This window comes from Lucilia sericata, unplaced genomic scaffold, assembly GCF_015586225.1.
Source record: "Lucilia sericata isolate MDLA Ls3-8-SP2 unplaced genomic scaffold, ASM1558622v1 Contig000808F_arrow, whole genome shotgun sequence".
NCBI lineage: Eukaryota > Metazoa > Arthropoda > Insecta > Diptera > Calliphoridae > Lucilia > Lucilia sericata.
The window spans coordinates 89,990-162,078 of NW_023994800.1; the positions used below are offsets into that span (position 1 = coordinate 89,990).

The window sequence follows — 72,089 nt, forward strand, 5'->3', positions numbered from 1 at the left end:
ACGAATCCAGCAGAAATATTCATTCAAAAATTGAGAAATTTAGCACACCAAAGCCAAATATTGATGGCGCAAAGGAATTCGGTGGGACCAAAAGTTTCTTACCTAAGTATTAAGAGTTGCTTTAGCCTAGTCAGACTATCACAGAGAACCTGTCCATTGAGCAGTTGCATTAGCGTGCAAGATCGAGATAAGGCAGACATGACAAAATACAAAACATGATCCATAAATTCTATTATATTTAGATGAGTAAATGACTCAGAATACTCCTTCTATCATAACTCAGTAGATACATCTTTGACAAATGGTCTATCAGATAATGGAGAAGGGTGAGAGAACGTTACCATGGCTAATAATACATTTGATAACAGATGGTCATCTGCGATGACAAAAGTCTTTCCTGCTTCTTCATGTGCAAGTCCGCGTACCAAAACAGTCATCTTCCTGTTTTCCACGTATCAAACTATACCTAGTTTATCCTTCCTTCAGGTGATTGCTGATCTGAACGCAGCTAGGAAATCTTGCCCGTTGTTGCAAGCTCCTCATCAGCTGCAAAAGCCTTAGCTGGTACTCTAGAAATTACCCTTGCTTCGGGCACTACGTACCAAGCAGTGAACCTCGGGTCCAACTAATGCTCTCTCATTCGCAGTCACAGCATAAGAAAACCCGGAAAGACTGTGTGCCCTACTGATTAAGTCGGAGTACTCTGACCCTTTTACAATCTCAAATTCAGCTCACCAAGCTACATCTGCAGGGCTTAAACGGCAAAAAGCAAGCTCTTCAGGCAGTCCCATAGCTGAGGACTAGACGTCAAAAGCAATTTCAGACAAGAGTAGTCAATAGACCCTATAGAGAAGTTGCTAAAAACTCACTAATTAGGGCCATTCTTGACGAAGCTCAAATGCTGGATGTATACCTCAAATGCCGGATGTATACTGGAAAATTCTAAAAGATAATCCCGGTCCGATGCTGGCTGGTAACAAGGCCCCAACATCATACATTTATCACTATATGAGGTTTTTACCAATAACATTTTCCATGAAAAGGAGCGCACAACATGCAGATCCTATTAAGATAATCTAAATATTATTTAATAGTCAAAAACGTCAAATATTTAAAATAAACCAAATCAAAACAAGTAAGGAATTATAGTCGGGCGAGGTCGACCATATAATACCCTACACCTTTTACAAAATGTAAAATGTGATTTAATTTTCATAATAAAGCATTTAAGTTGAATTGTATCTTGTCTCAGATATACTTAAGCCATTTATTGTTGAATAAAATTGTGGACATTTAAGTCAAATTTTGAAGGGGGCTTTGTATAGGGGCTATGGTCAAATGAGACCCTATAATTATAAAATTCATAAGAGTCATCAAGGCTAGTATGGAACTTGGTTTTACAGCTTTTTGTCGAGATACGATTATATTAAACATAATTATGAACTTAAAAGTCCTATTCGTCGGGTTCAGTTGTATGGGGGCTAAGTGAAACCATCGACCAATGTTAATCATTATCAACAGGCTTCGTCTGTGGTACCATAGAATATCATGTGCCAAATTTCATTGAATTATCTTCAAAATTGCGACCTGTAGTTTGATTACAAGGTTTACATGGACTGACGGACGGGCATAGCTAAATCGACTCAGAAAATGATTCTAAGCCGATTAGTATATTTTAAGGTAGGTATATGACCAATATTATTGTGCGTGACAAATATCAGCACAAACACAATATACATACCCTCCCCGCTAAACTGGTGTAGGGTATAAAAATTGTTAATCCATCATGGATGGAGGACGTCCAAATTCTGATTCAAAACTGAACTTTACATACAAACATAATAAGCATCAACCAACTATAACCCAATTTTGTAGTAGGGTTAGCCTAAAAATAGAATGTTTTTATATTGTTTAATAAAACTTATTAATGTTAATAAAAAGATATTTACTTAACATTTTTGGTAAATTTTATAAACTTTTTTTAATAAAAAAAAGGTCATTAACAACACCGTATAACAATTTTCTCTTTCAGAGATCTTTTTGGTTGTATTATTTTGAGGTCTCATTTAAATAACAATTTCATGCTGCCCAGTGTTATAATTTTCTATTACTGATCTATGACCAATTAAATTTCAATTAAACAAATTCTATAAATTAAAAGCAAACATAACAAACACAAGATAACAAAAGTTGATGATAAAAGTGAAAGTCAAAGCTTAAAAACAAAACAAAACAAACCAAAATGAAAAACATACGTAAAACATTATTTTATATATTTGTGATATATTTAGTGCTGACAACTGAGGTAATTTATTTTTGCACCTCAACAACTAACAACATTTTATTCATTCCTAATTTCTTCCAGTCTTTTCGTTTCAATTTCAAAAAAATCACCTGTAATGCTACAGATCCTTCGTTTGTGATTTTCGAGAAATGTATTCTAAAGGCAGTATCGCGTAATAATCAATATATAACAATTTATGCAAAACTTTTGCAAATACCCGTCACTGATATTAAGGTGAGTGATGTTTATTTCTCCTTAATTTAACCTCTAAGATACCTTTCGTTTTTATTATAAAAGGCACGCTTTCAATTTGTAAAGAGAGCTAATGGTTGGAAACCATTTATGTACGATATTACAGTACGTTGTGATTTTTTAAAGAAACTAAATCCAATAACGAAACTCATTTGGTCTTGGGTGAAAGATCTTACTAATATAAATGGTTCTTGTCCTTTTAATGTAAGTATGATAACATTATCTACAACACTTTTTTAGAGCAAAAACAATGGTTTCGTAGCCGTCCTTAAGTATAACTATCGATCAAAATCATTTTAAGTCGTTTGAAAGATGCACAGTGGTATAGAAAAAAAAAGAGGGAAATAATTCGGTAACTTCTAAACGGTTAATCCATTGATATATAACATGCCTACCTAATGTTTTTTAAGTTACAAATTAATTAGGGAAAACTCAACATCTTTTAAAGAATTTACTTAGTGCTCGATGAGGAGATTCTATATACGAAATTTTTTTTTTAAATCGGAACTCAAATGAAGAAATAGGGTCGTTTTAAAAATTTAACATAGCCGAGGTGTCCTAATTTGAGGACCCCCCGCCGGGCCCCTGGTTGGCCTATAAGGTCCAAAACCTAAACTCGACAACACCTCCTCTTTGTGCATACCAAATTTCATTAAAATCGGATTAACCGTTTATAAGTTACCGAATTATTTCCCTCTTTTTTTTCTATACCACTGTGCGTCTAACTGCCCTCAGTCCTTCATATTAAATCTCTTTAAAAAGTAATTTTATCGATTTTAAGTTTTAAAATAAATGAGTGTAACTTTTCACCTATTGGACTTAGCAAAAATTGTCCAAAGGAGTACAGATAGCTATTTCTTCGTTGTTTCCAAAATTTTTTTATACCCTACACCACTTTAGTGGGGAGGGTATATTAGGTTTGTGCTGATATTTGTAACGCTCAATAATATTGGTCCTATACCCACCTTAGAGTAACCAATCGGCTAAGAATCATTTTCTGAGTCGATTTTGCTATGTCCGTCGGTCTGTCTGTCCGTTCGTCCGTCCGTCCGTCCATGTAAACCTTGTAATCAATTTTATTTAATTTTTGTAACAGATGTAGGGTATTATATGGTCGGCCTCGCCCGACTATAATTTCTTACTTGTTTTAAATTTTTTTATATTTTATTAAAATAAAATTATTTTTATACCCTACACCACTTTAGTGGTATATTGGGTTTGTGGTGATGCTTGTAACGCACTCACCTTAAAGTATTCCAGTCGGCTTAGAATCATTTTCTGAGTCGATTTCGCTATATCCGTCCGTCCGTCCGTCTGTCTGTCTGTCTGTCTGTCTGTCTGTCTGTCCGTCCATGTAGACCTTGTAACCAAACTACAGGTCGCAATTTTGAAGATAATTCAATTGGTACATGATCTTCTATTGTCCCAGGGACGAATCTTATTGAAAATGGTTAAGATCGGTTTATTATTTCACCTAGCCCCCACACAACTGAACCCCCGAATACGGCTTGTAAAGCTTGTAATCAAACTACAGGTCGCAATTTTGAAGATAATTCAATCAAATTTGACAAATGATCTTCTATGGTACCAGAGACGAAGCCTATTGAAAATGGTTAACATCGGTCCATTATTTCACATAGCCCCCATACAACAGAACTCACCGAATAGGGCTTTAAGTTCATAATTATTATGTTTAATATACTCGTATATCGACAAAAAGCTGCAAAACCAAGTTCTATACTAGCCGTGATGACCCTCATGAATTTTATGATTATAGGGTCTCATTTGACCCTAGCCCCTATACAAATCACATTTTATTTTTGTAACAGGTGTAGTGTATTATATGGTCGGCCTCGCCCGACTATAATTTCTTACTTGTTTTATATATGGGGAATTTCGTGTCAAGTTACACAACTTTTAAAATCGATGTCTTCCGATTTTGATGAAATTTGCAGCAAGGTTAGTACTATCGGAAGACATCGATTTTATAAGTTGGGTCACTTGATACGAAATTCCCCATATAAAAAAAAACATTTTTTGAGGATAACTCCTGATTTTCAGGGTACATTAAGAATTCTAAATATGATGTTTCTCTTCTAGACCTACAAGCCGCAATAAGTCACGTGAAGAGTGATTCACTCTTTGTGATTTTGTCACCCAGTGTATACAATTTAGTTAATTTCTAAAAAATCAAACTATAAATAATGTTATATTTTTTCTTTTAGTATGACATTGAAATATATAAACTGGAAAATACATATGTTAATTCAGTAGCTTTGGTGGATTTACCAGTACCTAATGGAGAGTACGGACTGTTAATACATTTTGAGGTACATAATATATCACGAGCTATGGTAAATTTTTATGGTACCATTTATTGAGGTGAATAAAAATAAAAAAGTATTTATAAATGGCTCTATATTCTGTTATTTTATTTTAGTAAGATATTTAATTGATTTGTTGTTTAATTAAAACTATATATTTTGTTTCTAATAAAGAATTCATCGGTTAGGGAATATTAACCAACGGAAAATTTTTTTTCCAAAATTTAAATTAAAATGCCAATAATTTTTATATTCATAGAAAAATTATTGTAGACTCCAGTAGCTTAGAGGTCAGTGTTCTAGTCTGATAGACCGGAGGTCGTGAGTTCGATTCCCACCTGCGGCACTGGTAAAGTAGCGCAATTGTAACCATATTAGATGTTAGTTACTTTTAACTTTCCATTATCGATATTAGTAATTTCATTAGCTTAAGGTAAATTTTTACTTAAATCGAATACTTCGTTTTATATTAAAACTAAAGTACGTTAAACGTTAATATTTGTGTGCGGTGACAGTGAAGTGAGTGTCATAATTTTTCTTTTCTCTTTCGAAAGTTGTTGCATTTCTAATCGTTAAGCTTTACAATAATTTTTCATCACCATCATCATTAACATTATCAACATCAGATTCAGTAAAAGTAATTGTGTAGTTCTTTATCCCGAAACTTTTACGCTGCATTATAAAGAAAGCGAAAAATATATGAACAAAATGGCATTAACTACCCTCCAATATAAATTTTCCATGGCCATTGGATGTTCCAGCATAACTTAACAATATTTGTTATTGTTCTTGTTATTAGTGTTGCCTTTTCTGGTTTTCTTAAGATACAATAACAATATCAACAAAAAAAGAAAATCTAGTAAGGCATAACCGAATAAATAATACCCTATACAAAAATTGCACAAATTTGATTTAGTGTGATTATGGATATTATTGAAAAAAAAGCAGTTAATTTTTATTCAAACTTAATTATTTAATGGATCTATGGTTGAAAAAAGTTATATTTTTCTTTATATAAAATTTAATAACGGCCAATATTTCGACAAGTTTATACGAAACCTCATCACAAACTTTATCCTAGATAACATTAAGTAATTTCTATAGGTGAGCACCAACTCATACCACCTCTCCCAATGTAGCGCTGTGTAGGGTATACAAAAATTGTAAAAGACATAAGAAATAACTTAAATGTCTTTTTAAAAAGACATTAGTAGAGAATTTTCGTTATGGCATTTAAAGGATTACTTAAAATGTGATAAAATGTCAACGTGACCTGAATACATAAATAAGTGAGAGTTTTGTAACCAAAAAAAAAAAAAAATATATAAAAAATGTATATGAAACTGAACTGAAAATGCAAACATACACACACACAAACCCCCGACAGCTAAATTTTGAATTCCAAATAAAAGACAAAAAGTGGGAAAAATGTTTATAATTTGTAACGAGAGCGAAAGAAAAATTCTTGTTTGCATTTTATAGAGTAGAATATTTAGTGTAAAATGTTTTTAACCTTTAGCTATTTTATGTAACAGTTGCGGTTGGGGAAAGAGCACTTGTTAACGAAGGACTTTAAACAAATTAAACTGCATATTAAAAATTAAAGATAATACAGACTATAGTCCTGCCTAGTCTATAGACTTTTGTCAAGACTATATACCAGATTATAGTCAATGCTATAGACTAGACTATAGTGCAGACTATTGGCTAATCTATAGTCTAGACTATAGACTAAACTATAGTCTAGACTATAGACTAAACTATAGTCTAGAGTTTAGACTAAACTATAGTCCAGACTACAGACTAAACTATAGTCCAGACTACAGACTAAACTATAGTCCAGACTATAAACTAAACTATAGTCCAGACTATAAACTATACTATAGTCCAGACTATGGACTATCCTATAGTAAAGATTATAGTCAAGACTATAGACTAGACTATAGTGCAGACTATTGGCTAAACTATAGTCAAGAGTCTAGACAATAGACTAAACTATAGTCCAGATTATAGGATATACTATAGTCCAGACTATGGACTATACCATAGTAAATACTATAGACTGAAATATAACTAAAGTCCAGACTGTAGTCCCGACTATAGACTAGTCCAGACTATAGACCAGACTATAGACCAGACTATGGTCAAGACTATAGACTAGAAAATATTCCAGACTATAGACTACACTATAGTCTATAGTCTAATCTATAGTCTTTCCAGACTATATATTAGACTATAGTCCAGACTATATATTAGACTATAGTCCAGACTATATATTAGACTATAGTCCAGACTATATATTAGACTATAGTCCAGATTATATATTAGACTAGACCATAGTACAGAATAAAGACTAGACTATGGTCCAGACTAGACTATATTCCACACTATAGACTAGACTATAGTCCAGACTATAGACTAGACTATAGTCCAGACTATAGACTAGACTATAGTCCAGACTATAGACTAGACTATAGTCCAGACTATAGACTAGACTATAGTCCAGACTATAGACTAGACTATAGTCCAGACTATAAACTAGACTATAGTCCAGAATATAAACTAGACTATAGCCCAGGCTATAGACTAGACTATAGTCCAGACTATAAACTAGACTATAGTTTAGACTATAAACTAGACTATAGTTCAGACTATAAACTAGACTATAGTCCAGACTATAAACTAGACTATAGTCCAGACTATAAACTAGACTATAGTCCAGACTATAGACTAGACTATAGTCCAGACTATGGACTAGACTATAGTCCAGACTATAAACTAGACTATAGTCCAGACTATAGACTAGACTATAGTCCAGACTATGGACTAGACTATAGTCCAGACTGTAGACTAGACTATAGTCCAGACTATGGACTAGACTATAGTCCAGACTATAAACTAGACTATAGTCCAGACTATAAACTAGACTATAGTCCAGACTATAAACTAGACTATAGTCCAGACTATAAACTAGACTATAGTCCAGACTATAGACTAGACTATAGTCCAGACTATGGACTAGACTATAGTCCAGACTGTAGACTAGACTATAGTCCAGACTATGGACTAGACTATAGTCCAGACTATAAACTAGACTATCAGGCCTGTCACAGAATTCCATTCCGATCGAAATTGTAATTATAACTTGTAAATAAATCGATAAAAACTGAAAAAAATAATAACTTAAAACTATTGTCAAGTCCACGTTGAAAATGTGAAGTGGTTTCATTCTGAAAAAGTTGTTATTTTCCTTTTTTGAAGAAGAAAATTATAGAAGACAATTCCACTTTCGATCGGAATGAAATTCTGTGACAGGCCTGTATAGTCCAGACTATAAACTAGACTATAGCCCATACTATAAACTAGACCATAGTCCAGTCTATAAACCAGACTATAGTCCAGACTATAAACTAGACTATAGTCCAGACTATAAACTAGACTATAGTCTAGACTATGGACTAGACTATAGTCCAGACTATAGACTAGACTATAGTCCAGGCTATAGTTTAGACTATAGTCCAGATTATAGCCTAGACTATTCTATTAATTAATCTATGTACTAGTCTAATAACTAGTCTATGGACTAGCGTATGGACTAGACTATTGACTAGTATATTGACTAGCCAATGGACTATTCTATTGAATAGCCTATGGAGAAGTCTATGTCTATGGACTGATCTATTGATTAGTCTATGAACTGCAATAGTGTATGGACTATTCGTATAAGATATAAGACAATTAACTAGCCTACGGACTAGTCTATTAATTAGCTTATAGACTAGTCTATTGACTAGCCTTAGGACTTGTCTATTGACTGACCTATTGAGTAGGCCATTCAGTAATATACTTAGCGACTACTCTATGAGTTAGTCCATTGACTTGATTGATTATTTAGTAGTATATTCAATAGCCTGTGGACTAGTCTATTGACTAGGTTATGGATTAGTCTTTAGACTAGTCCATTGCTTAGTCTATAGAGTAGTATATTAACTTGTCAATGACATGTCTACTAATTTGTCTATGAACTAGTATATGGTCAATTAACTATACTAACTACTCTGTGAAATTGTCTAGTCTACTCTCATTTAAAACCTTTGCTATTTTTCTAACCTGAACTTTATTATTCAAATTCCAATTTTCTACACTTCTATTGCAAAGGAATATTAAACTTAAGTATTTATAAATTTGTTTGACAAAATACTATGCATAATATTTTGTCTGGCAAAAAGAGTAAAGAAAAAACTAACTCAAATATAAAATTATAAACAAACAAAATTTTCGAAAACAAAAGATACTTATAAAAGCTTCAAAATAAACACACTTACTATAGAGATACTAGTATCTAGATATCTTGTATAGTATTTGTATCTATATGAACTTAACGCATAGACAAGTGTTATTTTAACATATAGAACGACAGACAGACATATATTTAAAAAGACTTTCATTGGTATCCTCTTAAGTCCTCTTTATGTTGATGGGTTTATTGGTAATCTCTGCCAATACTCTTTAAAGTTATGAATATAAAAATTTGTTTCTTTTCTTAATATTCATTCGGTGTACATGTCTTCTCTACAACAATATTGTTGGCTGGCATTTTTTTTTTTTTGTGTAGAACTTTTAACTCATGTCTGAAATGCAAGTTTTATATGTGAGTAATCTTTTTTAATGTTAGTTAAAGTGAAGTTTTTTGTCTTGCTTTTTCAAAATTTGTTAGTGGTTTTATATTGATTTATGATAATTTGTTTATTAAGACAATTATGACAAGTTAAAGTTAAAATTTTAACACCATGATGCTATAGTTGTTAAGTAAATTAAGCAATATCTTATTTAAGACTACTATGTACATAGATACCATCCATAGTAAATCTTTGCTGCAGAATTTGTACAACATTTTTATTACAAAATGTTTCTTATATTTCTAATTAATATCCGAAAGTATCATATTATATTTGTCACTCTGTATTTATGGGAATTTTCTCTAAATATTGCAATATAAAACCCTCACAGCTTCCCATTTTCTTTTTTGTTTACACGAATTTATAGATTCAGTGCAATGTAATGTAATAAAATACTTTTTGTTTTAGTGCATAAGTTTTCAAAGTTAATTAAATTAAATTCTTTCAACCAAATGCATAAAATCCCCAACCGAACACTAATTAAAAATCCCTGCTTTCGCATACACCTCCACCCCCAAACATTTTTCTATTTTACACATTTACTCATAGGAATTACATCGAAATGTTTCGCACTCGGTTTACTAAACCGATGTCTATTCAAATGTAAGCGTTCTACATCATCCATATGGGAAGGGTATTATGCATTAGTGTAGGTGTTTGTAACGAATAAAAACTTTGGTGGTTCAACACCCTCTTTAAAAGCGGAAAATCATTTTCAGAAACTTAGACTCACTTCCAGAAACAATTCTAAAATATTGAGCTGTATATAGTGCATAAAAATGTCCTGATATTAAACTTCCAAAAGTCATATGTGTTTCACCTAGTCGACTAATATTGATATTTTCTTCTTTTGCACAAATATGCGTACACTAACATTAACGTAGAACCATTAAATATTGTTGCAATTTTAGCAACTAATTATTTTGAAAAATCATACACATATAGACAGACATTTTCTGTATTGGAAAATCTGTTGAAAGCGCTCGAATAACACACGGTTAACGTAAGTTAATATCTTTTGATGTTTTTGTTTTTGGTAATAATTCACTTTGCTTACCATTATGTCTGCCAACTGAAAAGAAAGAAAAAAGAATAACAAAAATTAATAAAGTTAAAAAAACTGGGCTAATTGCTCACAAGAGCCTTTTATAAGTTTCAGAACAGGAATTGGTAACAAAAAATCATTTAAAATACTAAATACTTTCAAAACATATTTGACTCATTCGTATGTGTTTATATGTATGTGCGAAAACCGAATCTGATATCGATTATTCTATATCATCCACAAGTATGGTATTAAAAATTTAGTTCATATATTACGAAAATTTTATATAATTATAAAAATATATTCACGTTTACGGGTTAATTTAGATTTTCTCGAAATAATTATCACTATATATTTTTCTCAAATTTCATTTAATTAGGATGTAAACTTACTAATACATATATGACTACGGATTCATGAACATATCTCAATATTGCATATTTTGACATTGATTTAACTGAAATTTCAGATATATGATTCCCATTATCTGAAATTTTATTTTCTCTAAAATTTTATATAAAATGCACAATAATAAGGAATTATGCCTGTTTTAAAGAAATGGTCTTTACAAAATCCATATAATTCGCAAATTGCCGGCATGCTAACCTCTGTGAGATATTGACCTAAAATTTTAAATTTTTATTCCCTTATTTATTGTCTACAAACTATATGGAGATTTTCTAAAAAAGAAATAAAATGGGCCTAACAAAATATTCAAACTGTACTACAAAATATAAACATTTTAAAGCAGAGGTTTTTAAAACTGTCGTTTGAAGGGTTCTCCAATTTATAGCTACATACATATATCCAAAATACGGTTTACACTATCTAATGAAGATAAAAACATTTAAGTTTATACGAATATGGACGATTCCATTCAACCTATTGGATCCTAGCAGTTCAGATAGCTACTTCTTTGTTTTTTCGCATTTCCATAATGAGTTAGTTAGTTAGTAGTAGTTAGTAGTTAGTTAGTTAGTTAGTTAGTTAGTAGTTAGTTAGTAGTTAGTTAGTTAGTTAGTTAGTAGTTAGTTAGTTAGTTAGTTAGTTAGTTAGTTAGTTAGTTAGTTAGTTAGTTAGTTAGTTAGTTAGTTAGTTAGTTAGTTAGTTAGTTAGTAGTAGTTAGTTAGTTAGTTAGTTAGTTAGTTAGTTAGTTAGTTAGTTAGTTAGTTAGTTAGTTAGTAGTTAGTTAGTAGTTAGTTAGTTAGTTAGTTAGTTAGTTAGTAGTTAGTTAGTTAGTTAGTTAGTTAGTTAGTTAGTAGTTAGTTAGTTAGTAGTTAGTAGTTAGTTAGTTAGTTAGTTAGTTAGTTAGTTTTAGTTAGTTAGTTAGTTAGTTAGTTAGTTAGTTAGTAGTTAGTTAGTTAGTTAGTTATTTAGTTAGTTAGTTAGTTAGTTAGGTAGCTAGTTAGTTAGTTAGTTAGTTAGTTAGTTAGTTAGTTATTTAGTTAGTTAGTTAGTTAGTAGTTAGTTAGTTAGTTAGTTAGTTAGTAGTTAGTTAGTTAGTAGTTAGTTAGTTAGTAGTAGTTAGTTAGTTAGTTAGTTAGTTAGTTAGTTAGTTAGTAGATAGTTAGTTAGTTAGTTAGTAGTTAGTTAGTTAGTTAGTTAGTAGTTAGTTAGTTAGTTAGTTAGTTAGTTAGTAGTTAGTAGTTAGTTAGTTAGTTAGTTAGTTAGTTAGTTAGTTAGTAGTTAGTTAGTTAGTTAGTTAGTAGTTAGTTAGTTAGTTAGTTAGTAGTTAGTTAGTTAGTTAGTTAGTTAGTTAGTTAGTTAGTTAGTTAGTTAGTTAGTTAGTTAGTTAGTTAGTTAGTTAGTTAGTAGTAGTTAGTTAGTTAGTTAGTTAGTAGTTAGTTAGTTAGTTAGGTAGTTAGTTAGTTAGTTAGTAGTTAGTTAGTTAGTTAGTTAGTAGTTAGTTAGTAGTTAGTTAGTTAGTTAGTTAGTTAGTTAGTTAGTTAGTTAGTTAGTTAGTTAGTTAGTAGTTAGTAGTTAGTTAGTTAGTTAGTTAGTTAGTAGTTAGTTAGTTAGTTAGAGTTAGTTAGTTAGTTAGTTAGTTAGTAGTTAGTTAGTTAGTTAGTTAGTTAGTTAGTTAGTTAGTGTTAGTTAGTTAGTTAGTTAGTTAGTAGTTAGTTAGTTAGTAGTTAGTAGTTAGTTAGTTAGTAGTTAGTTAGTTAGTTAGTAGTAGTTAGTTAGTAGTTTAGTTAGTAGTTAGTTAGTTAGTAGTAGTTAGTTAGTTAGTTAGTTAGTTAGTTAGTTAGTTAGTTAGTTAGTAGTTAGTTAGTTAGTTAGTTAGCAAATTCGCCTTAGAAATATTTCCTTAAACACGACTCTGCGCGAATTTTAGATTTGCGTTGGCTTCATTAGTGTTGCAAATTCAAATAATAAATGATGAAGAGACTACACATTTCCCTACTCTGATTACACACCACCAACTAGTTGCAGGATTGTTGGTTTGCAGCAGTGAGATAAAATTACTGCTTGCAACTGCTAGTGAGAAACAAAGTTCTATAAGCGTTTTATTTTATTTGGTTGTTATAGTATGCAACCATGGTAAATGGTTACAATGTCATCGGTTGTACCCGAGTATTTATAATGGGAAGATCTTATAATTTTTTTTGAACAGACAGTGCCTGCTTTACAACTTTGAGATTTTTTAAGTATAATTTGTAGGAATCTCAGTAATATGTATAATTAAAACGCTAAAAAGGAGCCAATTTTAAATTAATTATAAACGTTAAAAAAAAAATTTAGTTCACTTAAGAGCAACTTCCTGAATCTTTAACAGACACCAGCGTTAAACGAGGTATAGTAGTATTCCATGATTTCCTCTATATATCTGCATATGTATATCTGCATTTGTTGCTCTTATTTTCCTACAATTTCACATCTTTTACCATGAAATTAGCTTCACTGATGCTGAAACAAATTGCGATAAATTTTTGTAGTTAAAAAGCCTTCAAATTTTTTTCTAGCATTTGCGTTTCCCCTAAGAAAATAAAACATTTATTTTGTTTTTTTTTTATTTATTTTCACAACTTCGACTTTTAAAATTGAAAAACCGACATCAACCATTTGTTTCTTTCACAATTGTAGAATTGTTTCATTATGCCTTAATTTTTTTTCTTACAGTTTTTACCCCCTGTGTGCTCGGAAAGACATCATCATAAGTTTAGTAGTGATTTTTCTCACTTGCTACTGTTTGTACTAATAAAAGTACTTTGAAAGAAATTGTAAAATAAACGGAAACCTTCAACCCTAATAAACAATAAAAGAAAATAATATTCACTCGCATATACTGTAAAATTGATGATAGAGTCTATGTAGAAAAAAGGGCTCGAGAAAATTTTCCACTAAAGTTATTTTCAAAGTGATTTTTCATCATTCAAATCAAAGTACAAACAAAGAACAATTTCTGTCACAACTTTGGAGGATTTCAATTTAGTAGAAAATTACCTTTTGTTTATGGTCGCAAAAAAAAAAAATAAGAAAACAAGGGAAGTATTCATAGTGAAATTTTACTAAATAAAGTGAAATAGCTTGCAACATATCAACTGATTTTTATTAAGCAGGTTTCCCTTAACATTTTAATATTCTTCAGTTTCTCTAGAAAACTAAATCAAAGAAAAAATTCTCCATTGTTATTTTTCTTTGTGCATTAGATCCAAACATATTACAAAATCTAAACGACGTTTATTTTTTAGATTGCTAATATCAAATCGTTTATTTCAATTTTATTAAGTTTTAAAGAATTATATTTTTGTTTCGTTCAATAAATATAGTTTAAAATAATTTAATTAGTTTTTAATACAGATTTTAAAAATAGATTTATAAAATATACAGTAGTTATTCAGCATTCAAGTGGTTGTCTCTAGTTGAAGATTCCAGTTTTATTCGTCCTTAAGCAAGCATTGTGCTTCGCTCTTTTTTACACACTTATTATCCTCAAAGTCGAAACGTTTGTCATCATCGCAATGCAAGTGCACGAATTTTGTCTCGTCAGATTTTTCAATGCAACGATAGTATTTTCTGCAGTCTCTCACATCAGGATAAATGTCATCTTCATTACACTTTCCATTCTTGATTTTCTTTGTGATCTTCTTGATTAGCTCCTTTTTGGCTTCCTCTTTTTGCTTTTTCTTTTCATCACTGTTTTCACTTGAGTTCTTCTCTTCCTCTTCCTTCTTTTTCTTTTCTTCCTCCTTCTTTTTCTTCTCTTCCTCCTTCTTTTTCTTCTCTTCTTCCCTCTTTCTCTTTTCCTCCTCCTTCTTCTCTTCTTCCTCCTTCTTTCTCTTTTCTTGCTCCTTCTTTCTCTTTTCTTCCTCCTTCTTCTTTTTTTCTTCTTCCCTCTTATCCTTATTTTCTTTCGATTTGTCTTCTACTGAAACGTCTTCTTTCGAAATAGGTTTATGTTTCACAGGTTCCTTAGATTCGGTAGACTCAGTTTCCGCAGTTTCAGTTTTCTCAGCTTTTTCAGGTTTGCTTAATGACCAATCTGGGTGTGGACGACTAGGATATCCAGGTCTTCCAGGACGACCAGGTTTGATTGGACGAAGAGGAACATTAGGGTCAACTGGTGAGTTAGGTTTGACTGGTGCATTGGGATCAACAGGGGCATTCGTGTCGACTGGAGAATTGGGAGTAACTGGCACATTTGGATTTATTGGAGTACTAGAATCGATTGGTGTATTGGGATTAGCTGGTGCATTAGGGTCGACTGGTGCATTGGGATCAACTGGGGCATTGGGATCAACGGGTGCATTGGGTTCAACTGGTGCATTGGGATCAACTGGAGCACTGGGATCAACTGGAGCATTAGGGTCGACTGGTGCATTGGGATCAACTGGAGCATTTGGATCAACTGGAGTATTAGGATCGACTGGTGCATTGGGATCAACTGGGGCATTAGGGTCGACTGGAGCATTGGGATCAACTGGTGTATTAGGGTCGACTGGAGCACTGGGATCAACTGGTGCATTGGGATCAACTGGAGCATTTGGATCAACTGGAGCATTAGGGTCGACTGGCGCATTAGGGTCGACTGGTACATTGGGATCAACTGGCGCATTAGGACCAACTGGTGCATTAGGATCAACCGGAGTATTAGGATCGACTGGTGCATTGGGATCACCTGGTGCATTAGGATTAACTGGTGCATTGGGATCAATTGGAGCATTAGGGTCGACTGGAGCATTGGGATTAACTGGAGCATTAGGGTCGACTGGAGCACTGGGATCAACTGGAGCATTAGGATCAACTGGGGAATTAGGATCAACTGGTGAATTGGGATCAACTGGGGCATTAGGATCAACAGGAGTATTGGGATCAATTGGAGCATTAGGGTCCACTGGAGCATTGGGATCAACTGGAGCATTAGGGTTGACTGGAGCACTGGGATCAACTGGAGCATTGGGATCAGCTGGGGAATTAGGGTCGACTGGTGCATTGGGATCAACTGGAGCATTTGGATCAACTGGAGTATTAGGATCGACTGGCGCATTAGGGTCGACTGGAGCATTGGGATCAACTGGTGTATTAGGGTCGACTGGAGCACTGGGATCAACTGGAACATTAGGGTCGACTGGTGCATTGGGATCAACTGGGGCATTGGGATCAACGGGTGCATTGGGTTCAACTGGTGCATTGGGATCAACTGGAGCACTGGGATCAACTGGAGCATTAGGGTCGACTGGTGCATTGGGATCAACTGGAGCATTTGGATCAACTGGAGCATTTGGATCAACTGGAGTATTAGGATCGACTGGTGCATTGGGATCAACTGGGGCATTAGGGTCGACTGGAGCATTGGGATCAACTGGTGTATTAGGGTCGACTGGAGCACTGGGATCAACTGGTGCATTGGGATCAACTGGAGCATTTGGATCAACTGGAGCATTAGGGTCGACTGGCGCATTAGGGTCGACTGGTGCATTGGGATCAACTGGCGCATTAGGATCGACTGGTGCATTGGGATCAACTGGTGCATTAGGGTCTACTGTTGCATTGGGATCCACTGGTGCAGTAGGGTCGAGTGGTGCATTAGGATCAACTGGAGCAGTAGGGTCGACTGGTGCATTGGGATCGACTGGTGCATTGGGATCAACTGGGGCATTAGGGTCAACTGGAGCATTAGGGTTGACTGGTGCACTGGGATCAACTGGCGCATTAGGGTCGACTGGTGCATTGGGATCAACTGGTGGATTGGGATCAACTGGAGCGTTGGGATCGACAGGGGCATTGGGATCAACAGGGGCGTTGGGATCAACTGGTGCAGTAGGGTCGACTGGTGTATTTGGATCAACTGGAACATTAGGGTCAACTGGTGCATTGGGATCAACTGGTGCATTAGGATCAGCTGGTGCAGTAGGGTCGAGTGGTGCATTGGGATCGACAGGTGCATTAGGATCAACTGGAGCATTAGGGTCGACTGGGGCATTGGGATCAACTGGTGCAGTAGGGTCGACTGGTGTATTTGGATCAACTGGAACATTAGGGTCAACTGGTGCATTGGGATCAACTGGTGCATTAGGGTCGACTGGGGCGTTGGGGTCAACTGGTGCAGTAGGGTCGACTGGTGTATTTGGATCGACAGGAGCATTAGGATCAACCGGAGCATTAGGATCGACTGGAACATTAGGATCAACTGGTGCATTGGGATCGACTGGTGCATTGGGATCGACTGGTGCATTGGGATCGACTGGTGCATTAGGATCAACTGGAGCATTAGGGTCGACTGGGGCGCTGGGATCAACTGGTGCAGTAGGGTCGACTGGTGTATTTGGATCGACAGGTGCATTAGGATCAACCGGAGCATTAGGGTCGACTGGTGCATTAGGATCAACTGGTGTTGTAGGGTCGACTGGTGCATTGGGATCAACTGGTGCATTAGGGTCTACTGTTGCATTGGGATCAACTGGTGCATTAGGATCAACTGGTGCAGTAGGGTCGACTGGTGCATTAGGATCAAGAGGGGCATTAGGATCAACTGGAGCATTAGGGTCGACTGGTGTATTAGGATCAACTGGCGCAGTAGGGTCGACTGGAGCATTAGGATCAACCGGAGCATTAGGGTCGACTGGTGCATTAGGGTCTACTGTTGCATAGGGATCAACTGGTGCATTAGGATCAACTGGAACATTGGGGTCTACTGGGGCGCTGGGATCAACTGGTGCAGTAGGGTCGACTGGTGCATTAGGATCAACTGGTGTAGTAGGGTCGACTGGTGCATTGGGATCAACTGGTGCATTAGGGTCTACTGTTGCATTGGGATCAACTGGTGCATTAGGATCAACTGGTGCAGTCGGGTCGACTGGTGCATTGGGATCAAGAGGGGCATTAGGATCAACTGGAGCATTAGGTTCGACTGGTGTATTAGGATCAACTGGCGCAGTAGGGTCGACTGGAGCATTAGGATCTACCGGAGCATTAGGGTCGACTGGTGCATTAGGGTCAACTGGTGCATTAGGATTAACTGGACCTAGAGTAGGATCAACTGGTGCATTGGGATCAACTGGTCCATTAGGATCAACTGGTGCATTAGGGTCGACTGGTGTATTGGGATCAACTGGAGTATTAGGGTCAACTGGTGCATTGGGATCAATTGGTGCAGTAGGGTCGACTGTTGCGTTGGGATCAACTGGAGCATTGGGATCAACTGGTGCATTGGGATCAACTGGAGCATTAGGGTCAACTGGTGCATTAGGGTCGACTGTTGCGTTGGGATCAACTGGAGCATTGGGATCAACTGGTGCATTAGGGTCAACTGGACCTAAAGTAGGTTCAATAGGTAGTGATGTTGGATCTACTGGATCGATCGGTGCATTGGGATCAACTGGAGCAGTAGGATCTACTGGAGCATTGGGGTCGACTGGTGCATTGGGATCAACAGGAGCATTAGGATCGACTGGGGCATTGGGGTCGACTGGTGCATTGGGATCAGCTGGCACAACTGTAGAGTCAAAAACTGTGGTTGTGTCAATAGGTAAGGATGTAGGATCTACCGGAGCTGTTGGGTTCACAGGTGCACTAGGATCGAACGGTCCAATAGTAGTGTCAATCGGTAATGTGGTTGTTTCAAGGGGTAATGATGTTGGTCCAACTGGGGTATTGGGATCAACCGGAGCATTGGGATCAACAGGAGCGTTTGGATCTGCAGGTTCAGTGGGATTTACAGGAATATTTGTGGGATTAACTGGACTATTGGGATCTGCGGTGGGATTTTCTGGGGCGATTGGTGAAATTGTTGATACAATTGGAGAATTTGGTTCCACAGATCCCGAAGTAGGATCGACAGGTATCGCTGTTGGATCAACGGGACTATTAGGTTCGACAGGTGCTAATGTTGTATCTACTGGTACACTAGGATCAATTGGAGCAACAGTTGTTTCTTCTGGAATTATTGTTGTCTCTATTGGTAATTCTGGCACTAATGTAGGCAATAACGTAGTGTCCTGAGGTACGTCAGGAATTACTGTTGTTTCCAAAGGAATATTAGTGGTTTCAATTGGAACGGCAGTAGTTTCAACAGGAGCTGCAGAAGGTTCCGCTGGGGCTGCGGTCGTTTCAACTGGAGCAGCAGAAGGTTCCACAGGGGCTGCAGAAGTTTCCACAGGGACAACAGGCGATTCAGAGGGGACAGCAGAAGGTTCCTCAGGGGCAGCAGAAGGCTCAACAGGATCTAGGGGACCCTCGGTTGAGGGACTAGGTACAGCAGCACTTGAAGTGCTATTGACAATGCCTTCTGTTACTGGAGCATCAGTGGATGTCTTCAAAGGCACACAAATTTCAACTCCATCATTTACACAGCGAGAATTCGTTGGACACTGCTTTGCATTACCACTGGCAAACATTTCACCTCTAGCATTGCTTATACAGTCCTTATACATGAGAGGACCTACACAAACCGCAATTTTTCCATTACAATTTATATTGGTTAGTCCACCGGGTGAAGATTGTTCCACAAGTTCTTGGCTACTTGCAAGTGCTGAAAGCTAAAATAATATAATGAAGAGTTGTACATGTTAAACCACATAGTTGTTATGGATTTTGGAATTTTTCAAACACAGTTTATCCATTTTTAGTATCCATTATTATATATTAAAGAGGTTATTTAAGCATAGATTAATTTTGTTAGTTTATATGTATTTATATTCAAAAATGTATAACTTGCATATGATATAGCATTAGTGTTGAATGATTTAAAAGATATCCAAGTCAATAATATTCCCGCTAACTTTTCATTGATTTGATATTTTATATGTATATTCAAGTCATGTTTTTTTTTTTAATTTTATCCACCATTTGTAAACGTTTTATAAAAAAATAGTTTTTCAATTAGAAACCAATATAATAGTTTTTTCTTAAATAATTATTATTATTTTTAGTCACAATTTAGTTAAGATATTGTATAGAATTTTGTTATCTTATTTGTACACACAATATAAATCCAATGATAGTGAAGCATTTAATTTTGAATTTTGTTTCCGTGGAGAGTAATTTTTTTTTCGCGATATTATTAGCACTTTTGTAATATGAAATTAGTTAATTTTAAAAACTTTTAATTTACCACAAGTAATAGGAATACACTGGATATTTTATTCGTTGTCATCGTTTAGGTTCGAAAAATAATTCGTTACTATAAAAGTTTTTGCAGCGTTTGTGCCTTTTTATGCAAAATTTCTTATCAGCATCTTTTGCACAATATGTAGAAGAAGAAGAACTAACATCTGTCTGGTTGATTTTTCAAAATTTGTTTATTCGATAATAATTATCTCTGGTTATCTAGTTTTCTTTTTTTGCTTTACTGATAAAGTTTATATATTTTAGCGAAATTATAAATAATTCCAAAAAAGTTCAATGTGAAATAGAGTTGTCAAAAGATTTTGTGGAGATTTAGTAAGATTCTTACTATCTGGGGTTTCAAACATTTAGTTTTTCTAAATATTCGTCAAAATTATAAACATTTTTCCTTCAATAGTAAATTTATTACATTTTTTTTTCTTTAAATATCAGATTTTGGAGAATTTTGTATATATGTATAACAAAACTTCCAAAATTTTTCTTAAAATTAACAGTTGTTTCTTCTGGAATTATTGTTGTCTCTGTTGGTAAATCTGGAACTAATGTAGGCAATAACGTAGTGTCCTGTGGTACGTCAGGAATTACTGTTGTTTCCTAAGGAATATTAGTGGTTTTAATTGGAACGGCAGTAGTTTCAACAGGAACAGCAGAAGGTTCTGCTGGGGCCGCGGTGGTTTCAACTGGAGCAGCAGAAGGTTCCACAGGGGCTGCAGAAGTTTCCACAGGGACAACAGGCGATTCAGAGGGGACAGCAGAAGGTTCCACAGGGGCAGCAGAAGCAAATAGCAAATTTTGGGAAAACTTCCTATAAATAGCAAATTTTGAGAAAACTTCCTATAAATAGCAAATTTTGGGAAAACTTTCTATAAGTAACAAATTTTGGGAAAACCTCCTATAAATAGCAAATTTTGGGAAAACTTCCTAAAAATAGCAAATTTTTCGAAAATTTGGGAAAACTTTCTATAAATAACAAATTTTGGGAAAACTTCTTATAAATAGCAAATTTTAGGAAAACATCCTATAAATAGCAAATTTTAGGAAAACTTCCTTTAAATAGCAAATTTTAGGAAAATTTCCTATAAATAGGTAATTTTAGAAAAACTTTCTATAAATAGCAAATTTTGGAAAAACTTCCTATAAATAGCAAATTTTAGAAAAACTTCCTATAAATAGCAAATTTTGGGAAAACTTCCTATAAATAGCAAATTTTGGAAAAACTTCCCATAAATAGGAAATTTTGGGAAAACTTCCTATAAATAGCAAATTTTAGCAAAATTTCCTATAAATAGCAAATTTTGGAAAAACTTCCTAGAAATAGCAAATTTTTGGGAAATGTCCTATAAACAGCAAATTTTCGGAAAATTTCCTATAAGTAGCAAATTTTCGGAAAATTTCCCATATATATAAAATTTTTGGAAAATTTCCTATATATAGTAATTTTCTGAAAAATTTTCTATAATTAGTTTGCTTTAGGAAAATTTCCAATAAATAACAAATTTTAGAAAAATTTCCTATAAACAGCAAATTTTGGAAAAACTTCTTATAAGTAGCAAATTTTAGAAAAACTTCCTATAAATAGCTAATTTTGGGAAAACTTCCTATGAATAGCAAATTTTTGAAAAACTTACCATAAATAGGAAATTTTGGGAAAACTTCCTATAAATAGCAAATTTTGGGAAAACTTTCTATAAATAACAAATTTTGGAAAAACTTCCTATAAATAGCAAATTTTAGAAAAACTTCATATAAATAGCAAATTTTGGGAAAATTTCCTATAAATAGCAAATTTTAGAAAAACTTCCTAATTTAATTAGTTTGCTTTAGGAAAATTTCCAATAAATAACAAATTTTAGGAAAATTTCCTATAAATAGGAAATTTTGGGAAAACTTCCTATAAATAGCAAATTTTGGAAAAACTTCCTATAAATAGCAAATTTTGGGAAAATTTTCCATAAATAGCTAATTTTAGGAAAATTTCTAATAAATAACAAATGTTATGAAAATTTCCTATAAAAAGCAAATTTTTGAAAAATTTTCAATAAACAGGAAATTTTTGAAATATTTCCAAAACAAAAAATCTGATATAATGATTTTTTGTTACCCTGTTCCAAATTCTTTACTTGGCAACCCTATTATTGCATCTTAATGTAAAATCATTAGATAAACTTTTAACTTGTTCACATATAAATTCATACGTTTGTGCATGTTTCAAAATTTATGACATTGCGGATAGCAAATGAAGTTGATAACAAATGTTGTTTTGTATTTTTATTTAAATTCTTCTAATTTTCTATTTACTATTTAGTTTTCTTTTCCCCCCCATTATCAGTTAAAGTTAGTATTATTTACAATTTGGTTTTGTCGCACGCATAAACTTTAAAAAGCAGCATCTCCGAAAAAAGAGAATCACCTTAAAATGTGATAAGATAAAGTACGTGAAGTGTATTATTTTGTGTATTTATTACAGATAAAAGTTGTACACAATATTTCATTAAATTAGTGGTTTGTCTAAATTCGTTATTTTAATGTTTATGCAGTAAAAAATAAAAAAAAAAATAAAAATTTTATGAATATTTTATAATATTACTTTAACTTTTTTATTCTATTTAAAAAAGGTAATAAAGTGATTCATTCATTTGTTTTGTTTATTTTAATGTTTTTGCAGTAGATGACGTTAAATATTGGACTTTATAATTTTAAGAATTTTTAATCAATCTTAAGTAGGCGCATTTCCTGCGGAAATTGTTTTGTTGTCAGTGACTAATACACATATGTATGCAGTTGTGAGGAAAATATTTTGAGTTACTCTGGAGCAGATATCGGTGAAGTGTGGCAAATGTCGATATGTTTGTTGTTTAATCATTTGTGAGTTTTTGTATGGATGAAATCAAAAGAGCTCATAAGATAACTCTTAGTCGATAACAGCTCTAGGAGGCAGGGAATTGCCACAAAATTTCAGTGACTGGAATCGGTACTTGTTTTAACTACTTAATAATAGACATTCGGAAACTTCTTCGATTGTCCATAATCTTCAACCCAGATATAATTCTTAAAAACCTTGTGTTTTCAGTAAATTTTTGAAAATATTAATCATTCAATTTTTATTTACTGTAAGGGTTTCATGAACAACGTATCAAAATCTAATGACGTCAATTATGTATGATATTAAAAATTTAAAGTGTTGACATTTAATGTCAAAATTATATTTATCTAAATATTAAGATGGATTTAAAAGTAGCAGAAAAAATATACCTATTTGATATTGTATTTTTTTTTATATGTAACTCTAGTTCAAGTACATTTATAATAAACAATTTGGAAGTAAATAATAAAAAAAAAAAAAAAATTATACACTTTTTTGGCATCTTATTTTTCTACATGACAAATATTTACTTTTTACAATTTTTCAAATAATTTCTAAAGTTGTTTATTAGATTAATTTATAATGAGACAACATGTGTAGGAGTAAAATAAATAAATTAAAAAAGAAATATAAATAAATAAAAATTATTACATAAAAATGCTTGTTGACAAAATATTGTTATCAGACGTCTGGTATTTAAAGAAAAACGTAGTTAAATAATGTTTGCATTTAAAAATTTATTCATATGTATGTAAAATAATAAATGTTTAAAGTTGTAGTATAGGCACATACATATGAACGGAAATAGTTTAGTCAACTCAATTTTTTTTTTTTTTTGTAAATTATAGTTAGATTTCTGTTCCTATAAAACTAGTTTTTGGGGGGATTATGGATTGATCCTCACAAAATTTGGTAAAGAGATTTTCGTTCCTATGGAACTCGTTTGTTTAGAATTGAAGTAATTTTTTGAAGGGGACCTTATATGGGGAATGAGGGCAATTATGATACGATATGCAACATACATAAAAATATAACATTTTTGTTGCATAAAACTAATGTATGCAACATTTTAACACGGTTGCTGTTTAATGAACTAATTTAAGTTTATTTTTAACTTTAATTCCGGGAGGAACTTGTATGGGAGCTAGCTGAAATTATGAGCCGATATTGCTCTTTTTTAACATCAAATAAACCTTATCATTCATAGAGAATTATTGTGGCTTTAATGAACTAATTTAAGTTTATTTTTAACTTTAATTCCGGGAGGAACTTGTATGGGAGCTAGCTGAAATTATGAGCCGATATTGCTCTTTTTTAATATCAAATAAACCTTATCATTCATAGAGAATTATTGTGGCTTGTGATCCCTATAATGATTTCAACAGACAGACAGACGGACAGACAGATAGACAGACAGACAGACAGACAGACAGACAGACAGACATGACTAGAATATCTTAGATTAGATTCCGATCAGTTCTTTACGGAGTACTCTTTACACACGTGCGAAGTGATCTCAATTTTAGTAGGATATCCAAAAAATAGCACATTTATTATAGAGAAAAAATTAACTAAAATTAGTAAGTTTATAAAAAAGCAATTTTTTAAACAAATTTTCAAAAATAAGAATTTTTTTTTTAAATTTTGCAAAATGTAGGAAATTTCTTGAAAACATTTGCAAAAACCAAGTGAGTAAGAGTTCTCTATATAATGTTATATACCCTTCACCATGATGTGTTAAAAAAAACAGTTAGTACAAAAAATTACTATAAAAAAACAAGTAAGAAAGTATAGTCGGGCGTGGCCGACCATATGATACCCTACACCAGTTATGAATATTAAATGTGATTTATTTTTCATAATAAAGCATTTATCTTCAATATTCCCTTGTTCCGATACATTTAAGCAATTTATGGATGAAAAACTAATTTTCTGAAAGAGGCTTTATATGGGGGCTAGGGGCAAAAATGGACTAAGCCTGATAAAATTTTGTAAATATATTTATATTTACATAATATTTTATTGTGCTGAATTTCATCGCGATATTTGTGTTTATATGTTAATTTGGGACATTCAAGTAATTTTCTGAAGGGGACTTTGTATGGGAGCTAGGGTCAAATGGGGTCCGATCTTTATGAAATTTGGCAGGGTCATCAAGACGTCTATAAAACTTAGTTGTGCCGTATTTTATCGATATATCTGTATATTTAACATAATTACGAGCTCAGAAGCCCTTTTCGGGGGGTTCTGTTCTATGGCGGCTAGGTGAAATAATGGACCGATTTTAACCATTTTCAATAGGCTTCGTCCTTGGATCAAATAAAACGTGCGTGCCAAATTTCATCCAATTATCTTGAAAATTGCGACCTGTAGCTTGCGCACAAGGTTTACATGGACAGCCAGCCAGCCAGCCAGACGGACGGACATAGCTTAATCGACTCAGAAAACGATTCTAAGCCGATTGGTATATTTTAAGGTGGGTCTAGGACGAATATTTTTGTATGTTACAAACATCAGCACAAATCCAATATACCCTCCCCACTAAAGTGGTGTAGGGTATAATCACAAAATTCCAAAACGTACTCTTTGAAGAAGGGAAAAGTACCGAAAAGTCCCCTTAATTAATTTCATGTTTCTAGGTTCAATATTAGAGAAAATTCAAAAAGTACCTTTTGAAGAACAAAAAAGTACCAAAAAGTCCCATTTTATAAAATCTCATTTACTCTGGGTTCATCATGTTTCTAGGTTCAATATTATAGAAAATTCAAAAAGGTACCTTTTAAAGAACGAAAAAGTAGCAAAAAGTCCGCTTTTATGGATTCTCACCTAATGCGTGCTCTACAACCTCAATTTCATATTTCTAAGTTCATTAATATAGAAATTGTAAAAAGTACCTTTTGAAGAACGAACAAGTGCCAAAAAGTCCCATTTTATGGGTTCTAACCTAATTTAATTTTAACTTAATTTTATATTTCTAGGTTCATTAATATAGAAATTGTAAAAAGTACCTTTTGTTATGTGTTTATAATTTCTTAGTAAGCATGTACGGTATTTGTGGACCGATTTATCTGCTTTTAAATAGCGATCTTCTCGAAAGCATTTCTAACAGAATTATCGAAGATTCGGATCTTGCAGATTACTGGGGTCTTCTAAAAACTAATTTCAATAAGCATACAGACAGACGGACAGACGTACAGACAGGCGGACAGAGAGACAGACAGACATGGCTTAATCAACTCCGCTAACTATAGGTATCCGGAATATATATGTGCGGAATTATTGAAGATTCCGATCTCGCAGATATCTGGGGTTTTCTAAAAACTAATTTCAATAAACATACAGATAGACAGACAGGCGGATAGACAGACGGACAGAGAGACAGACAGGCAGACAGACAGACAGACAGACAGACAGACAGACAGACAGACAGACAGACAGACAGACAGACAGACAGACAGACATGGCTTAATCGACTAAGAAAGGACGACTTTAAAAAAAATTAAAAAAACTTAAAACAGTGCAAATTTTTGGACAATTTCCTATTAATCTAAGGAAAGCAAGTTTTCGGAATATTCCCAAAAAACAGCAAATTTTCCAAAAATTTTCTAAAAATAGCATTTTATCGGAAAATTTCTTAAAAGTTTAAATTATCTTTCTCTTAGCAATCATGTTCTTAAATGTATATATTAAAATTTAATAAATAAAACATAAATATTTATTTGAACTTTATGCATTTAATATAAAAATATTCCCAAAATATTCTATAACAATAACTGTGAATGAACTCTCTGTATCATATGATAAACAAAAAATATCATACAATTTAAATTGAAATTTTCAACAACCTAAAATTTAAACAAAACAATAAATAAGATAAAACTCAGATAAAAATAACTTGCCTGCAAATAAATGACAGACAAACTGACACTAGTAGCTGATATTCATTTGTTTGTTAGTTTTTCAATCAACTTCCAAATCTTTTCGTATAGATAACACAAGAGAAAAGTTGTTGCTCTGACGTAGATAATTAAGTAAATTTACTTAAATATTAATCATTTGGTTTTATTTAAATTATAACACAAGCAAAACAATACTACTAAAACATTATTATATTTTATGTTATTTAGTTTAGTTAAAACCAAAAATCTTGACTCATAAAATTTCTCATAAAAATCTCAATTTTAGCTACATGAAGATACACTTTCACTAACATCTACATATGTATGTATCTACTTAAGCCGAAAAATAACAAAAATTTGATTACATGTAATAAAATTTTATTTTTATTAGATTCAATATTATACTGTTTGGCCTGATTTTAACAAAACAATTTTACAACAATTTCTGTATATAATTTTCCATATCTAAAACTGAGCATATTATAATCCCAGTAGAAGTTCATGCAACAACATTTCATCGTAGTTGTAAGACACATGTAATCATACCCTTTAGACCTTTTCAAATCCACTTTTTACAATTTAGTAACACACTTTATTCGCATTGGATTTATTGTTATTGTATCTTCCACACGTGGCTTTAATATTATGTAAACATTCAACAATCTATAGTAGTGGTAAGCTGACTTAAATTAAAGGGACAATATTTGATTTTTCTTCTGTTATTGGTTTGCTTTAAGGGTTGATTTATGTTGTAGTTCTGTATAATAAATTCTAACTGCAGTTTTATAGCCTTTGTAGTATTTTAAATTGTGTATTAAGATTGTTGACTAGAAGAAGTTAAAAAAAGAAGAAATTCTTATCAACATATATGCTTGATATCGTAATCTTGTTTTCTGACTGATTTTAGGAATTTAGATAGAGTATCAAGCTGGAAATTACTAGGTTTTAGGAAATTATTTGATTATCTAATATACAAGAATGGGCAATACTTCTCTGTATTCAAGTGGGCGATATGCCACACCTACATTCAAGAAAGTATTACAAGTCGTAGATGAAAGAAAAAGCTAAGATAATAAACCCATTGTAAATCATCTGCCTTTAAAAAAAACTCATTATAAAACTTCCTACTTGTAATACTTAAACTTTAAACAACTACTTTGCAACTATTTCTTTAAATTTTTCTCTAAATTTTTCCTAAAAAGTCAATACCTTTTATAATTTCAAAATACCAAAAAAAATAACATTTCATTCAAACCTTTATTCAACAAAAAAAAACGCCCCACTTTAAAACCATTAAAACTCACCCCGACTTCATGCATGTCAGCGAAAAAAAAAATAATAAAAAAATTATCCCGTCAACGACTTCGTCAACCAGATTTTCAATTGCTGTTGTTACTGCTGTATTTGCTGTGCTGCTTGTTGCTTGCTGTTTGGTGGCTATTTACTTATGGTTTTTCATATTTTATAGGGTGCTTAATTTCAAGTACCCTTTATGTTGTGTCGTAATAAAAAAGTGTGCGCTTAAACAGACATACAAACCAACAGATACATACTGGTTCAAGTTAAGATTAAGGCAAATGGACTGCAATTGTATAAGACGAATTTTGAAGGCCCTATAGACTGGTCAAGAAGTACGACCTAGTCTAAAGTAAAAATTATACACTGGTTGTATATGGCCAAGACTATAGATTATTCTGTTGTTAAGATTATGAATTTGTCTATAGTTAAGATACTAGACTATAGTCAAGACTATAAACTGTTCTACAGTCAAATCTATAAACTGTTCTGGAGTCAAGACTATACACTGTTTCTATAGTCAAGACCATATACTGTTCTATAGTCAAGACTATAGACTGTTCTATAGTCAAGACTATAGACTGTTCTATAGTCAAGACAATAGACTGTTTTATAGTCAAGACTATAGACAGTTCTATAGTCAAGACTATAGACTGTGCTATAGTCAAGACTATAGACTGTGCTATAGTCAAGACTATAGACTGTTCTATAGTTAAGACTATAGACTGTTTTATAGTCAAGACTATAGACTGTTTTATAGTCAAGACTATAGACTGTTTTATAGTCAAGACTATAGACTATTTGATAGTCAAGTCTGTAGACTGTTCTACAATCAAGACTATATACTGTTCTATAGTCAAGACTATTGACTGTTCTATAGTCAAGACTATAGACTGTTTTATAGTCAAGACTATAGACTATTCTATAGTCAAGACTATATACTATTCTATAGTCAAGACTATAGACTGTTCTATAGTCAAGACTATAGACTATTCTATAGTCAAGACCATAGACTGTTCTATAGTCAAGACCATAGACTGTTCTATAGTCAAGACTATAGACTGTTCTATAGTCAAGACTACAGTTCTATAGTCAAGACTACAGTTCTATAGTCAAGATTATAGACTGTTCTATAGTCAAGACTATAGACTGTTCTATAGTCAAGACTATAGACTGTTCTATAGTCAAGACTATAGACTGTTCTATAGTCAAGACTATAGACTGTTCTATAGTCAAGACTATAGACTGTTCTATAGTCAAGACTATAGACTGTTCTATAGTCAAGACTATAGACTGTTCTATAGTCAAGACTATAGACTGTTCTATAGTCAAGACTATAGACTGTTCTATAGTCAAGACTATAGACTGTTCTATAGTCAAGACTATAGACTGTTCTATAGTCAAGACTATAGACTGTTCTATAGTCAAGACTATAGACTGTTCTATAGTCAAGACTATAGACTGTTCTATAGTCAAGACTATAGACTGTTCTATAGTCAGGACTATAGACTGTTCTATAGTCAAGACTATAGACTGTTCTATAGTCAAGACTATAGACTGTTCTATAGTCAAGACTATAGACTGTTCTATAGTCAAGACTATAGACTGTTCTATAGTCAAGACTATAGTATAGACTGTTCTATAGTCAAGACTATAGACTGTTCTATAGTCAAGACTATAGACTGTTCTATAGTCAAGACTATAGACTGTTCTATAGTCAAGACTATAGACTGTTCTATAGTCAAGACTATAGACTGTTCTATAGTCAAGACTATAGACTGTTCTATAGTCAAGACTATAGACTGTTCTATAGTCAAGACTATAGACTGTTCTATAGTCAAGACTATAGACTGTTCTATAGTCAAGACTATAGACTGTTCTATAGTCAAGACTATAGACTGTTCTATAGTCAAGACTATAGACTAATCTTTAGTCAAGACTATAGAACGGTTTATAGTCAATACTATAGACTTGTATATAGTCAAGACTATAAACTGGTCTATTAAATACTATTAACTGGTCTATAGACAAATCTATTAACTGTCATAACTATAGAATGGTCTATAGTCCAAACTTTACAATGGTCCATAATCTTGAAGATTATAGTCAAGACAATAGACTGGTCTATAGTAAAGATAATGGACTGGTCAATGATCGAGACCATTGAGTGATCTATAATGAAGACTAAAACTGGTCTATAGTCAATGATATAGACTGGACTATAGGAAATGCTATAGACTGAACTATAGTTAATGTTATAGACTGGGCTATAGTCAACGCTATAGACTGGACTATAACCAAGACTATCAATCGATAATCTTGACTTGTAGTATAGTTTGATGTAAGTTACAGACTCAGAATCAGATTTTGAAGTTGCTTTGATTGAATTAGCAAAATAACGAGGCATCCACATAGACATCTATTGATTTATATGTATGTTCCTCATGTAGGGTATCGTTCAAAAGCAAAACAAGTAGAGAAACTGCATAAAACTCACGTAAAAACTAAAGGCAGTAGAAAAAAGGCATAAAATTCCGTAAACAGGCGTAAGTGGAAAAAATACTTCTTTACGATAACGTTTCAGTTTTCTTCCTCTTTTTTTCCTTTTCACAACCAGCCTTGCAACATTGCACACTCTCACACCCCCTGGTTTTTAATAGAAGGGTAACAATAATATTTTTTGTGACACTTATTGTTTCATTTCATTACTATGCATTCCTGACTAAGGAGACTCATAACAGTCAATGTCGATGGTCTATGGATTTTTTTATATGTTCGTCGAGCTTAAAGATAATAAAAACCCCTCATAGACAATAAACACAATAAAAACAACACCAGGAAAAAAAGCAGTCCACATAAAGATAATATTTAGATGAAATGTTACAACGAATGTGGAAAAAGGGGTTGTTGGGGAAAACGTATGAAATTCCTTGGAAAATGTTTACAAAATTTTTTTATTCTAAAAACGGTGTTCTTATTTGGTCATCAAGTTAAATCGCTAAGGAAAAATGTTAACATTTATGGATAATGTTTTTTTTTTTTTTAAATTTATTGCAATTGATAAATTTTTATGGTTTTGAATTTTTTGTTGTAAAATATTATGAAAGTTTTATTTTTTAAGGAGATGGAGAGGGTTTGTAAATTATTAAGTTTAAATGGGTGTGAGCTTTTGTAATAACAGAGTTTAGCAAACTTTTGTTAAAATCGTATAAAATACTTATCTTCAAAAGAAAACTATAATAAGAACAAAGTAAGAAAGTATAACAGGATCTGACCGATTATAGGATTCCCCATACAAGAGTTTTTTGGAAAAGCGATCGACTCGATAAATGCAAAAAACGGTTTTTCTATGATTCTGGCGTATTTTATAAAAATTTGTAGAGTTTAAATCATTTTACTTATTCAGTTTCAAAAAATCACTTTAATTTTAAAACCTCCAAATATTCCCATTAAACCATACTTCACCCCCTTCACTCCTGCTAATTGAATATTTCAACACACGAATATTTATTTATTTATTATTAACGCACTCTTAACACATTTTAAAAACACAATAGTTTCCTGTAAACATAAATTGCAGCCACCTTCCCTTACAATCCCTTTTCTCTACGCTTGCATTCTCACAAGGATTAAAACTCCGTTAAATTGTCCTTTAAGCCCAAACACGTGTTAAGCCTACTACACTTTTATGTGTACGAATGTAAGTAAACACATATAAAAGAACAAGCAACTGATAAAAAAAGTAAAACCATAGCAATTTGCTGCTTGTAGTTTTCATCAACAACAACTAAAAGATTAAGATATTTTATCTATCCGAAAAAAATTGAGGTTGCCTTAGATATTTTCTATTAAAATGTCATTTATCAGAGTTTTTGCAGCTGTGTAATGTGAAGAAAATGAATTGTAACAATTTTTAATGAACTTCATATTGAAGAAGTTGTATCGTAATTGGTAGTGAAATGGATTTAGATTAAAACGTGCCGATATGTAACTATGACAATTTCGAAAAGAAAGGATAATATTGCAAAATAAAATATCGAGAATATGAGTGGGGTTAAAAATTATGTAGTTGATGACCTAGGGTTGCTTTTTATAAATAGACATGTGAGAGCTATTTCTAAAATGTTAGTATTTTCTGAGTCTTTAATATATAATTGATGTGTATTATGAAGCCCAATGTCAAATCGTCATAGAAACCCAAAAAATTTAATAAGAACCATAATCACTAATTGGTCATTAAATGCTAAGAGTATAAAAGTTGTGTAGTTGGAAATAGGCCAAAGTAGTTTTTTCATATTTTTATAGATGGGTGTAATAGGGTCTTAGGGTCAGCAGTAATAAGGTCTTAAAGAAGTCATTACAAATAGGTCGTCGAAAACTTGCTAAATTCTACCTAAAAAATACCTACAGAGCATTCAAACATTAGGTTATTTCTAGACTATAGACTATACCAGACTATATACTAGACCATAGACTAGACTATAGACTAGACCATAGACTAGACTATAGACTAGACTATAGACTAGACTATAGACTAGACTATAGACTAGACTATAGACTAGACTATAGACTAGACTATAGACTAGACTATAGACTAGACTATAGACTAGACTATAGACTAGACTATAGACTAGACTATAGACTAGACTATAGACTAGACTATAGACTAGACTATAGACTAGACTATAGACTAGACTATAGACTAGACTATAGACTAGACTATAGACTAGACTATAGACTAGACTATAGACTAGACTATAGACTAGACTATAGACTAGACTATAGACTAGACTATAGACTAGACTATAGACTAGACTATAGACTAGACTATAGACTAGACTATAGACTAGACTATAGACTAGACTATAGACTAGACTATAGACTAGACTATAGACTAGACTATAGACTAGACTATAGACTAGACTATAGACTAGACTATAGACTAGACTATAGACTATAGACTAGACTATAGACTGACTATAGACTAGACTATAGACTAGACTATAGAATAGACTATAGACTAGACTATAGACTAGACTATAGACTAGACTATAGACTAGACTATAGACTAGACTATAGACTAGACTATAGACTAGACTATAGACTAGACTAGACTAGACTATAGACTAGACTATAGACTAGACTATAGACTAGACTATAGACTAGACTATAGACTAGACTATAGACTAGACTATAGACTAGACTATAGACTAGACTATAGACTAGACTATAGACTAGACTATAGACTAGACTATAGACTAGACTATAGACTAGACTATAGACTAGACTATAGACTAGACTATAGACTAGACTATAGACTAGACTATAGACTAGACTATAGACTAGACTATAGACTAGACTATAGACTAGACTATAGACTAGACTATAGACTAGACTATAGACTAGACTATAGACTAGACTATAGACTAGACTATAGACTAGACTATAGACTAGACTATAGACTAGACTATAGACTAGACTATAGACTAGACTATAGACTAGACTATAGACTAGACTATAGACTAGACTATAGACTAGACTATAGACTAGACTATAGACTAGACTATAGACTAGACTATAGACTAGACTATAGACTAGGACTATAGACTAGACTATAGACTAGACTATATAGACTAGACTATAGACTAGACTATAGACTAGACTATAGACTAGACTATAGACTAGACTATAGACTAGACTATAGACTAGACTATAGACTAGACTATAGACTAGACTATAGACTAGACTATAGACTAGACTATAGACTAGACTATAGACTAGACTATAGACTAGACTATAGACTAGACTATAGACTAGACTATAGACTAGACTATAGACTAGACTATAGACTAGACTATAGACTAGACTATAGACTAGACTATAGACTAGACTATAGACTAGACTATAGACTAGACTATAGACTAGACTATAGACTAGACTATAGACTAGACTATAGACTAGACTATAGACTAGACTATAGACTAGAACTATAGACTAGACTATAGACTAGACTATAGACTAGACTATAGACTAGACTATAGACTAGACTATAGACTAGACTATAGACTAGACTATAGACTAGACTATAGACTAGACTATAGACTAGACTATAGGACTAGACTATAGACTAGACTATAGACTAGACTATAGACTAGACTATAGACTAGACTATAGACTATAGACTAGACTATAGACTAGACTATAGACTAGACTATAGACTAGACTATAGACTAGACTATAGACTAGACTATAGACTAGACTATAGACTAGACTATAGACTAGGACTATAGACTAGACTATAGACTAGACTATAGACTAGACTATAGACTAGACTATAGACTAGACTATAGACTAGACTATAGACTAGACTATAGACTAGAATATAGACTAGACTATAGACTAGACTATAGACTAGACTATAGACTAGACTATAGACTAGACTATAGACTAGACTATAGACTAGACTAGACCATAGACTAGACTAGACTAGACTAGACTATAGACTAGACTAGATTAGACTAGACTAGACTAGACTAGACTATAGACTAGACTAGACTAGACTATACACTAGACTATACACTAGACTAAAGACTAGACTATAGACTAGACTATAGACTAGACTATAAACTAGACTATAGACTAGACTATAGACTAGATTATAGATTAGACTATAGACTAGAGTATATACTAGACTATAGTCTACTCTATATAAAACGTGAATGCTTTACACTCTTAAATAAAATAAATTTACTGTCAATATCATACTTTTCAAAACCAGAAACTCTTTCCTACACTTTGATGTATAAAATGTTTAACATTTCTTTAGAATATATTTCCCATAAAATTAATTTTTTTTACTTACCCCCTTGGAATCTGCAAATATAAAAGATGAATAAGTTACTCTCCATTAACATTTTATAATAAAAATGAAAGTATTTTTTTAACTTAATCATATGAAATTAAATATAAAAATTCTATAAAATTAATATTCTTGACCACATTTTTTTAAGTATCTCGAACATATTCCATTCCCTAGAAAATTTGCATATTGATATGAAAGTTTTCTGAAATATGTTTCTCCCCAATATATGTATTTTAGGAATTACATTTCATAAAAAAATATTGTATTAATCTACAAAAACACTCCTAATTCACTTAACTTTAACAACATTTGCAAAAAAATAAATAAGGCAACTACGTAATTATTTAAGAACATTTCGAATTCATATTTACCCGTTTTTTTCTTCTTTAGCACTCTAACAAAAATGCTGTCATAACAACGAACACAACATCTCTCTGACAATAACAAAACTGACAATTATAAATGACGTTGTTAGTTGTTCATTCAGGTGATAGACGTACATACTACTCATCTACATACATGTGCCAGAAGAGGAAATAACAAGAAAAATATTGAACCAAAAAATCCATAACAAACTCTTAAACTTTTATAGGCTTAAATTCGGCACAAAAAATATATACCAGATATATGTATATGGTATGGGAAATATGTATTAGAAAACAGTTTTTAGCCCTACCAAGCACTTAACACAGCAGCCAATCGAACAAGGCGAATAACCGAAATAGGATATCAAAAAAAATTACAAAATACCTTAAAAAATACTTCTATTTTTCATCCAACAAAAAAATCAAAAAACATTGTACACGAAAAACATGGATTTCTAATTGAATTTTTTCCACCATTTATGTCGATAGTTGTGGGAGTATGTTTGTACATACATATATTTATATCTGTGTGTGTATTTTTGATTTTTCTACTGCTGGAGATTATGAAACGTAACTATTGTTTGTTGTTTGCTAGAGAACACTCATTTAATTGGTGTGTGCATTGGAGACGAGGCTGCCATGTGAGGCATTCGAAAGCTTGAATATGACAGTTATACCAGGGAGCCCATCAATTACTTCCAAATGACAAGTTCCGAAGGTGTGTTTATTCTTTAGTTTCTAATAGAAATTCTAAAAATCAAATTCATTAATAGTGGAAACTCCGGTAGAGGTAAATTTAAATCCTGAATATGTTTTAAATTTAAAATCGAAGGCAAAGCTTTTGGTTTAGAATGTCTTTGGTTTCCAGGCATCATAAACAATTTATTTTTTATCACTTCAAATATATTGTTGAATTTATTATCCCTTTTGAATATTTATGCCTTAAACAATGACTATTAACACAGCCTAGTTATTGTTGCTGTTTCTAGTACGTTGTAGACAATAAACATCTTGATAGCAAAACTTTTAAGCATGACAACATTTTTGTTTACACAGAGGAAATTAAAAATTTAGCGGCATCTGCCAGAGTCAGCCAGAATCAGAATAAACCTGAAACTGAACTAGAACTGAACTAGAACTGAACTAGAACTGAACTAGAACTGAACTAGAACTGAACTAGAACTGAACTAGAACTGAACTAGAACTGAACTAGAACTGAACTAGAACTGAACTAGAACTGAACTAGAACTGAACTAGAACTGAACTAGAACTGAACTAGAACTGAACTAGAACTGAACTAGAACTGAATCAGAGCTAATATAGTTACTGTATCGAAATTCAGCTACTTTTTAATCCATTTCTGTTTCCTGAAACCACTTTTCCATATTGCCTTCTACTTTAAATATTGTTTGCTTGTATTTATTTTCTAGTTAAAACCAAAAGCAGGCAACATTCTCTTAAAATCTACAACAATAAATTGTGCATGCAAAAGAAATATTTCATTAGAAATACTTAGGGATTCGATATATTTATTTTAGCATTCTTTTTACCATTTCGATCCCTTTAAACACCCACCCTAAAGTACTTACTGACGGCCATACATAGTTAGTGTGTTTGTAGGATTGGTTGGCGGTGTGGCATTAGTGGTGTCAATGATATGCAACCGGAATGAAAACATTTCCGTTTTGTATTGTCACTAAAAATTGTGTATTCCTCCCACTTTGACTTTAGATCCTTATGTTTTACATATAGATATATTTTAATATTAAAATATATCAGAAGTTGGAAACAGCAACAATGATAGAAGTAGAGAGCAAAAACTACAACAATAGCAATTGACAACGGAAACATTGTTTAACAATAAATAAATAATCGATTTAAGGCATGAATAGGCTAATGCATATACATATAGGAGTTGTACACTCGAAAATTGTGTCACCTTTTTTGAAATAAACTCTTTGTGAAAATTTTTGTTTTTAGAAAGAAATAGTACTTTTTGGAAAAATTAGATTTTCAGAGAGAAAATAATATTTAGAATTTGGAATTTTATTGAAATAAAAAAAATTTAGATTTTTATGAAAAATTTGATTTTTAGTGAAAAATTGGATTTTTAGTGAAAATTGATTTTTTTTAGTGAATAATTGGATTATTAGTTCAAAATGGGATTTTTGATGAAAATTTATTTTTAAGTGAAAAATTGACATTTAGCGATGAATTGCATTTTTGATGAAAAACTGGATTTTTAGTTAAAATAGGATTTTAAGTGATAATTCGAGTTTCAAATGGATAATAGTTTTACTATTAAATAAATAGTTTTCTAGTGATAATACGATTTTAGAGAAAAATCATTGTCAACTAACATTTATTTTCGAGTGTCGGTATTTTAAATCTCAGCACTCAAACTCTAAATAAAACCTGTTTTAAACAACATTTGACAAAGTTTCTTACTTAGCTTTAGTTGAAAAACATTAAAGCAATTAATTTCCCATTAGTTCCACCATAAGATGAGGGGATGCTGAAGTTTGCGATGAAGATCTGTAGCAATACAAAGGACGCGCATCAAAATGTTGCGTACTTTCATGCACGTGATAATGTTGCCATTGATGTAGTTGTTGTATGGTTTTAGTTCGTTTTGCAAAAATCTGTCAAACGCTTAATAACAAACGGAAGTAGGTGGTGAAAATGTTTAAGCAAGGATGAGCTTACACGCAATGCAAAAATGAACAAATAAGAAACACAAAATCAGAAATTACTCTTGCACAAGTCAAAAAAAAAAAAACAGAAGAAAAAATGGCAAAAAGGATGTATGTAAGTTGACACAAAATACAAATACGATACATATAAACAACTTTACTATAGTCAAAAGACAAAATCTCTAAAACAAAATATAAATGAACTTGTAGTTGTAGTGGATATGGATGTTACTGGAAAAGTACTCAGGAACGAATGAACCATTTGCCGTATCATGGCATTTCGATAAATCCAGCCACGTTGATGAGAATGAATGATGTTACAGAGACACGTTAAAATATCTTGCTGCTGTTGTAGTTGTTTTCCTTTATGTTCTTCTTGCTATTATCCTTTAGTACTATTAAGAATTGTTTTGCTGTTGCAGCTTTGTTTTCATTTTGTTTTCTTTATCCTGTAAACGATTTGTTTATTTCCTGTTGACAATGGAATTTTTTTTTCATTCTTTTTTTAATTTTGTGGCAAAAAGATACTTAAATGAGAACATGCAATAAAAAGGAAAAAAAAATAGCACCGTGCAACAAAATGAATATAATTGAATGCACTTCATAAGAAATCATGAAATTAATTGCGACATAAGACAGAGGTTTAAGGAATACTATCTGTCTTTCGGACCAAATAACCGGAGTCACTTTAACAAATATTGTGAGAAACGACCCTTAAGAGGACCTAGCCTTCGAAATCATGTATGATCTACTGTAATTTCTTACTTACAGTTTTATTTGAAATACTTGTTCTCATATTGTTGCTTTTCCTACATCTCATTACTTCCTTGCCGTTGCTATCTGTCTTTATGATGACGATGTCTTTACATCACTGTCACCGCCAACATTGTCACTATTTCGAACAGAAATAAAGTGGGAGGTTTGAAAGTTAAAAGCCACAACCAAACTGTGTAATTTAAAGTTGAAAGCAATGAAACGAGCAAAAAAAAAAAAACTAAAGCCATAACACCAAGTATTTACCAGTAGTGATGTTGCATGAACTATAAGAGTATGTAGCCGGAACAGCAACAGTACAATTGTTATTACTCCTTCCCTAATCCTAAAAACTCTACGTATGTATGTATAACATTTTGTTCTCGTAAAAGCATTTGCAATTTGTTTCTTGTTCTATAATACTGTCAACTTGTCTTTGACATTTTGCTGCCATTTGGCAAATTAAGATACAAATTGTTGTGAATTCTTTGGTTTTGCAACATACAATGAAAACATTCAGCATGTCGGGAAGATTTGAATAAAACATAGGACGGATAAAAAGTTTTTAAATCAAATCATCCATGATTAGTTTTCAGTTCTTGCAGATTAGAAAAGATTTATTTCCAAGAAAATATTTCCTTATTCTAATAAATTTTAGTATTAATACTGTATTTACTTTTACCGGTTTAGTAAAGAAGTTTAATTTTTAATTTTAGTTTAAATGTTTAAGTTTTGATACCTATTTGGGTTTTAAGATTTTCTTAGATTAACTTAAATATTTGCTATCAGCTAATTTTGATTATAAATATTATTTAAATACTTTTAACACAACAAAAATTTTAATATGTAATATAAAACTTCTCTCCTAAAACAACTACAAATTTATAAAAAGCAAAACACCGATATAATAATATAAAATTAAAGTTAAAATTTTTGATTGTAGAGCCGTTTTAAAATTCAACTTTATTGAACTAATATCTTTTATACCTGAATTTTCTTCTAAAAACAATCCCTCCCTCTATCGCGTTCTTAAATATTAAAAATCGAAAAAAAAAGAAATTGTTCATATTTTTTTATTTCACTTAGAAATTTCAACACCATACTAACCTCAGGGGATATATGTACTTTTCATACTTTTTAATTTAGAACAAAAAGAAAAAAATACAAACAGAAAAAGGAAACCCTCGTATTTTATTTAAACATATAAAGGTAATACAAACTTACATACATATGTATATGTGTAGATATATCGACATAAGGTAAGTAAACAAAAAGGTAAATGTTGCAAAATATTATATGTAAGTATGTACACAAACACAGACACACAAATATATACAAACATTCCCACATATACAAGTACAAACAGTCAACTTTCTTTTAACATACTATTAAATGAACAGAGTTCTATGGGAATTATTTCAACAGTTATTTACTAAACAACTAACTACGTTTTAGTTCAGTTCTAGTTCAGTTCTAGTTCAGTTCTAGTTCAGTTCTAGTTCAGTTCTAGTTCAGTTCTAGTTCAGTTCTAGTTCAGTTCTAATTCAGTTCTAGTTCAGTTCTAATTCAGTTCTAATTCAGTTCTAGTTCAGTTCTAGTTCAGTTCTAGTTCAGTTCTAGTTCAGTTCTAGTTCAGTTCTAGTTCAGTTCTAGTTCTAGTTCAGTTCTAGTTCAGTTCTAGTTCAGTTCTAGTTCAGTTTCGTTCAGTTCAGTTCTAGTTCAGTTCTAGTTCAGTTCTAGTTCAGTTCTAGTTCAGTTCTAGTTCAGTTCTAGTTCAGTTCTAGTTCAGTTCTAGTTCAGTTCTAGTTCAGTTCTAGTTCAGTTCTAGTTCAGTTCTAGTTCAGTTCTAGTTCAGTTCTAGTTCAGTTCAAGTTCAGTTCTAGTTCAGTTCTAGTTCAGTTCTAGTTCAGTTCTAGTTCAGTTCTAGTTCAGTTCTAGTTCAGTTCTAGTTTAGTTCTAGTTCAGTTCTAGTTCAGTTCTAGTTCAGTTCTAGTTCAGTTCTAGTTCAGTTCTAGTTCAGTTCTAGTTCAGTTCTAGTTCAGTTCTAGTTCAGTTCTAGTTCAGTTCTAGTTCAGTTCTAGTTCAGTTCTAGTTCAGTTCTAGTTCAGTTCTAGTTCAGTTCTAGTTCAGTTCTAGTTCAGTTCTAGTTCAGTTCTAGTTCAGTTCTAGTTCAGTTCTAGTTCTAGTTCTAGTTCAGTTCTAGTTCAGTTCTAGTTCAGTCTAGTTCAGTTCTAGTTCAGTTCTAGTTCAGTTCTAGTTCAGTTCTAGTTCAGTTCTAGTTCAGTTCTAGTTCAGTTCTAGTTCAGTTCTAGTTCAGTTCTAGGTTCAGTTCTAGTTCAGTTCTAGTTCAGTTCTAGTTCAGTTCTAGTTCAGTTCTAGTTCTAGTTCAGTTCTAGTTCAGTTCTAGTTCAGTTCTAGTTCAGTTCTAGTTCAGTTCTAGTCAGTTCTAGTTCAGTTCTAGTTCAGTTCTAGTTCAGTTCTAGTTCAGTTCTAGTTCAGTTCTAGTTCAGTTCTAGTTCAGTTCTAGTTCAGTTCTAGTTCAGTTCTAGTTCAGTTCTAGTTCAGTTCTAGTTCAGTTCTAGTTCAGTTCTAGTTCAGTTCTAGTTCAGTTCTAGTTCAGTTCTAGTTCAGTTCTAGTTCAGTTCTAGTTCAGTTCTAGTTCAGTTCAGTTCAGTTCTAGTTCTTTTCAGTTCTAGTTCAGTTCTAGTTCAGTTCTAGTTCAGTTCTAGTTCAGTTCTAGTTCAGTTCTAGTTCAGTTCTAGTTCAGTTCTAGTTCAGTTCTAGTTCAGTTCTAGTTCAGTTCTAGTTCAGTTCTAGTTCCGTTCTAGTTCCGTTCTAGTTCAGTTCTAGTTCAGTTCTAGTTCAGTTCTAGTTCTAGTTCAGTTCTAGTTCAGTTCTAGTTCAGTTCTAGTTCAGTTCTAGTTCAGTTCTAGTTCAGTTCTAGTTCAGTTCTAGTTCAGTTCTAATTCAGTTCTAGTTCAGTTCTAGTTCAGTTCTAATTCAGTTCTAGTTCTAGTTCAGTTCCATTTTACTTCTAGTTCAGTTCTAATTCAGTTCTAGTTCAGTTCCATTTTACTTCTAGTTCACAACTAATTCGGTTCCAATATAGGTCTAGTTCCGTCCAAATTTAATAATCATATCAGTTTGTATTTGTTTTCATAGAAGAATTTATACTTTTTAGACCCTGCCTTCATTCAATGTATTTACTTTTTTTCAAAAACGCGTATGTTAGTAGCTAAACTCGAACATACATTTCTTTGAATGTGTATCTAAAGTAAAAGCGTAAAAATAATATTAATAATAAATAAAATAAGTTTCTACTTTCTTTATATTTTTTTTTCTTAAAATTTCTTAAAACAATTTCTGTGCATTTGTAAAACATAAAAAATCATAAAATGTAAAGTAAAAAGAAAGTAAGACTGAAGTAATACAGCAAGTAAAAATATATAGTAAAAATATATACATACATGTAACAAAAACTTCTAAGACATTCTGTAAATTGTTGTTGTTTTATGTTATTTTTATTTTTGTTAAAATTATGATTATTATTTGCTTCTTTAAGAAAGTTATTTTAAAAAAAAAATTTTAAAACTTTTCATTTACAATAACATTGCGCTGATGGTAGAGTGGTGTAATGTAAAAATGGTTTTATGTGTTTTCTTACTTTTAGTGAATGTTAAGATTAGTTTATAGGTTAGATATTAATTTTCTGAAATGCATTACTTTAAAGTCGGAATTTTAAGCGGTTCTATATTAGAAAGTTTAAGTTTTAAAGGGTCCTATATTTCGTCCAGTTAAATGAAATTTTCAGAACCAAAATAAGAAAATATTGCAAAAAAGCTTTCTAAACTTTGGCAAAAAGTATCATATTTCTTTTCAGTAATCAAAGTCCATTGCCGTAAGGATTCCTTTACCACAATAATTCTTTCTCTTTGGGTTATAATTATTTGTTACTTTTATCTTTCACCCTTAGACTTTGCAAAATATACCTCATTAATGTTTTGTTTATGATTTCTTTTATTGTTTTTTCTTAAATGTTGTATTTTTTCATTTAAAAATTGCCTTGTGGCCACATTAGAATTAGTTGTATACTTATTATATATTTTACATTTATTCCTTAATTTAAACAGACATCTTTACATTGTTTTTCATGTTAATATTTTTTTGTATTTTCCCCCCAAAGAGCCTGACAGTTGAATATTCGTTTTCTTACTTGTTTTCTAAATTTATAAATATTTATTTTCTTTTATTTTTTTTAATAAATGTTGAATTTTTTGTCAACGGTTTATTTCTGTTTTGGGGAATCATCTTCTTTCTTTGGAAGGAATGGCGATGGTTGACAGCAACAGAGTTAGATTTTGTTACATGTGCAATTGTTTCAAGTCAGGCTGTATAAACATTTTGTTAAAAATTAAAAAAAATATATATATATATATTATGATTTTGGATTTTTGGAGATTTTTCATAAAAAACTCGTAGACTGCACTTGACATTTTAAAGAAATATATTTATTAATTTGAAAATGTCTATTGACATATAAATTAAAAAAATTCTGAATAACCGTTTTTATTTTCAATTCCTTGAAAATCTGTTTATTGGGTTGGGCTACTTATCGTTATAACATCCTTAAAGTATGCAATTAATTTTTGCTTACTGCGATGTTTTGATTTAAATTTTCTTTTGTAGATTGTTGATTGTATTAAGAACGTAATAGAAAATCCATAAATTGCATTCAATTGAATAAAATACTATAAATTATGATGCAAAGATGATTGCTTATTAAATTAAATATTAGTTTGACCACAAATGTCAAATTGAGTAATAAAATAAAGCAACCGCAGCAAAATAATTAATTTACAAAATATTATTCATAAGGGCTAGCGCAATGAAGTTTATTATTAAGATAAATCAAAATGAAATTAAAATCAAAGATAGTATATCTCTAAAAGTAGGTTATCTTAGGAACATTTTTAAAATTTGAAAATATTTTTCATATAATAATCTGCTCACCCTAAACCTGGCCATATTATTACAAAACTCACTTCACTTACATATAAATAAATATAAATCGTTGGGTGCAATGAATTGTACAATTCCTACAACAACGATGTTAATTGATAAACACAACATGTTTGTGCATGTAAATTTTGCGGTTTGTCAAGACCATTAATTAACATGCATAACATATTTTCGCCAAAAATACAAAGTGCTACTAATTTGAGGGATTAAGAGTTAATTAGAAATTCTACAAACTACAAAAGAACTTCAGGAAAATTTATAAGAACAATTTTCATTTAATTTAAGTTACAATTGCAAGAAATTACAAGGAATTTATTTATTGGTTGACCTCGAAAAAGAAAAGAAAATTCATAATTAAAAATTATACTTTGTAGATATTATTTGTTTCCCAGAACTCAAATCAATTTGTGTTCATATTAGATAATATTTTATGTTTTATGTATTCAGTGTGATATCTGTAATTATCTATTTAATTTGGAATATAATGGTTATAAAAAGTGGGCAAAAAAAATAAATTAAGAATCAGGAACAAGTAAGAAATTATTGTCGGACGAGGCCGACAAAATAATACCCTACACCAGTTATAAAAATAAAATGTGAAATATTGTTTATAATAAAGCATTTGAGTTGAATTGTGCTTCAGTTATACTAAAGCCATTTATGGTTAAATAAAATTGTGGACATTTGAATCAAGTTTTGAACTGAATTGAATTCAAGTCAAAATTTGAAGGGCGCTTTGTATATGGACTAGGGTCAAATGAGGCCCTATAATTTCATATAATATTCGTGAGGGTCATCAAGGCTAGTATAAAACTTGGTTTTGCAGCTTTTTGTCAGGGATACCTTTATATAATACATAATTATGAGCACAAAAGCCCTATTCGTGGGGTTCAGTTGTAGGTGAAATAATGGACCGATGTTAACCAGTTCCAATAGGCTTTGTCTCTAGTACTATAGAAGAATATGTACCAAATTTCATTGAATTAAATTGAAAATTGCGACCTGTAGTTTGATTGCTTGTAAATCCCTATTCGGGGATTCACTTGTATGGGGGCTAGGTGAAATAATGGACCACTCATAACCATTTTCAATAGTCTTCATTCCTGATAGCAGATCATGTACCAAATTTCAATGAATTAGCTTCAAAATTGTGACCTGTAGTTTGACGGACGAACTTAGCTATATCGACTCAGGAAATGATTCTAAGCCAATTGATGACTTACCACCTTACCTTTGCGCTTTTTACAATTTTTGTACAAGCACTTTGCTCAAGTACTCGAGCTATCTAATCTCTGACTATTGCTGTCCTGTTGCTTAACTTCTAAGATGAAAAAACATCACTTCCAATTATATCCACGCAGATGTGATGGCCTCTGTTGATTCAGCAACAGCACCTAGAGACGTAAACGGTAGACCAAAATACGAATCCATCAAAAAAACCAAGGAATTGATAATCACAGAAAACACTCAGTTATGAACAGAGTACAGCCTGAACAATCTAGGACAAGGAAGGAAAATTCAATGGTATCACTTATATAAGATACCTTACATCCATCATCATTCAATCCAGCATAATTTTCATTCATTCAACACACTTATTGAGAAATCATCAGACGCACTCATTCTACGTAAATCCATCCCGCATCATATACACTTGACACCAACACATTTTCAATCTGCTATCTCGGCAACCGAACTTATACTGAATTGTAGACTTTACCATGTACATATCAGTCTTTTAACCCGCATTCTCTTCCCGCGAGTTTGGGTTTAAATCACAGCAACCACATGCACCCTAAGGGAATCACTCCAATAACCGAGGCTAGACAAAGTCCAACACTCTGCCCTGAGGTCTACCAGTTCCCGTGGTACCAGATTACAAGGTTCTCTGATTCCTGGTCAAATCATTCCAAGCAAAGGCCGACGATACATTTGACTCCACCAGTTTATATTGGTATATTGATGGCATCACTTTTCCCCTGGATTGCAATAACACCAAGATGGAGGAGATCATCAAGGAAATATGCAGCTGTGATGGAGATAATTTTTACGTTTGAATTGTTGCAATATATTAAATTGTATATCGATCGTTGCAGAACGCTCTCCTGGGTTGCAATGCACTACAGAAGAGGTTATCCAAAATTTTGCATTTTCGTTCTTGGCCTTAAAAGATAAGCAGTTCTGTTGGCGCGCAACTCATATGTTGTCAAGGAGATGAGAAAAAAATCGTAGTTAACAATAATCAATACATACTTTAAGTTATACATACCATACAATTGTATGCGTATGATTACTATTTAATTATTGCTAAAATTTTATTACTCATACGCTGCCTTTTTCTACTTTAAACAACTAATATTCATTGCATACTTTTAAGCTGTAAATAAAACAAAGTAATGCATGACGTATGAAAAATATTCAAGTATTGCCAACACTCATACGCTATAACATTTTTTTTGTATTGAAAAAAGTAATGCATACTTATTTGGGTTTAATTACATATATGGCGAATGAGTGATATTTAGTAAAAATAATAATATTACTAGTTATTAAGAGGGCAAATTTAGTCTAATTTTATTTGTAATTTCGAAATGTTCTAAATAAAGTATTATCTATTCTAGTCAAAAAACAGAAAAACTAGTTAGTACAATTTGTACTATATATGTATAAATTATAGTTTTAATTTTTATTAAACATCTTTTTATTTCCTATTATGCCATTTTTAAGTTTTTTAGTAATGTTACATACAAGTCTAAAATGTGTCTTATAAAAGAGATGGATGACTGTCTGCTTGACTGCTTACTTGCTGGCACATTTAGTGCAAAATTTTTAGTTAAATGCATCACTGTCGCCTGTCCAACTGTCAGCACACTATAGCAAACTGGGAGTTTATTTTTTTATATTTAAAATCATTATATAAATTAATTTTATAATTCGAAATGAATAAAGCCATTTAAGGTTTCGTCTACTAATCACTAAATATTGTAGTAATATAAAACAAAAGTTTTACACTGTTCTCTTTTCAAACTTAGTTAAACAATGTATTTTTTTTTTTCTACAACTAAAGTTTTTATTTAAAATAATTAAATTATTACTAAACATACTTTTATATAAATATACTTCACAACATAGTTTAGCTGGTATTTATTTGGTTAAAAGGAAACTGTTTTCGTTTAAGCAAAAACCGCCATAATAATGCACTTACGTTGATTTGCTGTCATCTATCACAACTCATTTATCTTGTGCCGCAAACGGGGACAGTTTTGCTAGCAGAAGCTTAAACATAGTGAAAGATACTTTTTTCTACAACATACTTACTACTGTTGTTGTTACTCTACTCCAAACTCTGACAAAATAAGCAACAGCAGCAGCGACAACACTTTGTTTTGTAGTTTTTATCCAAACACTACTACAATTACTATTACTAGTACTTTTGCTACTGCTGCTGTTGATGATGATTCTTTTTTTTTTCTTTCTTTACTGTTGCAAATGCTGCTACTGCTGTTTGTTTGTGAAAAACTAATCCAATTTTTATCGTGGGTAATTTTCAACCACATTAGATGGAGTAAAAGATAAATGTCAGAATATTGTTTGTAAAAGTAGTTGCAGTTATAGTGAGTAATAGAGTAACTCTAAACAACAACTACAGCAAAATAGCAACAACACAAATAACAAAAATACAATAGCAACATGCAACAACAGTTCCAGCAACATTAAACGAAAAGATTTTGTTTCGTTTTCCCTAGAATAAAAGCAACTTCCATACAATTTGTCTGTTGTATGTATGTGTATGTTAGGTCTTTTTTTTTCACTAAACCCATCCAGCTCACGAAAATAAGCAAAGGATTTTCATAATGCACATCCGAATAATCAAGCCAACAGGAAATGTAAACTTTTCCTATCTTATTTTTGTTATAAATGACCACATGATGAAAATTCAATTTTCTTTATTAGAAAAATGAATAAAAAAGACAGTGTTGTTGTAGTTTTTGCGTTTTTCTAGCTCTATTTTTAATATAAACTTTTTAAGTAATTGATAATTTTTTCTTCTTTTGCTGTGTTAAAGAAGGTACTCAATTAAAGCTACATATAAGCATGATGTAGAGATTTTTAAGTGATTTTTAAAACTGAATTTATACTTAAAATTTCAGAAAACCCCTATCTCTCAGAAGACACTTTTTTTGCACAAATGTATCTCTTTTAAGAGACTAGAGGTTCCTAAAAAGATCATTAAAAAAATGTTTATCTCTCAAGACGCAATTTTTCAAAGAAAATGTGTCTCTCTCAAAAGACTATATTCTATAGAAAAGATGTCTTTTTTAACAGACAGTTTTCTATAGTAAATGTGTCTTACAAGGAACTAGCTTTCATAGAAAATGCGTCTCTCTCTAAAAGCTAATTTCTTATAAAAAATGTATCTCTCTAAAGCCTATATTCTATAGAAAATGTGACTTTCTCCAGAAACTATTTTCTATAGAAAATGTGTCTTTCTCAAGAGACTATTTTCTATAGAAAATGTGTCTTTCTCAAGAGACTATTTTCTATAGAAAATGTGTCTTTCTCAAGAGACTATTTTCTATAGAAAATGTGTCTTTTTCAAAAGACTATTTTCGAAAGAAAATGTGTCACTTTTAAGATACTATTTTCTATTGCAAATATATCACTTTTAAGAGACTGATTTCTATAGAGAAAGTGTCTCTCCCAAAAAAATATTTTTTATAGAAAATGTATCTCTCAAGAGCCTATTTCAATAGAAAAAGTGTCTTCCTCAAGAGACTATTTTCTATAGAAAACATATCTCTTTTAAGGAACCATTTTCTACTGCAAATGAATCTCTTTTAAAGGATTGATTTTTATAGAAAATGAGTCCTTTAAGAGACTATATCGTAAGAAAATGTTTTACTTTTAAGAGACTATTTTCTATACAAAAAGTTTTTCTTTTAAGAGACTATTTTATAGGAAATATTTCTCTTTTAAAATAATATTTTCAAGAGACTATTTTCTACAGAAAATTTTTTAACATCTTTAACATCTTTTAACATACTAATTTCTACTGAAAATGTTTCTCTTTTAAAAGACTATTTTCTATAGAAAATGTTTCTCTTTTAGAGACTAATGTTTCCCTTTTAAGATACTAATTTCTACAGAAAAGGTTTCTCTTTTAAGAGATTATTTTCTATTGAAAATATTTCTTTTTAAGAGACCATTTCTATACAAAATGTTTCTCTTTTAAGAGACCATTTTCTATACAAAATGTTTCTCTTTTAAGAGACCATTTTTTATAAAAAATGTTTCTCTTTTATGAGACCATTTTCTATAGAAAATGTTTCTATTTCAAGAGACCATTTTCTATAGAAAATGTTTTTCTTTTAAGAGACCATTTCCTATAGAAAATGTTTCTTTTTTAAGAGACCATTTTCTATAGAAAATGTTTCTCTTTTAAGAGACCATTTTCTATAGAAAATGTTTCTCTTTTAAGAGACCATTTTCTATAGAAAATGTTTCTCTTTTAAGAGACCATTTTCTATAGAAAATGTTTCTCTTTTAAGAGATCATTTTCTATACAAAATGTTTCTCTTTTAAGAGAATATTTTCTATAGAAAAAGTTTCTCTTTTAAGAGAATATTTTCTATAGAAAAAGTTTCTCTTTTAAGAGTCTTTTTTCTATAGAAAAAGTTTCTCTTTTAAGAGTCTTTTTTCTATAGAAAATGTTTCTCTTTTAAGAGACTATCTTCTGTTTCTCTTATAAGAGATAACAATCTACACAAAATGTGTCTCTTTTAAGAGAACATTTTTATAGAAAAAAATTATCTTTTATTTAAGAGGTATGTCTCTTTAAGAGGCTATTTTGTATAGAAAATTTATCTCTTTTAAAAGGCTGTATTGCATAGAATATTTTCTTTGTAAAAGTGTTAGGATTTTTCATTTGAAGAGTCCCCATCTGGAGACAGATTATTATCTACTTTAGAAAGCCTGTTTCAGTAGACATTTCTGGCTATCTACTAGGTTTGTTATCTGTTAAACGATTTACTTTTAATTCAAACTCTTTTATGATTTATTACCAAAATCTTAAGAAAACTAATCTTTCACATTCACTTAACTTTAAAATGCTATTTCAAATTTAAACACTTTTCGCATGAGAACAAAAAAATATTCAACCCTTATCAAAAACAAAATATTAAAAACACTCAACATCTAAAAGATTTCTGTGAATTTTTTCAACACCCACAAGTATCGTTAATAAAATTTTACTGCCATTAGGGTCAAATTCAATAGAGAATGAAAAATACAAAAAACACGAAAATATTAAGGTAAATTTAAAATTAAATATTTATATCTAATCAACATAACTCACTTTCAAAACGAACAATATTGAGCAGAAAACTGAATATAGCCACCCTTTAGTTAAAACAAACAGTCTGGTAGTCAGTAGGTAAGTTGGTTGGTGTAAAAATTTGGCTAAAAGCAACCATTTATTTCAAGTACTTTGCCAACAAGTGATTTCATATTTTATCTTTTAGATTTTTTTGGGGATTCAGTTTTTTTTCGCCCTTTTTATTCGTTTTATGTTTTGATTAATTTTATGCCTTCGTTTTTAATTTAAGCGCGAAATATTTTATATTACATTTAAATACAACCCTTTTTTCATTTCTGTATGTTATGTTGTGTTTGTTCCATTTGGTTCTTATCAGGTTTTTAACCCTTCAGGTTAAATTTTTGTTTAAGGTGTATTACTTAGTTGATGATGTGCCAAAAATAAAGTGACAAGCAATTAAATTTTAATAACCCTTAAGTTGGGGCTACAGCCATGGACAGCCTGCAATGGTGTGGTGCTATGATGGTGGGACATGCTTTTTAATGATGGCATAAATGAAAGATGTTTTTGTAAGAATGATGATGATGGGTTTCATGATGACTATAAAGGAAAATTTATTTACTTGACCTAAAAATGAAGGTGAAGTATTACAAATTCGTTGTGTTATTTTTTTCTTCAAAAACACACACACACATACTCACACAGATAAATTTTGTAATTTACAAATGTCAAAGTAGTTAATGGAATTTAAATTCAGGAATTTTATTAAAATATCTATAATATTCTATTGGATGTAATAACTGGAATGTAATTAGAAGAATGGGTAGTAGTTGGGAGAATACAAGGTTTTTGTTTGATATATTATTGTCTTATATATTTCTTTGCGTGTTCGGAATAAAGGTCATTAGTGAGGTGGAAATTAAAGGGAATTATTAAAGTTATTGTCATTTGGAAGCGCTTAAAGTTCAATTTTGATTATAAAATTTTAAGTGAATTTATAAATATTCAAGTGATTCTTTTTATGAATTTCTTATAAAAGGAAAAATCCATAGAAATTTTTAACAAAAGCTGGAAAATGATGAAATTTTTTGTTTTGTTTTTACTGAATATTAAGAAGATTGAAAAATGCAATTAAGTGAAACTTTGGAGAAAGAGATGGCTTCAGCATCGCTCATGACAATGTCGATCATTAAGACCGACCTTAAATATTACGGCTGAGACATATTAGTACAACACGAGTGATTGTTTGGATTTGAGGTTACCCTTCTCTAATGACTCAACTAGGTGATTATCTCCTGCTTATTGGGGTTTTACTCAAGATGTCTGTCATTCCGCAAATGGACGACTGTGGCAAGAGATTAGATAGCTTGAGTAATTTAGCAAAGTGCTTGTGACTGTGACTGTGCCTGTCCATTCATGTATAAAAATATCCACTTCTTTGAGGTCATTCAGAAGCGAGGTTAGACCAGTGGATAAAAAAGATCACCATGAGATTCATCATCATGGAAAGACAGACGGATAGATGGATAAAGGATAAAATGAACAGACTTCATTAGATTAGATAAGTTATCTCTTCTGATTCTTGTTGTGAGCGATATAGAGGCATTTTGTTCGTCAGTCTATTACAAATTTGCGACCAAAATATCTAATCTGGGCTCCAGCATATAGAAGATTTGAAGACAATGCAACGATCTTCTACTGTACCAGGGAGGAAGTCTATTGAAAGTGGTATCGGTTAATTATTTCACCTATCCCCCATACAACCGGATCACCGAATAGCGACATAACTAATATAATCAACATTTAATAGATTCGATCCCATCGTGATAAATATAGACGGAAAAATGTACAGATGCACAAATGTCTTCAAAATATTACAAAAAAAAACATTTTTCATAATCATAATATTAAAGTAATACATACCTGAGTCTATAGGACAATACATTTTAAATTTCCTGAAAAGTCAAGAAAAAAAGGCAATAATTATAATATTAAATTTTCACTAATTTAGTTTTATTTATATTTTATAATAACTATTATATATTTTCATTGATTTTTACATTTATTTCCCTTTTAATTTTATACAACTATAATTTAATATTTAAAAAAAATTAAGCATTTGAACAATAACAAACAAAAAAAATGCCCAAATACAAAACTTGCCACCAATGTATAATTGCGGTTGCGTGTATTGTGTTTTGAATGCTAATTGTGACATTTTATGGTCGAGTAATATTTTAAAACATTGTTTTTATGAAAATGAAATATGTTTTCAGATTTTATTATTAAATAGAATATTTTCTTTAAAAATTATTAAATAAATTTACACAAAAAATTTATACAATTTAAAATAAAACAAAAAACATATTACTTAGTTGTTAATTAGCGTTAGCGATATTGTTTTAAAGCCTTAACTATTCTTTTTCAAGTCAATGTTAAACACATCCCGTTTAATGCTACATTTCGTTGCTATTGCCTCTAGCTCAATAAATATTCTTATTATTACATCATTAATAGGTTATTATTGTTTTTAACATATGACGATGTAATAATCATTATTATCAATGATGACTTAGTAATTTGTCACTTTAGTAAATTGTTTCAGTTTTTGAAAATGAAAAAGAAAAAAACATTTTGCAGAAATGATTAAAACTGTTTAGTATGCAGAAATTGTTGTCGGTTTAATTGCGACCACGTTCATTTGACTGTAATGATATCCTTGTTTCTCTGCTACTACTAAATTTTTCAGCAATTCTTCTATACTTCTGGTGTCATGCTATTCATGTGTACGTGAGTAAAGTGTTTAAGTAACAGCATATACTCAATGCACTATGGGTTGTTTGTTTTCTAGTTCAGTTCTAGTTAAGTTCTAGTTCAGTTTTAGTTCAGTTCTAGTTCAGTTCTAGTTCAGTTCTAGTTCATTTCTAGTTAAGTTCTAGTTCAAGTTCTTCTAGTTCAGTTCTAGTTCAGTTTAGTTCAGTTCTAGTTCAGTTTCTAGTTCAGTTCTAGTTCAGTTCTAGTTCAGTTCTAGTTCAGTTCTAGTAGTTCTAGTTCAGTTCTAGTTCAGTTCTAGTTCAGTTCTAGTTCAGTTCTAGTTCAGTTCTAGTTCAGTTCTAGTTCAGTTTAGTTCAGTTCTAGTTCAGTTCTAGTTCAGTTCTAGTTCAGTTCTAGTTCAGTTCTAGTTCAGTTCTAGTTCAGTTCTAGTTCAGTTCTAGTTCAGTTCTAGTTCAGTTCTAGTTCAGTTCTAGTTCAGTTAGTTCAGTTCTAGTTCAGTTCTAGTTCAGTTTAGTTCAGTTCTAGTTCAGTTCTAGTTCAGTTCTAGTTCAGTTCTAGTTCAGTTCTAGTTTAGTTTAGTTCTAGTTCAGTTCTAGTTTCAGTTCTAGTTCAGTTCTAGTTCAGTTCTAGTTCAGTTCTAGTTCAGTTCTAGTTCAGTTCTAGTTCAGTTCTAGTTCAGTTCTAGTTCAGTTCTAGTTCAGTTCTAGTTCAGTTCTAGTTCAGTTCTAGTTCAGTTCTAGTTCAGTTCTAGTTCAGTTCTAGTTCAGTTCTAGTTCAGTTCTAGTTCAGTTCTAGTTCAGTTCTAGTTCAGTTCTAGTTCAGTTCTAGTTCAGTTCTAGTTCAGTTCTAGTTCAGTTCTAGTTCAGTTCTAGTTCAGTTCTAGTTCAGTTCTAGTTCAGTTCTAGTTCAGTTCTAGTTCAGTTCTAGTTCAGTTCTAGTTCAGTTCTAGTTCAGTTCTAGTTCAGTTCTAGTTCAGTTCTAGTTCAGTTCTAGTTCAGTTCTAGTTCAGTTCTAGTTCAGTTCTAGTTCAGTTCTAGTTCAGTTCTAGTTCAGTTCTAGTTCAGTTCTAGTTCAGTTCTAGTTCAGTTCTAGTTCAGTTCTAGTTCAGTTCTAGTTCAGTTCTAGTTCAGTTCTAGTTCAGTTCTAGTTCAGTTCTAGTTCAGTTCTAGTTCAGTTCTAGTTCAGTTCTAGTTCAGTTCTAGTTCAGTTCTAGTTCAGTTCTAGTTCAGTTCTAGTTCAGTTCTAGTTCAGTTCTAGTTCAGTTCTAGTTCAGTTCTAGTTCAGTTCTAGTTCAGTTCTAGTTCAGTTCTAGTTCAGTTCTAGTTCAGTTCTAGTTCAGTTCTAGTTCAGTTCTAGTTCAGTTCTAGTTCAGTTCTAGTTCAGTTCTAGTTCAGTTCTAGTTCAGTTCTAGTTCGTTCTAGTTCAGTTCTAGTTCAGTTCTAGTTCAGTTCTAGTTCAGTTCTAGTTCAGTTCTAGTTCAGTTCTAGTTCAGTTCTAGTTCAGTTCTAGTTCAGTTCTAGTTCAGTTCTAGTTCAGTTCTAGTTCAGTTCTAGTTCAGTTCTAGTTCAGTTCTAGTTCAGTTCTAGTTCAGTTCTAGTTCAGTTCTAGTTCAGTTCTAGTTCAGTTCTAGTTCAGTTCTAGTTCAGTTCTAGTTCAGTTCTAGTTCAGTTCTAGTTCAGTTCTAGTTCAGTTCTAGTTCAGTTCTAGTTCAGTTCTAGTTCAGTTCTAGTTCAGTTCTAGTTTCAGTTCTAGTTCAGTTCTAGTTCAGTTCTAGTTCAGTTTCTAGTTCATTTCTAGTTCATTTCTAGTTCATTTCTAGTTCAGTTCTAGTTCAGTTCTAGTTCGGTTTCAAATCTGTTTGAGTTTTTCTTCATTATGATCTATTTACTAAAGCGCTTTCTGATGTTTTTACTTATGAAATTTTATCCTTTTCCCAATCTCAACCCATTGTGCAGAGGCTGCATAAACCTTCTTATTTATGTATATCAGTATTATGCCACTTGTTTCATAATGTTAGTGAGCTGACAAAAAACTAAACAGAAAAAGATGTCTGAAAATGTAATTAGTTTTACATTTTATGTAATACAGGGTTATACAGGGTATTTGCTAAAAAAATAAACTCTTCCTGCTGCTATTGTTTATTAGAGGGTTGTAGCATGAAAGTTTAATTGTATTCATTTGTTTCTAGACGGAGTTTAGTTGGCGAAAGTATGGAAATACAAACAACAGAATACACAGACCCACCCATACATATAAATGTACCAATACTAGCTAAAAACCTTGCAGTTCGGAGTTTCTAGTTACTTTAATATGTACTTGTTCAACATATACTTCTTAAGTTGAATTAAAGAAAGGCGTATTTGTGCCTGTAATACGTTAATGTATGTTAAGACAATTTCAATACTTTCAATAAAAGACTATCTTGACACCTGTCAAAACTGTTGGGTTACTTTTAAAATACAAAGTGTGAATGTTGTCACAGATGATTAGCCTTTAATGTGGTTACAAAAAACATACGAAAACAATGATGATGATGACAATGATGATGATGGTCATTAAGCTACAAGAAGTCTGAACATTTAAAGTTTCATCTTTGCCACGTTATAGCAAAAGAAGGAGAAAAATATTAATCTTAAAAATTGTATCCCCAGAAAAAGTAAAGTAATGTTACAGATGACTAACTTTCAATTTTTAATATGTTTTATTAAAGTTTTTTTTCGCAAGGAATTTTCCTGCTTTTCCCTCTTTTTGAAATTTAATTTCAGTCAAAGTTAAGTTTATGTTTCTTATAATTCATGTTTTTTTATGAGGGCCAAGATTTAATTTCGTTTTGTTTTAAATATATTTCCTTTGCTGCAAAATATTTTCATAAGAGTAGTGGATTTATATTTGAAATAAATCCAATTACATTTAGTGTATGTTTGTTTCCTTATTAACGTAAAACACCATTACTTTGTATTATTTACACTTTTATGTGTGAGTTTGTGTTTTATTAAAGAAAATGAGATGTAAATCAAATTAATACAAATCAAATTATATGTACCTCTATATTTTATACTTATGCATGTAAGAACATACATACGTGCATACTAACATATACATATGTATATTGGGGTGGCCCCATATGTATTAAAGGAAAAATTTTACGCAACCTAATTTAAGAGAATTGCTATAATATATACTTTTGGTCAATATGTATAAGTTAATTCGTTGTAATTAAAAAATATTGAAATTTTACATTTCAAGCCCCTTTCAGAGGTCTATAGTTCATACTCCCATACGACTATACTCCAGACTAGAAAATCTAGAAAATATGTAGATACAACTACAATTAGGTCAAATTAATCTATTAATCCTGACTATACTCTATTCTACAGCCCAGAGAGTAGTCTAGTCTATATTCCAGACTATAATCTAATAGTTTAAACTTTAGTCTAGTCCATTCTATAGTCTTTTATAATCAATAGTTGAGACTATAGTATATTTATGGTCCAGACTATTTTCAAATCTGATATATATACCGGTCTATAGTCCAGACAGTATATATAGTCTATAAGTCTGACTATAGTCTTATAGCTCAGACTATAATCTAGTCTATAGTCCAGATTATAGTCTAGCCAATAGTCGAGATTGTGGTATAATCTCTAAATCAGACTATAGCCTAGTCTTTAGTCCATACTATAGTCTAGTCTAGAGTCCATACTATAGTCTAGTCTAGAGTCCACACTATTGACTAGTCTATAAACTATACTATAAAGTAATATAGTATTCAGTGTAGACTATAGCATCTTTCATAGTCCCGACTATACTCAGATCTTGTCTGTAGTAAAGAACATAATATGGTCTATATCCCACACTGTAGTCTAGCTAAACTATGGTATTTTGTATAGAGTATTATATAGTCTACAGTGTGGGCCATTTATTTTGGGCGCTTCTTAATATTTATTGTGGTGTGATCTCATGTTTGACGATGCTGTAGTCTAGAACATAGCATGGTCTATATTCCACACTATAGTCTAGCTATACTATGGTCTTTTGTCAAGAGTATTATACAGTCTACAGTGTGGGCTATATATTTTGGGGGCTTCTTAATGTTTATGGGAAAATACTTATTGCTGTGTGATCTCATGTTTGACGATGCAATGAAATCCAACCAGATATAATAAACTTTTCTTTTTAATTTTATGCACTTTACAAAGAATGTTAATAGATGCACATGACATTCATATAAACTACTTAAGAATTTTTTTACATTTAATCATACATCTTAGTTGTCAAAGAATCCAATTCATTTGTGAAGAAAAGAAATGTATGTGCAAACTAAATTGCATAAGATAAAAGTGTAATACGATTAAGTATAAGACTTTATTAAAAATATGCAAATGTTTTAATGGAAATTAGAGAAAAAATACTCATTAATAAAACTAAATAAATAATAAGAAGAATTGAGATTAAGTTTATTTCTATATATGTATGTATGTATTAAAAATTAACTAGAACTATTTACAAAAACTTTTAAATATTCACTCTAAATCGAGCTTATGTTTTTGGTTAATAGCAATATTAGTTTAGGGAATATCAGTCAAAATCTTGCTCACTTCTTTGATGGCAAGTTGTGAAAGATTTTCCATTTCCAACTGCCATTATTATTCACAAATCTTTCCTCCATCTTTCTTTAGTTACAGTTATAAATAATTGAGTGCTTGAAATGGTATTAGTTATTATGACTTAAATAATTCATAAATCTAATATTAAATGTGATAATAAAACCAATATTAAACCTCAAAGTATAGTTGCTTATATTACGACTACATGCAATCAAAATACAATCATTATATACATACACAAAAATATATCTAGAGACATACAAACATAAAACGCATGCATTAAAATGTATATATGTTATTAAATATATTTGTAAATGTAGCTGTGTATACACAGCTCAATGTCTACATATGAAGTTGTATATAAGAGTTTAAATGTATGTACATTAGGGGTATAACACACTACTGATAACTCGCTCAATTGGTTTCAGAAAGGAAAAACCATCGCTCTTCGATCCATCCTAGTGCACCGAAACGATCCGGTATTGAAATAATCAGAGGAATGAATAATCTAAATTCAAAACTCGTTACATCCCAAATATTCCAACATATCCAGCAGATATTATAGAATATGTAATATTTTCAATACAATATTTTTCTGTATATTTTTTTCTGGGTTTTATGTGTGTCTGCGAATGTGTATGTTTGCTAGAATTTTATTGTTACTTGTATCTTGTCGTAGCATATGTTGCATAATATGTGTGATATTATCAATGTTCGAAGGAGTGGAGGGAGCAGAAATGAGCAACAGCAACTACTACAATAATATAAAAACAAAAAAACAACAAAAAACTGAACACAAGAAGCAAAAACAACATGAACAAAAACGTATTGATATGCTGGCTGATGATGTTGGTTTTTTGTTGCTGCTGCTACATACTTACTACTGTTGTTGCGGAGGCGGTAACAAGAACAATTGTAATTTCTGTAGCAATTGCCAATAAGAATGAAAGTTAATGATCCTTTTTGTGGCCAAATATGCAAATTACAAAGTAATATTCAGCAGAAACAAAAAGCCACACAAGCATCAGTAAATGTTATATAAAGAAATTTTGTAAATGTTGGTATGTAAGTGTATGCATATTTTATATAAATAACAATTATTATATAATCATATCTAAAAATATATTTATTAAATCCAAAAAATGCGATTTGTTAAAGAAAATATCAAAACTTATGTTTCCTGCCTTTGTTCTAACATCAAAGTGCAAAAATTAAAGCCATTTTTGCCACTTTTGACATTGACTTAAAAATTATTAATATATAGTTTTTTCTTTTGTTTTTCTATTTTCATCTTTCCTCAATAAAATTTGACATTGCTTTAGTTTTTCTTTGTTCACCACACGTTTTTGCTGGAATTGCTTGTTAATATACCCATATTTAGAGGTTATACTAATGTTTCCAACAATCTATACTACTTATAGGAAAACTGACTCAATCATTCATACCACCCATTGTTAAGCTAATGTACTGAATAGTACATTTATATTATGTACAATAATATGCTTGTGTAGGAAATGTTAAGTTCAGGTGGGAACTTTATATGGCACTGAACTAGAACTGAACTAAAACTGAACTAGAACTGAACTAGAACTGAACTAGAACTGAACTAGAACAGGACTAGAACTGAACTAGAACTGAACTAGAACTGAACTAGAACTGAACTAGAACTGAACTAGAACTGAACTAGAACTGAACTAGAACTGAACTAGAACTGAACTAGAACTGAACTAGAACTGAACTAGAACTGAACTAGAACTGAACTAGAACTGAACTAGAACTGAACTAGAACTGAACTAGAACTGAACTAGAACTGAACTAGAACTGAACTAGAACTGAACTAGAACTGAACTAGAACTGAACTAGAACTGAACTAGAACTGAACTAGAACTGAACTAGAACTGAACTAGAACTGAACTAGAACTGAACTAGAACTGAACTAGAAACTAGAATTGAACTAGAACTGAACTAGAACTGAACTAGAACTGAACTAGAACTGAACTAGAACTGAACTAGAACTGAACTAGAACTGAACTAGAACTGAACTAGAACTGAACTAGAACTGATCTAGAACTGAACTAGAACTGAACTAGAACTGAACTAGAACTGAACTAGAACTGAACTAGAACTGAACTAGAACTAGGTAGAAGTTCAATGTGGGAACCCAACTTTGCCCATTGCTGCTAGAAGCACCTTCCGTTGCTAAAACTACACTACACCAACATTCTAACACAATCAACTAAACTTGCACTTATACATTAACAAGTACAAGTAGATATGTATGTATGCTGATATGCAAGTATCAAATTTCAATGGAACACAATTTTGGTGTAAGTGTCACCGCATTAAATGAGCAAAATGTGTGCTAAAGAAAATTATCAAGAGAAAGAGGTGAAGGTGGCTGTACACAGATACACTGCACAAACTACAAATATACATATAAACATTAAATATGGTAAATGGTTTAGGCGTAGGTCGTTGTCATTTGACAATAACTATAATGAACGACAACTCATGACGCCACACAAAATTGACTTTTAACGTTTAAATTGGGGAAAAAAAAAACTGCACAATTTAACAAAAAAAAAAAAAAAAAAAAAAACATAAAAAATAAAATTGAACGTTGTAACAATCGCACTATTAAGAGAGAGATGAACAGACAGATTCTGTTAAACGCACATACATACATATACACTACATACGGCAATCTTATAGATGTGTAAACAGTGTATAATATTTGCAGACGAAAATGAGTATAAAAAGTCATTACCACCATATTGTTCTATTACCAAATTGGTTGGTTTACAAAAAAAGAGAGTAATATAAAACAAGTACAACGAACACATCATATTTGATGTTGTTAACACTTGCACCAAATTTCACACACACATACAAACATATACATACTTACAGAAAGGTTTTAATGTGCAAATTTGTATGGAGTAAAATTAGTTTAAACTACACCTATAACTCGAGAAAGGCTTACGCTTTCCCGGATTCATTATAAAAAACTTAAGTAAAACACAGTTTAAGAATTTTTAATTTAAAAAAAAATCTATATTATTCGCAAACTTTATTACCTACATTATTGTTTTCTTATTTAATATTATCAGATTATAGCTTCCAATGTATTGGTTTCCATTAAAATCAAAGTGCTGACTCTTAAAAATAACTTTATTAGAAACAAATTTAATCCCACCTCGCAAATCTGACGATCAAGGTCAAAGTGTTTTGGTTTATATGTAAAGCTGTGTATATATTCAAAGTTAGCAAGTAATATCTGTAGCAACAACTATGACATTATTAGCTTTAATGTCACAGCCACAATAAGCTATCCCAGAGACGAACGGACAGACGTATAGACAGACATGCATGACAAAACACCAACCAAACAGATAGACATACAGCTATTTGCACAGACGGAGTCATTTATAAAATTTACACACTCAACCGAAAAAAAATAAAATCTATGAAATAAAACAAGCTATTAGAACAAAGCTCTCTAACATACACACTAAAGAGTAGTCAGAGACTGAAGTTCAAAACCCTCGAAAAAAATGTATTTTCCTAGACAATTTTCATGTAACTAAATGTTAATGTCAATGTAGCTGTAGTTCAAAATTTTACTTGTTTCAATAGATCTTTATGGTGTCGATGTAAAACTAAATTTTGTACACTAACAGAAAAATTGAGTAAACCTAAATGGTTTAAATCGTAAGTGGATTATTTCAGAAGGTGCAGTTCGTAAGTAAAATATTTGCAAATGAAAGGAAATTGTTTATACATAATAAAGTAATCACATGATAATCTATGATCGTATAAAGTATATATAGTCAGAGTTCTTATAGATAGCGGAGTCAATTTAACCATGTCCGTCAGACCGTCTGTCTGTATGTATGTTGAAATCAGTTTTCAGAAGACCCCATTAATCTGCGAGATCCTAATATTTGATAATTATGTCAGATATGCTTTGGAGAAAAAGCAAAATCGGTCCATAAATAACGGATATATGAGTAAAAATCCGAGACAACCTCTGAAAATTTTATAAAAACAACAAACAACAACATACAGCTTTATATGCTAAATTTTGTTCTTGTACTTAGTTTGTTTGTATATAAAAACGAAGAGATCACGAACAATACGTTGCTTATGTTTTGTTATTGTTTTGTTTTTACCAAAATCAGAGATGGAAAATTGTGTATGGAGAAAAAATAAAAATATTACAAAAAAATATTTTAAAATTTAAAACAAGTAAGAAATTATAGTCGGGCGAGGCCGACCATATAATACCCTACACCTGTTACAAAAGTAAAATGTGATTTAGTTTTCATAATAAAGCATTTAAGTTGAATTGTACCTTGTCTCAGATGTACTTAAGCCATTTTTTGTTGAATAAAATTGTGGATATTTAAGTCAAATTTTGAAGGGGGCTTTGTATAGGGGCTATGGTCAAATGAGACCCTTTAATTATAAAATTCATAAGAATCACAAAGGCTAGTATAGAACATGGTTTTGCAGCTTTCTGTCGAGATATGAGTATATTAAACATAATTATGAACTTAAGAGCCTTATTCGGCGGTTCAGTTGTATGGGGGCTAGGTGAAATAATGGACCGATGTTAACCATTTTCAATAGGCTTCGCCTCCGGTAACTTAGAAGATCATGTGCCAAATTTCATTGAATTATCTTCAAAATTGCGACCTGTAGTTTGATTACAAGGTTTACAAGCCCTATTCGGGGGTTCAGTTGTATGGGGCTAGGTGAAATAATGGACCGATCTTAACCATTTTCAATAGGCTAGGCTAAGCCTGTGACAATATAAGGTCATGTACCAAATTTCATTGAATTATCTTCAAATTTGCGACCTGTAGTTTGATTACAAGGTTTACATGGACGGACGGACAGACAGACGGACATAGCTAAATCGACTCAGAAAATGATTCTAAGCCGATTGTTATACCTTATTGTGCGTTACAAACATCAGCACAAACCCAATATACCCTCCCCACTAAAGTGGTGTAGGGTATAAAAATTAAATATGGTAATTTGGTGCCAACGACTATTTTTTGGGTACTTTTTCAATTTTTAACTTGTACTTTTTGAGTATTCTATAATATTGAACCTAGAAATATGAAATGAAGCATGTTGAGCACGATTTTTTGGTACTTTTTCGTTCTTCAAAAGGTACTTTTTCAATTTTATTTAAAACTGAATCAAGAATTATAAAATTAAGTGTGCAGAGTCCGGAAACCTATAAAAGGGAACTTTTTTGGTACTTTTTCTTTCGTTAACTGGTACCTTTTGAATCCATATGTAGGAAAATTCGTGCCAAGTAACCCAACTAAAAAAATCGATTTGGATGAAATTTACACCAAGTTTAGTACTATTGGATAGTAGACCAGACAGCTCTATCGGTCCAGAACTTCCGCAGTTAGAGGGGTTCAAAGTTGGACATTTCGGTCATAGCAAAAATTGTCCAAAACACTTTCTGCAGTCTTTCCAAAAAATTTTAAGTAAAAAACTTTACTTTTTGGTGTGATAGTTTGAATTCTCCTTATATCCATATATAGCAGTACTTATCGTTTTACCATTATTTTCGACATCATTATCAGCGACATCGTCGTTGTTATTGATGTCACATTATTGTCATGTCGTGTGCTAAAATAAAATGTCAGTCGTCTATCCAATATGTTTTCGTTGTTTAATTTTATTTAATTTTTTTTGACTGGATACTTGTACTATTGTGTTCAACATATACCAAGAATATTAAACATGTCAAACTGTATCTTTTAATGAATTTTTTCCTTTTTTATTTGATATCGGTATAAAGATGTTAAGAGAAGTAAATAAAAATAATAGTAGATTTGTAGAAAATACAAATTTGCAGGTGTTTATGGACATAATGAAAATGTTTGCAATATTTTAGTGAAATTTGACATTTTTCGGAGTATGAATTAATTCAGATTTTATTTGCCTTTAGGAATATACATAAATATTTAAAAAAATAAATTTTCTATACGACACTAATACAAGTGATTCATATAAATTTATAAAAAAAATTTCCACAAAAAAAATCAATTACGTGTGCTTGAAATAATTTCGTAAATAACCATAAAATATATTGTTATAAATTTTACGAGAGTGCATTTTGTGTTAAGAATTTTCTAATTTAATGATTGTGTTGTCATGACATTATTTGCAAAAGTGACGCAAAAAAAAAACTAACAAAAAAATTTATTGAAAATTTTATTTTTAACAATATATCACAGCCAGCACCAGCAGTTTAAAGTCTTTATCATTTTAGTCAATATTTTGTAAACTAATTAGATAATTCTGCAATGATAAAAACTACCAGAAATTCAGGACAGCTTGTTCGAATTGCAGGGTAATATTACACACCCATATAAACAATTATATGAATGTAAGTAAGTATGTATGATTAGCATTTAAAAGCCTTTTTATGACCACGTTTGTATCGTTGTGAGTATTTAAAAAATTTATAGCGTATTTTGAACATATGGCATAAATTATTTGCCATCATCTCTAAATACCCACTATAAAATCAATTTAGTATTTTAAATACTATAAAATATACACACACTTGCACATGTTTAATATAGCAACAATTATAAAATACATTAAATGTTAAATAAATATATTGAAAGCAACAAAACAGAAAAATGCTAATAATAAAAATAAAATTAAATAAAACTAAAAATGTACAACCGAACTGGAATGACAAATATATATGTAGACACATTTGAGAAAAAAAAAACAGAATAGCAAACTACAACGGAAATCAATTTAAACACTTGTGTTAGTTTTTGTTTCTATCTTATTGTGTGTGAAGTGGTGACTTATAGTATAACGTAATATACAGTGTCCAACAAATCCTAATTGTTAACATAAGTAGATGTAGATAAATACAGTTCTAATTCAGTTCAGTTCAAGTTCAGTTCTAGTTCTAGTTCTAGTTCTAGTTCAGTTCAGTTCTAGTTCAGTTCTAGTTCAGTTCTAGTTCAGTTCTAGTTCAGTTCTAGTTCAGTTCTAGTTCTGTTCTAGTTCAGTTCTAGTTCAGTTCTAGTTCAGTTCTAGTTCAGTTCTAGTTCAGTTCTAGTTCAGTTTCTAGTTCAGTTCTAGTTCAGTTCTAGTTCAGTTCTAGTTCAGTTCTAGTTCAGTTCTAGTTCAGTTCTAGTTCAGTTCTAGTTCAGTTCTAGTTCAGTTCTAGTTCAGTTCTAGTTCAGTTCTAGTTCAGTTCTAGTTCAGTTCTAGTTCAGTTCTAGTTCAGTTCTAGTTCAGTTCTAGTTCAGTTCTAGTTCAGTTCTAGTTCAGTTCTAGTTCAGTTCTAGTTCAGTTCTAGTTCAGTTCTAGTTCAGTTCTAGTTCAGTTCTAGTTCAGTTCTAGTTCAGTTCTAGTTCAGTTCTAGTTCAGTTCTAGTTCAGTTCTAGTTCAGTTCTAGTTCAGTTCTAGTTCAGTTCTAGTTCAGTTCTAGTTCAGTTCTAGTTCAGTTCTAGTTCAGTTCTAGTTCAGTTCTAGTTCAGTTCTAGTTCAGTTCTAGTTCAGTTCTAGTTCAGTTCTAGTTCAGTTCTAGTTCAGTTCTAGTTCAGTTCTAGTTCAGTTCTAGTTCAGTTCTAGTTCAGTTCTAGTTCAGTTCTTGTTCTGTTCTAGTTCTTTCTAGTTCTGTTCTTGTTCTGTTCTAGTTCTGTTCTAGTTCTGTTCTAGTTCTGTTCTAGTTCTGTTCTAGTTCTGTTCTAGTTCTGTTCTAGTTCTGTTCTAGTTCTGTTCTAGTTCTGTTCTAGTTCTGTTCTAGTTCTGTTCTAGTTCTGTTCTAGTTCTGTTCTAGTTCTGTTCTAGTTCTGTTTAGTTCTGTTCTAGTTCTGTTCTAGTTCTGTTTCTAGTTCTGTTCTAGTTCTGTTCTAGTTCTGTTCTAGTTCTGTTCTAGTTCTGTTCTAGTTCTGTTCTAGTTCTGTTCTAGTTCTGTTCTAGTTCTGTTCTAGTTCTGTTCTAGTTCTGTTCTAGTTCTGTTTCTAGTTTTGTTCTAGTTCAGTTCTAGTTCAGTTCTAGTTCAGTTCTAGTTCTGTTCTAGTTCTGTTCTAGTTCTGTTCTAGTTCTGGTTCTGTTCTAGTTCTAGTTCTGTTCTAGTTCTGTTCTAGTTCTGTTCTATTTCTGTTCTAGTTCTGTTCTAGTTCTGTTCTAGTTCTGTTCTAGTTCTGTTCTAGTTCTGTCCTAGTTCTGTTCTAGTTTAGTTCTAGTTTAGTTCTAGTTTAGTTCTAATCCCGTTCTAGTTTAGTTCTAGTTCTGTTCTAGTTTAGTTCAGTTCTAGTTTAGTTCTAGTTCTCTTCTAGTTCAGTTCTTAGTTCTTTTAAAAATTAAAAATTAGATTTTTAGTGAAAATAATATTTTCTATTGAAAATAAATGTTCTATGAAAAATTTATTTTCGGTTGAAAATTAAATTTCGTATTAAAAATTAAAATTTCTTTTGAAAATTATAATTTTTTTATTTATAATTTGATATTTGATTTTGAAATACTGATCTGATTTTTTAATAAAAGTTCAATTTTTTATTCAAAATTATATTATTAACGGAAATTTCTTGAAATGGAGAATTTATCGAATTTTTTTTTATATATGTATCTTATAAATGGAGAATTTTTCGGAACATGTATCGAACAATTTCTATAAATATAATATTCGGCATTACATGTATCAAAATTTGTCTATAAATTAAAAGAAAAATTAGGAAATATTTCTCATTAAAGGAGTATTTATCAAAAATTTTCTGTAAATATAGAGTATTCGATAAATTTAAAATATGCCAATGTTCCAATTAATAGGGAATTTTTATATAATATAAGACTTTAGCTCTTCACTGTAAACCTAACACATCTATACTTACATATACGTATGTATAAATAAATAAACATAACTAAGGGCGGAGGAGTGTATCTGTTTTTATTGAATTTATGGCCTTTTATAATACGTTCCTCATTCTCTTCTTTTTAATTCAGTGTCATAAAATCAGAAAAACAATCATTAAATTGACCAAATGATCAAATATTTCTTTTTTTCAAACTAATACTCTTTGTAACTTATTATTACACCATACTCTTCCACTCATAAATCTTTCGCATATTTTATGCGTACAGTTACAAGCACACAAACACAGATACATTTAGTAAATACTACATAATGCCACATCATATAATATATAATGTTGTATGTAGCATCATCATTATTGTTGCGAGTTATTTTACAAAAATACTAATTAAAACCGGATACACATTCATTCATTCATTTTTCAATCCTCTATTCCATTGTTGTTTTCGCAAATATTTTATAGAATTTTATTAGTGGTGAAATCATTTGTGGATATTTACATTTGTTGTTAGGGGTTTTTATTGTTGTATTAAATTTTTAAATTGACAGGGGTTGTTTTCATTAATTTTGTGTTTGTTATTATTGTTTCTGTTTCTGTTGCTGTTGGTGTTTTGTCTACAATGTTTATCGTTTAAGTTTTTAAGTGTTAAAAATATAATGACTTGACATTTTCAATTAAACACTTTTCAAAATATGGTTTGATGTACATAGAAGTGTAAAATATACCTCAAACTGTATTCGATATAAATTTACAATTTATACAAAGTGTTTTATAATTATTTAAAGAAGAATTCCTAAAAAAAGCTTTAAATTTGTTAAAATTATTTCTTTTACAAAAATCCTGTTATAATTTTAACACCAAATTTTTATGATCCACTGACATTTGTTGTTTATTGCTCTATTAGAATATTTTATTGCCAAATGCTCAAAAAGAATTTTGATTAATATTTTATGACTTGCAATGGGAAAAATTCAAAATCTACAAATTTGTATTAATCTGTTCTTTTGGAGCGCATATTTTTTATTTGATTTTCGAATAAATTTTTATGAAAAATACATGACATTCAATTGCCTAGACTAATACACAGACATTGTTTTATTCAATCAGTTGCAGTATCAATCTAATATTTTAACATTTTGTGGATTTTTTTAACATGTGTTTGTGTAAAATAGTAAATAAAAGAAAACATCGACAAACTGAATATCAATGCAATAAAATATATTTTATTTTACACTGATTTCATTTTCATATGTATATGCAAAAAATAAATCGTATATAAATTCACAAATATTATTTGTAACACCAAAAATTTGTTTATATTGAACAGCTGTTGCAACAACGAATAAAAATAGAATATATTAGAAAATTTAGATTTGAGCAAGAACGATTTTAAAATATCCCGCAATTAAATAGTAGGGTTAGTGTGATATTCTCTAAAGAGATGTATTGATCACATCTCGTCCATAAAAAACAAATTCCAAACAACAAATGAAAAATTTTGAAAGAAAACTAATATGAAAACTAAAGCTTAAAACATCGAAATGTGCACTAAACACGAAAAAAACTGGGAATATGCCTTACATATGCTATCATGAGTAAAATATGCAAAAATATGCTATAAAAAATCGATGCCAAAATTCTATACGGAAACAGTTTAGTTAGTTAGTTAGTTTAGTTAGTTAGTTAGTTAGTTAGTTAGTTAGTTAGCTAGTTAGTTAGTTAGTTAGCTAGTTAGTTAGTTAGTTAGTTAGTTAGCTCGTAGTTAGTTAGTTAGTTAGTTAGTTAGTTTAAGTTAGTTAGTTAGTTAGTTTAGTTAGTTAGTTAGTTCGTTAGTTAGTTAGTTAGTTAGTTAGTTTAGTTGTTAGTTTTAGTTAGTTCGTTAGTTAGTTAGTTAGTTACGTAGTTTAGTTAGTTTAGTTTTTAGTTAGTTAGTTCTTAGTTACTTTAGTTTTAAGTTAGTTAGTTAGTTAGTTAGTTAGTTAGTAGTTAGTTAGTTAGTTAGTAGTTAGTTAGTTAGTTAGTTAGTTAGTTAGTTAGTAGTTAGTTAGGTTAGTTAGTTAGTTAGTTGTAGTTAGTTAGTTAGTTAGTTAGTTAGTTAGTTAGTTAGTTAGTTAGTTAGTTAGTTAGTTAGTAGTTAGTTAGTAGTTAGTTAGTTAGTTAGTTAGTAGTTAGTAGTTAGTTAGTTAGTTAGTTAGTAGTTAGTTAGTAGTTAGTTGTTAGTTAGTGTAGTAGTAGTAGTTAGTAGTTAGTTAGTAGTTAGTTAGTTAGTTAGTTAGTAGTTAGTTAGTTAGTAGTAGTTAGTAGTTAGTTAGTTAGTAGTTAGTTAGTTTAGTTAGTTAGTAGTTAGTTAGTTAGTTAGTTAGTTAGTAGTTAGTTAGTTAGTTAGTTAGTTAGTTAGTTAGTTAGTAGTTAGTTAGTTAGTTAGTTAGTTGTAGTTAGTTAGTTAGTAGTTAGTTAGTTAGTTAGGTTAGTTAGTTAGTTAGTTAGTTAGTAGTTAGTTAGTTAGTTAGTTAGTTAGTTAGTTAGTTAGTTAGTAGTTAGTTAGTTAGTTAGTAGTTAGTTAGTTAGTTAGTTAGTTAGTAGTTAGTTAGTTAGTTAGTTAGTTAGTTAGTTAGTTAGTTAGTTAGTTAGTTAGTTAGTTAGTTAGTTTTTAGGTTAGTTAGTTAGTTAGTTAGTTAGTTAGTTAGTTAGTTAGTTAGTTAGTTAGTAGTTAGTTAGTTAGTTAGTTAGTTAGTTAGTTAGTTAGTTAGTAGTTAGTTAGTTAGTTAGTTAGTTAGTTAGTTAGTTAGTTAGTTAGTTAGTTAGTTAGTTAGTAGTTAGTTAGTTAGTTAGTTAGTAGTTCGTTAGTTAGTTAGTTAGTAGTTAGTAGTTAGTAGTTAGTTAGTTAGTTAGTTAGTTAGTTAGTTAGTAGTAGTTAGTTAGTTAGTAGTAGTTTAGTTAGTAGTTAGTTAGTTAGTTAAGTAGTTAGTTAGTTAGTTAGTTAGTTAGTTAGGTAGTTAGTTAGTTAGTTAGTTAGTTAGTTAGTTAGTTAGTTAGTAGTTAGTTAGTTAGTTAGTTAGTTAGTTAGTTAGTTAGTTAGTTAGTTAGTTAGTTAGTTAGTTAGTTAGTTAGTTAGTTAGTTAGTTAGTTAGTTAGTTAGTTAGTTAGTTAGTAGTTAGTAGTTAGTTAGTTAGTTAGTTAGTTAGTTAGTTAGTTAGTTAGTTAGTAGTTAGTTAGTTAGTTAGTTAGTAGTTAGTTAGTTAGTTAGTTAGTTAGTTAGTTAGTTAGTTAGTTAGTTAGTTAGTTAGTAGTTAGTTAGTTAGTTAGTTAGTTAGTTCGTTAGTAGTTAGTTAGTAGTTAGTTAGTTAGTTAGTTAGTTAGTTAGTTAGTTAGTTAGTTAGTTAGTTAGTTAGTTAGTAGTTAGTTAGTTAAAGACCTAACTAATATCAACTTTATAGTTTCAATAAATACATTTTGTCGCAAACAAAACAAATGAAACACAAAACTCAACAAAATTTTACTCTTGTGCTATAGCAAATGATGTGAAAAATATTTGTATTCCATATCCTTGTTAACCAATACATGGAAATAATAGATAACCTTCCCTTTACTTCGTGTTTAGTTCAAATACAGTTTTGGAAATTCCATTAAAAACACTTACACACACCAACCCGTATATCAAAACTAGTGCAGTAAGTACAGCAAACAAAATTTCCATTTTATTTTCATTTTAGAAAAATGATTTTTCATATGATTTTTTTCGTATTTTATTTGCGCAAAAATCAGCCCATATGTTTATCACTGTAAATAATGGAGGAGTGAGCTTGTCTATCGAAGTATGAATGTCTTTTTATGTTGGCATTTTACTACACAAAAATAAATTCGATTTTATTATTTGTGTCTGATTTCCATTAATCAAATGTCAAACTGTTATTTTCTAAGAAATTCAACAATTTTTATTCGATTAAAGACTTTTGAGTGTGTATTGGTGGGCAAAATCCATATACGATTAAACGGATTTTTAGTAGGATTATGTACAAAACTGTTTTATTTTGACATTAATTCGTTTTATTGTTATTATGTGGAAAAATTCAATTATATTTTGTGATAAATCCTTCATGTTATTTATATGTATATCTACATATGTATGTATATACATGTGTATGTACAATATTCATAGTGCATACATATGTATATATGTATGAATATGTAAAAGATGTAGGAATAGACGTGTAATGTATTTTCTTCAAAATTTGATTTTTATTAGAGTTGTACTAACCACCTCAACAAAACCTGGTTTAAATTAAAAATATCTAAGATACAAACAAATAACCAATTAAATGAACAAAAAAATTAAATTTCCATAACAAAATTTTCTAGTCTTGTTGCATTATTGTTCAGGCAATGAATTTTTTTCCTAATTAACCGCATACTCAACAACAAATGATAACAAGCGAACATTTGACACTTAACCAAATGAACCAGTAAAACACAATGACAAAAACACCAAAAACTACATCTATGTATTCATAGAATTTAACAGAAGGATGGACAGAGGGATATCCAGAAGAGAAACACATACATATAAACAGGACCATTGATTGAACATTGGATATGTATAAATACTACATACATATAAGCAAGGTTATAGGTGTAGAAACTAAACAACTAAGAGAGAGCAAAGAGGACAACTAACAAACAATAACAACAATGACAAAATTTATGTGTCCTTTCAAATGTTTGACAACAATAGTACGGTAAATGACCAAAGTATACACACACAATATACACTCACACGCATACATTTGTAAAGATAGAAAAGTACGTGTATTATATGATGTTCAATGCAAAAATATGGAAACATTTGTCACTAATTGCCTGTGTGCCCAGGCTCAAAATGTATCAAAACATAAAAAGGCACAATTAAAAAAAAATCAGAACAGAAAATAAAACGGAACAAAATCTGTTAGTAAGAAAAACCGTATTGTGTACAAATAAAATCATCAACAATAAACCGACATTGCAACAAAAGCAGAGTCAAGTTAAAAAAAACAGAGCAAGACTACAACACACATAGCCATGTAACACAAATACTTATATACACATTTTTTGTGCTACAAAATATTTAGCAAAAAAGAGAAAACATCTAAAAAGGTTGCAGAATAGAGTGTCCCCGACAACTTTTTATAGGGAATAAGGGAAATATTTACATTAATTGTTGGTCCACCAAACAACTTTTAGCACATCATGAAGGACATAAATATTTTGAAACAGGTGTCTAACATTTTACGATATTTTTAAGAAAATTTTGAGACACATTTCTAGAGTCTAGTCTATAATCTAGTCTATAGTCCTAGTCTATAGTCTAGTCTATAGTCTATAGTCTAGTCTATAGTCTAGTCTATAGTCTAGTCTATAGTCTAGTCTATCGTCTAGTCTATAGTCTAGTCTATAGTCTAGTCTATAGTCTAGTTATAGTCTAGTCTATAGTCTAGTCTATAGTCTAGTCTATAGTCTAGTTTATAGTCTAGTCTATAGTCTAGTCTATAGTCTAGTCTATAGTCTAGTTTATAGTCTAGTCTATAGTCTAGTCTATAGTCTAGTCTATAGTCTAGTCTATAGTCTAGTCTATAGT

At 31.1% G+C, this 72,089-nt stretch overlaps 1 protein-coding gene across 1 annotated transcript; it reads right to left on the reverse strand.

The window, feature by feature from the left end:
• Positions 1-14,268: 14,268 nt before the first annotated feature.
• LOC119608216 (mucin-17-like) lies at positions 14,269-20,219 on the reverse strand. Its single transcript, XM_037962530.1, has 2 exons — positions 20,138-20,219; positions 14,269-19,562 (listed from the first exon to the last, which is right to left on the reverse strand). The coding sequence occupies exons 1-2, from the start codon at positions 20,177-20,179 to the stop codon at positions 14,463-14,465; spliced, it is 5,142 nt and encodes a 1,713-aa protein (XP_037818458.1). The 5' UTR covers positions 20,180-20,219; the 3' UTR covers positions 14,269-14,462.
• Between the last annotated feature and the right edge of the window lie 51,870 nt (positions 20,220-72,089).

Excerpts from the sequence above, each read along its gene's own strand:
- LOC119608216 (XM_037962530.1), bottom strand. The coding sequence starts at position 20,179 with ATGACAACGAATAAAATATCCAGTGTATTCCTATTACTTGTG. Across the intron at positions 19,563-20,137 it reads GTGTATTCCTATTACTTGTG|CTTTCAGCACTTGCAAGTAG; the intron begins GTAAATTAAAAG and ends ATATTATTTTAG.